Genomic DNA, 62500 nt, shown 5'->3' on the forward strand with positions numbered 1-62500 from the left:
GCCGTTCTCATAGACTCCAATGGCAAATTTTTAAACCTGGAGAAACTATTTCCGGGACAAAAAACATCCAAAATCTGGTGTCCAAGGACAAGTGATATTCACAAACTTCTCCAAGATAATACCCTGGGTGAGCCCAGGTGTATAATAATCCATACGGGCACAAACGACCTGAGGACAGAACAAGAGAGAGTCGGAGCGATGGTGTGCAGAGCTGCAAAGAGGACCGCTGAGACTTTCCCAAATGCTAAAATTATAATATCTACTCTCCTACCACGACGAGACTTTCACCCCGACACCATACAGAGAGTAAACACGGACATTACCAGAGGATGTGCACACATCCCAAATATTCACATCGCCCACCACACCAACATCTCGCTCCATCACCTGTACGACCACGTACACCTGAATAAATACAGCATCAGTGAATTCACAAGAACTCTGAAAAATGCAGCACGGGGAATAAACGGAGCCACACACACACCAGGACAGCGACCACATCAGAGCAACAGCACACCCATCAGAAGACCACCGACACACCCGCTTTCAACTGGACCTACACAGCACTCCAGACCAGGACCAAGCAGAACAGCACCCCAATGCCCTTCAGTGCTGCTAACCCCACCGAACCACCCATCCAGACCAAGACCAGGCAGAACAGCATCTCAACGCCCTCCAATCCTGCCAACCCCACCGAACCACCCAACCAGACCAGGACCAGGTAAACCAGCATTCAGACGCCATCCAGTTCCGACAACACCAACGAACCACCAACAACAGAGAACTTCAGCAGAAACCCCACGACGCCTCACCCACACCTCAGAAACTCAGCGCAGCTACGCTGAGGCTCTCAGAGGACCAGCGCAACACAACGACATGGGTGAGATCAGACAATTATTACAGTACATCTGCAATAGACTAAACTAAAGTAAAACACTGGACAGAATAAAAACTATTTTGAAAAAATAATAATAATCAATAATTAAATAAACAAAAACAAACAAACAAAAAAACTGAACAAAATTGCCTAAATGTGTATATGTGTATGTACAATATATATGTGTGTATGTATATACAGTGTATCACAAAAGTGAGTACACCCCTCACATTTCTGCAAATATTTCATTATATCTTTTCATGGGACAACACTATAGACATGAAACTTGGATATAACTTAGAGTAGTCAGTGTACAGCTTGTATAGCAGTGTAGATTTACTGTCTTCTGAAAATAACTCAACACACAGCCATTAATGTCTAAATAGCTGGCAACATAAGTGAGTACACCCCACAGTGAACATGTCCAAATTGTGCCCAAATGTGTCGTTGTCCCTCCCTGGTGTCATGTGTCAAGGTCCCAGGTGTAAATGGGGAGCAGGGCTGTTAAATTTGGTGTTTTGGGTACAATTCTCTCATACTGGCCACTGGATATTCAACATGGCACCTCATGGCAAAGAACTCTCTGAGGATGTGAGAAATAGAATTGTTGCTCTCCACAAAGATGGCCTGGGCTATAAGAAGATTGCTAACACCCTGAAACTGAGCTACAGCATGGTGGCCAAGGTCATACAGCGGTTTTCCAGGACAGGTTCCACTCAGAACAGGCTTCGCCAGGGTCGACCAAAGAAGTTGAGTCCACGTGTTCGGCGTCATATCCAGAGGTTGGCTTTAAAATATAGACACATGAGTGCTGCCAGCATTGCTGCAGAGGTTAAAGACGTGGGAGGTCAGCCTGTCAGTGCTCAGACCATACACCGCACACTGCATCAACTCGGTCTGCATGGTCGTCATCCCAGAAGGAAGCTGACGCACAAGAAAGCCAGCAAACAGTTTGCTGAAGACAAGCAGTCCAAGAACATGGATTACTGGAATGCCCTGTGGTCTGACGAGACCAAGATAAACTTGTTTGGCTCAGATGGTGTCCAGCATGTGTGGCGGCGCCCTGGTGAGAAGTACCAAGACAACTGTATCTTGCCTACAGTCAAGCATGGTGGTGGTAGCATCATGGTCTTGGGCTGCATGAGTGTTGCTGGCACTGGGGAGCTGCAGTTCATTGAGGGAAACATGAATTCCAACATGTACTGTGACATTCCGAAACAGAGCATGATCCCCTCCCTTCGAAAACTCATGGCAGTTTTACAACAGGATAACGACCCCAAACACAACCTCCAAGATGACAACTGCCTTGCTGAGGAAGCTGAAGGTAAAGGTGATGGACTAAACCCAATTGAGCACCTGTGGCGCATCCTCAAGTGGAAGGTGGAGGAGTTCAAGGTGTCTAACATCCACCAGCTCCGTGATGTCATCATGGAGGAGTGGAAGAGGATTCCAGTAGCAACCTGTGCAGCTCTGGTGAATTCCATGCCCAGGAGGGTTAAGGCAGTGCTGGATAATAATGGTGGTCACACAAAATATTGACACTTTGGGCACAATTTAGACATGTTCACTGTGGGGTGTACTCACTTATGTTGCAGCTATTTAGACATTAATGGCTGTGTGTTGAGTTATTTTCAGAAGACAGTAAATCTACACTGCTATACAAGTTGTACACTGACTACTCTAAGTTATATCCAAGTTTCATGTCTATAGTGTTGTCCCATGAAAAGATATAATAAAATATTTGCAGAAATGTGAGGGGTGTACTCACTTTTGTGATACACTGTATATATATATATATATATATATAGATATAGATATATATATACATAGAGAGATAAAAATACGTATATATAAATATATAAAAATACACAAATGCACAAAAATATCTGATATATATTTGCAAAGTTTATCTCATTTTAAACACTACACACTGAAATCTGCACAATGTCACTTACCGTTAGTAATTGGAACATCCAAGGCCTGAGCTCCTCAGCCTTCGGATTAAAAAGCGTACACACTGACTTCCACACACACATTAAAAACCTTGACATCATCATCCTACAGGAAACATGGTGCAAGGCCGACACGGTCACTCACTGTCCCCGTGACTACAGAGAAATCATTTTACCCTCCCAAAAACTTAGCACAGTGCGCCAAGGCAGAGATTCAGGAGGTCTGATAATCTGGTACAAATCACACCTACACACGCTAATAAACACCATGTAAATTGGAAAATTCCACATTTGGCTGAAAGTAAACAAAACTATACTATCATCACAGAAGGATCTGTTTCTCTGTGCCATTTATATCCCTCCGTCAGAATCTCCATACTACTCTGAAGACATGTTCTCAGAGCTGGAGAGAGAGACCTGCCATTTCCAAGCCCAGGGAAACGTGCTCGTCTGTGGAGACCTGAACGCCAGAACAGGAACCCAACCTGATATTATAAATGATCAGGGAAACAGATTCATCAATAACAACCAAATTCTTAATACTAATTCCACCCTAAACCACAGAAACAATTATGATCACGTTACTAACAAAAATGGTAAAGACCTCCTGCAGCTCTGTCGAACTTTAAGTCTGTACATCGTCAACGGTAGAACTCGAGGGGACTCATTAGGAAGGTTCACGTTCTGCTCACCTCTTGGTAATAGTACAGTAGATTATGCAATAACAGATTTAGACCCTTTCTCTCTCAGTGCATTTACTGTTAAACCTCTAACCCCTCTGTCTGATCACAGCCAAATTACTGTGTTCATCAAAAAGACAGAAACTAACCCCACCACACACACACGGCCCAGTAAGCTGTACAACATCTCCAGATCTTACAGATGGGCCGAGAACAGCGCAGAAGAGTTCCAGAAAGCAATTAGCAGCACAGAAATCCAAATTAGCTTAGACAACTTTCTGGACACTGCGTACATTCACAGTAAAGAAGGAGTAAATCAGGCAGTTAAAAATATTAATCAGATCTTTAAAAATACAGCAAATAAAGCTCAATTAAAAATTAAATCTAAATCAAAACCTAAATCTACAAAAGATGACAGCTGGTTCGACAAAGACTGTCAAATGTTAAGAACAGAACTCCGTAAAATATCAAACCAAAAACACAGAGACCCAAACAACAGTAACACACGACTTCTTTACTGTGAAACCCTCAAACAATATAAACGTACACTCAGAACCAAGAAAGCTCTGTACACCCAAAAACAACTAACAATTATTGAACAATCAATCAACACACATCAATTCTGGGACAATTGGAACAAATTAAAACATAGAGAACAGGAAGAATTGGCCATTCAGGATGGGGGATATCTGGACAACCCATTTCCAATCACTCTTTAAAAATGTAGAATTAGATTCAAATCCTGAACAAAATCAAATTATTAGTAAGTTAGAGGAACTGGAAAGGGCTGTTAAAAACCACCAGAATCCTCTAGACTCTCTCATTACTGAGCAGGAACTTAAAGACAACATTAAAAAACTAAAAACAAAGAAAATCAGGACCTGACGGGATCCTGAATGAAATGATCAAACACAGCAGCTCCAAATTTCACCTGGCAATGTTAAAGGTCTTTAACCTGGTTCTGAGTGTCGGTTCCTTCCCTGAAATCTGGAATCAAGGTCTCATAACACCCATCTACAAAAGTGGAGATAAATTCCACCCTAATAATTACCGGGGCATCTGTGTGAGCAGTAACCTGGGGAAGTTATTCTGTAGTATCATTAACTCACGATTATTACACTTCCTTACCCAACACAACGTCCTGAGTAAAAGTCAGATTGGTTTTCTACCAAATTACCGCACTACCGATCATATTTACACCCTACACACCCTGATCGAAAAATATGTAGTTCAAAATAACTCTAAAATATTTGCATGTTTTATTGATTTTAAAAAAGCTTTTGATTCCATTTGGCATGAAGGATTGTTTTATAAAATGTTAGAGAGTGGTGTAGGGGGTAAAACATACGATCTTATTAAATCCATGTACACAGAAAACCAGTGTGGAATAAGAATCGGCAGTAAGAGAACACATCTCATCTCTCAGGAGCGTGGAGTGAGACAGGGCTGCTGTTTAAGTCCAACTCTATTTAACATCTATATTAATGAATTGGCCTCCATGTTAGAGCACTCGGCCACGCCCGGTCTCACTCTACACGACTCAGAGATTAAACTCCTGCTGTATGCAGATGATCTGGTCCTGCTGTCCCCCAGTGCTCAGGGTCTCCAGCACAAACTGGACCTGCTGCAGCAGTACTGTCAGACCTGGGCCCTGACAGTCAACCTCAAAAAGACCAAAATTATGACCTTCCAGAAAAGAGCCAGATCTCAGGGAACCAAACACACATATAAATTAGGACACCATGAAATTGAGCACACTAAAGATTATACTTACCTCGGACTGAACATCAGTTCCACAGGAAACTTTAACCCGGCAGTAAATGAACTGAGAGAAAAAGCTCGCAGGGCCTTCTACGCCATAAAACGTCAAACATTCGTGGAAATTCCGAAAATTTTTGAATCAATAATTGAACCGATTGCTCTATATGGCAGTGAAGTTTGGGGTTCGCTTACACACCATCAATTCCATAATTGGGACAAACATCCATTAGAGACCCTGCACACAGAGTTCTGTAAAAGCATCCTAAAGGTGCACAGACACACCACGAACAATGCGTGCAGGGCAGAATTAGGCCGATTTCCACTAATTATAAACATACAGAGAAGAGCAATCAACTTCTGGAACCATCTAAATGAGAGCGACCCCCAAACTTATCATTATAAAGCCCTGAAACACCAAGAGCTGAGCAAACATACCAGTCCCCTCATCCAACTGGTCCTGAGTCACTGCACCCATACACCACTAACACACACAGATACACCACTAACACACACAGATACACCACTAACACAAACAGATACACCACTAACACACACCGATACACTAATAACACACACAGACACTCCAACACACACAGTTACACCACTAACACACACAGACACTCAAATAACACACACAAACACATTGCTAACACACACTGGCACACTAATAACACACACTAACACAATAAAGACTCAGGAACAAGAGAAATCTGTAAACCCAATTAAAATAAACCAAATTACACAAAAACTCAGAACTAAATATCTGAATTATTGGGAAACTGAAACTAAAACTCAAAGTAAAATGCAGTTATTTATTATTTGTTGTTATTTGTTATTTGGCCCTAAACAGACACTACAGTGCAGCAGATTATCTGAGCACAGTATCCGACCATAAATTAAGAAACACTCTGACGAGGTACAGACTGAGCGCACACGACCTGGCCGTGGAGACGGGGCGACACACCCGGTCCTGGCTGCCCCGGGAGGAGAGGTTGTGTCAGCACTGCACTCTCAGTACAGTAGAGACGGAGCTGCACTTCCTCACCCGGTGTACCAAGTACCACCACGTCCGCTCCCAATTCTTCCCTAAATTTAATAACATCATCCCCAACTTCACCTCCCTCCCAGACCCCGACACACTGCCCCACCTACTGGGGGAGCACAGAGAGAGCTGCACACTAGCAGCACTCTATACTCACACCTGCCACCAGGTGAGGGACAGTGGGTGATCATGTCCCATACACACACACACACACACACACACACACACACACACACACACACACACACACACACACACACACACACACACAAACTGATTGTTTTACTACCTCATTATTGTAAATATTATACTTTTTATTGTTATTATTTTGCACTGTTTTTATTAATATTTTATTCTATTCTATATTTTTTGCACATGTAACTGTTCTGTATATTTTTGTTCTTTCTTATTTTTATTGTTTATATTTCCCTGTAACTTGCTTTGGCAATACGAATGTCCTTATTTGTCATGCCAATAAAGCTTCTTTTGAGTTTGAGTACAAAGATCCAAACATCTCCAGCACCTTTGGAAACAACAGCCTGCACCAACCAGCTCACCCCTGGACCAACATCACCCACCTCCTCAGAACAACCCACTCCTGGGCCCTCTGCACAACCCACACCCAGAACGCCACTTCAGCCTCCTTCTGGAATCTCAAAACCAAAGGACAGCACCTCACAAGAAACACCCTGCACCACACAGCTGGACGATCATCCACAACAAAGTGACCAACCAGCTGTGTCCCACACAGACACTGAGATCGCCATTCTCATAGACTCCAATGGCAAATTTTTAAACATGGAGAAACTTTTCCCAGGACAAAAAACCACAAAAATCTGGTGCCCAAGGACACGTGATGTTTACACATCTCTCCAAGATAATACCCTGGGTGAGCCCAGGTGTATAATAATCCATACGGGCACAAACGACCTGAGGACAGAACAAGAGAGAGTCGGAGCGATGGTGTGCAGAGCTGCAGAGAGGACCGCTGAGACTTTCCCAAATACTAAAATAATAATATCTACTCTCCTACAAAGACGGGACTTTCACCCAGACACAATACAGAGAGTAAACACGGACATCACCAGAGGATGTGCACACATCTCTAACATTCACATCGCCCACCACACCAACATCTCGCTCCATCACCTGTACGACCACGTACACCTGAACAAACACAGCATCAGTGAATTCACAAGAACTCTGAAAACTGCAACACAGGGAATAAACGGAGCCACACACACACCAGGACAGCGACCACATCAGAATCACAGGAGACCACCGACACACCCGTTTTCAACTGGACCTGCACAGCACTCCAGATCAGGACCTCGACGCCCTCCAATCCTTCCAACCCCTTCAAACCACCCAACCAGACCAGGACCGACCGGATCAGCACCTAGACGCCCTCCAGTTCTGCCAACACCAACGAACCACCAACCACAGAGAACCCCAGCAGCAACCCTGCAACGCCTCACCCACACCTCAGAAACGCAGCGCAGCTACACTGAGGCCCTCAGAGGACCAGACAAAACGACATGGGTGAGATCAGACAATTATTACAGTACATCTGCAATAGACTAATCTAAAGTAAAACAATGGACAATAATAATAACCACATGTAACAAAATGTATATGCATATATACAGTTATATAAATATTTATATTTAAAGATAAACATAAGTATATACATATGTATAAACACAAAAAAAAAAAAAAAAAAAAAAAAAAAAAAAAAAAAAAAAAAAAACATTGTTACAAAGTTTATCTCATTTTAAACACTACACACTTAAATCTTCACAATGTCACTTACCGTTAGTAATTGGAACATCCAAGGCCTGAGCTCCTCTGCCTTCGGATTAAAAAGCGTACACACTGACTTCCACACACACATTAAAAACCTTGACATCATCATCCTACAGGAAACATGGTGCAAGGCCGACATGGTCACTCACTGTCCCCGTGACTACAGAGAAATTATACTACCCTCCCAAAAACTTAGCACAGTGCGCCAAGGCAGAGATTCAGGAGGTCTGATAATCTGGTACAAATCACACCTACACACGCTAATAAACACCATGAAAATTGGAAAATTCCACATTTGGCTGAAAATAAACAAAACTATACTATCATCACAGAAGGATCTGTTTCTCTGTGCCATCTATATCCCTCCGTCAGAATCTCCATACTACTCTGAAGACATGTTCTCAGAGCTGGAGAGAGAGACCTGCCATTTCCAAGCCCAGGGAAACGTGCTCGTCTGTGGAGACCTGAACGCCAGAACAGGAACCCAACCTGATATTATAAATGATCAGGGAAACAGATTCATCAATAACAACCAAATTCTTAATACCAATTCCACCCTAAACCACAGAAACAATTATGATCATGATACTAACAAAAATGGTAAAGACCTCCTGCAGCTCTGTGGAACTTTAGGTCTGTACATCGTCAACGGTAGAACTCGAGGGGACTCATTAGGAAGGTACACGTTCTGCTCACCTCTTGGTAATAGTACAGTAGATTATGCAATAACAGATTTAGACCCTTTCTCTCTCAGTGCATTTACTGTTAAACCCCTAACCCCTCTGTCTGATCACAGCCAAATTACTGTGTTCATCAAAAAGACAGAAACTAACCCCACCACACACACACGGCCCAGTAAGCTGTACAACATCTCCAGATCCTACAGATGGGCCGAGAACAGCGCAGAGGAGTTCCAGAAAGCAATTAGCAGCACAGAAATCCAAATTAGCTTAGACAACTTTCTGGACACTGCGTACATTCACAGTAAAGAAGGAGTAAATCAGGCAGTTAAAAAATATTAATCAGATCTTTAAAAATACAGCAAATAAAGCTCAATTAAAAATTAAATCTAAATCAAAACCTAAATCTACAAAAGATGACAGCTGGTTCGACAAAGACTGTCAAATGTTAAGAACAGAACTCCGTAAAATATCAAACCAAAAACACAGAGATCCAAACAACAGTAACACACGACTTCTTTACTGTGAAACCCTCAAACAATATAAACGTACACTCAGAACCAAAAAAGCTCAGTACACCCAAAAACAACTAACAATTATTGAACAATCAATCAACACACATCAATTCTGGGACAATTGGAACAAATTAAAACATAGAGAACAGGAAGAATTGGCCATTCAGGATGGGGATATCTGGACAACCCATTTCCAATCACTCTTTAAAAATATAGAATTAGATTCAAATCCTGAACAAATTCAAATTATTAGTAAGTTAGAGGAACTGGAACGGGCTGTTAAAAACCACCAGAATCCTCTAGACTCTCTCATTACTGAGCAGGAACTTAAAGACAACATTAAAAAACTAAAAACAAAGAAATCATCAGGACCTGACGGGATCCTGAATGAAATGATCAAACACAGCAGCTCCAAATTTCACCTGGCGATGTTAAAGGTCTTTAACCTGGTTCTGAGTGTCGGTTCCTTCCCTGAAATCTGGAATCAAGGTCTCATAACACCCATCTACAAAAGTGGAGATAAATTCGACCCTAATAATTACCGGGGCATCTGTGTGAACAGTAACCTGGGGAAGTTATTCTGTAGTATAATTAACTCACGATTATTACACTTCCTTACCCAACACAACGTCCTGAGTAAAAGTCAGATTGGTTTTCTACCAAATTACCGCACTACCGATCATATTTACACCCTACACACCCTGATCGAAAAATATGTAGTTCAAAATAACTCTAAAATATTTGCATGTTTTATTGATTTTAAAAAAGCTTTTGATTCCATTTGGCATGAAGGATTGTTTTATAAAATGTTAGAGAGTGGTGTAGGGGGTAAAACATACGATCTTATTAAATCCATGTACACAGAAAACCAGTGTGGAATAAGAATCGGCAGTAAGAGAACACATCCCGTCTCTCAGGAGCGTGGAGTGAGACAGGGCTGCTGTTTAAGTCCAACTCTATTTAACATCTATATTAATGAATTGGCCTCCATGTTAGAGCACTCAGCCACGCCCGGTCTCACTCTACACGACTCAGAGATTAAACTCCTGCTATATGCAGATGATCTGGTCCTGCTGTCCCCCAGTGCTCAGGGTCTCCAGCACAAACTGGACCTGCTGGACAGTCAACCTCAAAAAGACCAAAATTATGACCTTCCAGAAAAGAGCCAGATCTCAGGGAACCAAACACACATATAAATTAGGACACCATGAAATTGAGCACACTAAAGATTATACTTACCTCGGACTGAACATCAGTTCCACAGGAAACTTTAACCCGGCAGTAAATGAACTGAGAGAAAAAGCTCGCAGGGCCTTCTACGCCATAAAACGTCAAACATTCGTGGAAATTCCAGTTCGAATCTGGCTTAAAATTTTTGAATCAATAATTGAACCGATTGCTCTATATGGCAGTGAAGTTTGGGGTTCGCTTACACACCATCAATTCCATAATTGGGACAAACATCCATTAGAGACCCTGCACACAGAGTTCTGTAAAAGCATCCTAAAGGTGCACAGACACACCACGAACAATGCGTGCAGGGCAGAATTAGGCCGATTTCCACTAATTATAAACATACAGAGAAGAGCAATCAACTTCTGGAAACATCTAAATGAGAGCGACCCCCAAACTTATCATTATAAAGCCCTGAAACACCAAGAGCTGAGCAAACATACCAGTCCCCTAATCCAACTGGTCCTGAGTCACTGCACCCATACACCACTAACACACACAGACACCCTAATAACACACACAAACACATTACTAACACACGCCGCCACACCACTAACACACACTAACACAATAAAGACTCAGGAACAGAAGAAATCTGCAAACCCAATTAAAATAAACCAAATTACACAAAAACTCAGAACTAAATATCTGAATTATTGGGAAACTGAAACTAAAACTCAAAGTAAAATGCAGTTATTTATTATTTGTTGTTATTTATTATTTGTTGTTATTTGTTATTTGACCCTAAACAGACACTACAGTGCAGCAGATTATCTGAGCACAGTATCCGACCATAAATTAAGAAACACCCTGACGAGGTACAGACTGAGCGCACACGACCTGGCCGTGGAGACGGGGCGACACACCCGGTCCTGGCTGCCCCGGGAGGAGAGGTCGTGTCAGCACTGCACTCTCAGTACAGTAGAGACAGAGCTGCACTTCCTCACCCGGTGTACCAAGTACCACCACGTCCGCTCCCAATTCTTCCCTAAATTTAATAACATCATCCCCAACTTCACCTCCCTCCCAGACCCCGACAAACTGCCCCACCTACTGGGGGAGCACAGAGAGAGCTGCACACTAGCAGCACTCTATACTTACACCTGCCACCAGGTGAGGGACAGTGGGTGACCATGTCCCATACACACACACACACACACACACACACACGCACACACAAGCACACACACACGCACAAACTGATTGTTTTACTACCTCATTATTGTAAATATTATACTTTTTATTGTTATTATTTTGCACTGTTTTTATTAATATTTTATTCTATTCTATATTTTTTGCACATGTAACTGTTCTGTATATTTTTGTTCTTTCTTATTTTTATTGTTTATATTTCCCTGTAACTTGCTTTGGCAATACGAATGTCCTTATTTGTCATGCCAATAAAGCTTCGTTTGAGTTTGAGTGATCTTAATAAATTAGAATATCATCCAAAAGTTAATTTATTTCAGTAATTTCATATAAAACTCATATCATATATAGATTCATTACAAACAGAGTGATATATTTCAAGTATTTCTTTTAATGTTTATGATGAAAATGAAGAATATTATATAAGACCAATTAAAAAAATTATTTTTTTAAATATGATATATAATATATGAGTTTGACTTTTTTAATTGAATTACTAAAATAATGTAACTTTTCGATTATATTCTCATTTATTGAGATACACCTGTAACTTTGGTACATAGTCACTTTACACTTCATTACTATAATGATTTAATGGCTTGAAACCTGTACATTGAATCTTGTAGAACCACACATTTACTCTGCTGTATTTAAATTCTTTAGTAAACAGCCTAACTATGTATTATTAGAGTGCCAGTTTAGCCATTCTGTATTGTTTATGGGGTTTGTTGTGCCCAAATATAATAATAATAATAATAATAATAATAATAATAATAATAATAATAATAATAAACTTATATAGCACATTTCATACCTTGGGAAGTCCAGCGAGTAAATACAACTAATTTTAAAATTTAGCAAAATTTAAATAAAATAATAGAATAAATGATAACATAAAATAAAGTAAGGTGTCTGACTAATTATAAACTCAGTTAAAGAGGAATATTTTAAGTCGTCGTTTAAAAATGTCCACTGAGTCGCTAATATTGTAAGGTAAGATGTTCCAAAGTTTGGGGGCGTAGGTACTAAAGGCTGCTTCCCCAATTTTATTTAGGGGGACTATTCAGCAGACTTGATGCAGAGGACCTAAGGGCTCATAAAATGACAAAGACTCAGTGATGTACGAGGGTGTTAAGCCATGTAGAGCTTTATATTCAAGTAAAAGGACTTTAAAATCAATTCTATAAGGTACAGGAAGCCAGTGCAATGTAGCTAGTACTGGAGTAATGTGCTCTCTCTTCCTGGTTCTGGTTAAAATTCTGGATTAGCTGAAGTTTCTCGGTTGAACTTTTGTGAAGACCAGTAAACAGAGAGTTGCAGTAGTCCAGTCTACTTGAAATAAAAGCATGAATCAGCTTCTCAGCATGTTGAGTTAAAAATGGACATACTTTGGCAATGTTTTTCAGATGGAAGAAAGCTGTTTGTCACCTTATGTACCAGTTCAGCCATTCTCTGTCGTACAGTTTATGGGGTTTTCTGTGCCCAAATATGTGCAAAACAAATACACTATATTGCCAAAAGTATTCACTCACCCATCCAAATAATTGAATTCAGGTGTTCCAATCACTTCCATGGCCACAGGTGTATAAAACCAAGCAGCTCGGCATGCAGACTGCTTCTACACACATTAGTGGAAGAACGGGTCGCTCTCAGGAGCTCAGTGAATTCCAGCGTGGTACCGTGATGCCACCTGTGCAACAAGTCCAGTCATGACATTTCCTACACAAAGTATATCCAACATCAGTGTCTGACCTCACAAATGCGCTTCTGGAAGAATGGTAAAGCTATAACAGAGTAAAAGCTGTTATAGCTGCAAAGAGTGGGCCGACACCATATTTAACCCTGTGGATTAAGAATGGGAGTCACTCAAGTTCATATGCGTGTGAAGGCAGACGAGCGAATACTTTTGGCAATATAGTGTAAGTGAACCCCATCTCAGATAACAGCAGTGTACTTTTACTCACACTTTTTCACCTGGTTGTCCTGTACTGTTTATGTGCTTTGATTAAATTAGTTAACTCACTTGTCAGTGCATTTTATGATATGAAAAGAACAAAATACATTTTAACACTGATTTGATTTGCTAGGAAGAGTAGAACCATTATGCAAGATGGCTGCCAGGGAGCTGAGAAGGAAACGTCTTCATCCAAAAGAAGAGGCTGCATATTTTACATCTGCTTGTAAAGACAAAAATGGGTTTGATGTAAAATATATAAATTCAGATAAAGGTAATTAAATATTAATGTTTTGCCGGCATTTAATTGTTTTATTTAAATTAATGTGATTTGATGTGGTGATTGCTATTAGCAACAAGGAGGTCCAGGACAGGAAAATGCAAGCTTAACATGTTCTCTGTTTTCCCCTGTAGGTCGTGGAGTGTTCAGCTGTCTCTCTTTTGAGAAGGGAGATTTTCTTATGGAATACAGAGGGGAACTAATAAGCAAACATGAATGTGACAGCAGACTGAAAATATATCATGATGCCCTGAAAGTCTTCATGTTTGAATTTCGTCACAATGGAAAGCTTGTTTGGTATGTTTGATATTATACTCTTCTTTAGCTGTACACTGATCACTTTATTAAGTCCACCTCTTTGTTTCTACACTCATTGTCCATTTTATCAGTTCCACATACAGAAGCTTTTTGTAGTTCTACAATTACTGACTGTAGTCCATCAGTTTCTCTACATACTTTGTTAGCCCCCTTTGACTCTGTTCTTCAAGTGATCTTAATGAAGTGGCCAGTCAGTGTACCATGCTGATGCTTCTTTTTAAAAATGATTTCCCATTGAGGTTCAGGATCTAACACTAAATGTTATCTCTTATGCTGTGTTTATATGTTTCAGTGTTGATGCTGCTAAGGAAGATGACTCTCTTGGAAGACTGGTAAATGATGATCATGTTAGCCCAAACAGCATAATGAAAACAATCACAGTAGAGGGAAAACCCCATCTGTGTTTATTTGCAACAAGGAGCATTAGTCCTAAAGAAGAGATTACATACAACTACGGTGACTCTGAATGGCCATGGAGATGCAAGGTATTTAAAGATTTACACTCATTCTGAATGACAACAAGGTAACTTGTGCTAAAATGACACCCATAATTGCATGCTGTCATTTATTTATAGTATTGTTTTAAAACTTGCACATTGATTCTCATGACTAATATTTACAGACAGCATATAAGAAAGACCAACTGCAACCTCAAGAACAGCGATCTGATGCAGCAAATCAGGTGGGTTTAATTAGAATACCTAGTTCTTAGTTCTCTGGTATTTTCTATGGAATGTATTTATTCTGTGTATTTGAGTTGTGTATAGCCAGGACCTGTCTTGTGAGTACAGTGTGTCTAATAAGAACATGCTAAAAATTAGCTAAACAGTATTAGTTCACAGTGAGTGAAAGATCAGTGTATGTCGCTGTGTGTGACAGAAAGCATCTATATAAGGACTTTAGTACTTACTGGAACTGCAGTGTTTACTAAGATCTTGTGTGTGCTAGTTTGTGTGGGGCACAGGCCTGCTTTGTAGGCACTCGGTGGTTAATGGGGACTCTGCAAAAGTTTATCAGTTTATATTATTGTTAGGATCTGTGTGTTGTGTATGACAGAATTGTGGTCTCGAGGGACGTCTTTTTCTAAAGTTATCACAAATAAGAGAAGTATTACCAGACTGGTTCTAACTAATAGAAAAGCTAACAATAACTCTAATAACCACTAGTTAAAATGAAGTATGCAGAAAAGCATCTCTGAATGCACAACATGTCAAATCATAAAGCAGCCGGGCTACAGCAGCAGAAGATTACACTGGGTGCCACTCCTGTCAGCTAAGAATGGGCGACTGAGGCTACAGTTGGCACTGGTTCACCAAAAATGGGTGATGGACTGGGAAAATGTTGCCTAGTCTGATGAGTCTTAATTTCTGCGTAAACATGAAAGCATGGATCCATCCTGCTTTGTACCAACGGTTCAGGCTTGTAGTGGTGGTGGTGTAATGGTGGGGGTATGTATTTTCTTGGCACACTTTGGGACCCTTGATACTAATTGAGAATCATTTGAACAACACCGGCTACCTGAGTATTGTTGCTGACCATGTGCATCCTTTTATGACCATGTGTGAGAGAAATCATATACAGTGTATCACAAAAGTGAGTACACCCCTCACATTTCTGCAAATATTTCATTATATCTTTTCATGGGACAACACTATACACATGAAACTTGGATATAACTTAGAGTAGTCAGTGTACAGCTTGTATAGCAGTGTAGATTTACTGTCTTCTGAAAATAACTCAACACACAGCCATTAATGTCTAAATAGCTGGCAACATAAGTGAGTACACCCCACAGTGAACATGTCCAAATTGTGCCCAAATGTGTCGTTGTCCCTCCCTGGTGTCATGTGTCAAGGTCCCAGGTGTAAATGGGGAGCAGGGCTGTTAAATTTGGTGTTTTGGGTACAATTCTCTCATACTGGCCACTGGATATTCAACATGGCACCTCATGGCAAAGAACTCTCTGAGGATGTGAGAAATAGAATTGTTGCTGTCCACAAAGATGGCCTGGGCTATATGAAGATTGCTAACACCCTGAAACTGAGCTACAGCATGGTGGCCAAGGTCATACAGCGGTTTTCCAGGACAGGTTCCACTCGGAACAGGCTTCGCCAGGGTCGACCAAAGAAGTTGAGTCCACGTGTTCGGCGTCATATCCAGAGGTTGGCTTTAAAAAATAGACACATGAGTGCTGCCAGCATTGCTGCAGAGGTTGAAGACGTGGGAGGTCAGCCTGTCAGTGCTCAGACCATACGCCGCACACTGCATCAACTCGGTCTGCATGGTCGTCATCCCAGAAGGAAGCTGACGCACAAGAAAGCCCGCAAACAGTTTGCTGAAGACAAGCAGTCCAAGAACATGGATTACTGGAATGCCCTGTGGTCTGACGAGACCAAGATAAACTTGTTTGGCTCAGATGGTGTCCAGCATGTGTGGCGGCGCCCTGGTGAGAAGTACCAAGACAACTGTATCTTGCCTACAGTCAAGCATGGTGGTGGTAGCATCATGGTCTTGGGCTGCATGAGTGTTGCTGGCACTGGGGAGCTGCGGTTCATTGAGGGAAACATGAATTCCAACATGTACTGTGACATTCTGAAACAGAGCATGATCCCCTCCCTTCGAAAACTGGGCCTCATGGCAGTTTTCCAACAGGATAACGACCCCAAACACAACCTCCAAGATGACAACTGCCTTTCTGAGGAAGCTGAAGGTAAATGTGATGGACTAAACCCAATTGAGCACCTGTGGCGCATCCTCAAGTGGAAGGTGGAGGAGTTCAAGGTGTCTAACATCCACCAGCTCCGTGATGTCATCATGGAGGAGTGGAAGAGGATTCCAGTAGCAACCTGTGCAGCTCTGGTGAATTCCATGCCCAGCAGGGTTAAGGCAGTGCTGGATAATAATGGTGGTCACATATTGACACTTTGGGCACAATTTGGACATGTTCACTGTGGGGTGTACTCACTTATGTTGCAGCTATTTAGACATTAATGGCTGAGTGTTGAGTTATTTTCAGAAGACAGTAAATCTACACTGCTATACAAGTTGTACACTGACTACTCTAAGTTATATCCAAGTTTCATGTCTATAGTGTTGTCCCATGAAAAGATATAATGAAATATTTGCAGAAATGTGAGGGGTGTACTCACTTTTGTGATACACTGTATGTAAGAACTTAAGTACTTACTAAAAACAGCTGTATTTACTAAGATTTTGTGTGTGCCAGGTTATGTAAAGCTCTGACCTGCTTTTTAAAGCACTCTAAACCAAAGAACTCTACACAATTACTACCAAGCAATGATTTCTCCTAATGATTTAGTGATTTCACTATAAATTGTAAAAACAGTGAGGGGTTATTGCTGTATAAAAAGGTTTTTTTGCAATCCTGCCTGATCAAGTGTGAAGCTATATTTCTGATTTTAATGTCTGTTTCCAGAAATTGGCCAAGATTAATGCTCTGGTCAGGCCTAACCCACTGCTGACTGAGACAGACCAGTTGCAGCTTAAGGAGCAGCATACACTGGCCTCAGAAAAAGAGACACAAGAGGTAATCTGGAAAAATGTGATGCCACACCATTTAAGTAAATGACAGTGATCATGCAGGAGCATAAACAAACAAAACTAATCAATGGTACATGTGGTGTCCTGTCTATAAAACTGTTAGGTTGTTCCTGAAGAAGGACCCTCTCCCAGTGCCACAATAGTGACCCATTCACCTGTCAAAGAGATGACACAGGTAATTTGCATGTACATACTAATACATAGGTATTACAAATAAATTCTTTGATATCTGTTTAGATGAATGCCTTTTAGTTACTGATTAAGCTTAAGTTTTATTTTAACATGGCAGGGCAATCAATTTTCCATTGTAGTTCCATCAGTTTCTGTTCTTGCCAGACCAAGTGTGGGACTTTTTCTATTTCTAGAACATGGCTGAGACTCTGGTCACAACTAACCCACTGCTGACAGATAAGGACCCATCGCAGCTTGAGGAGCAGCAGGTTCCAAGAGAAGGGACGCAAAAGGTAATTCAGAAAAGCTGTGCTGTGGATATTGGGACATGTTCACAGGCATGTTACAGAGTAAAGGCCTTTTCACCACTAGTCTGATTTTTACAAATGAAAAAAAAAAATGCATGTAAAGTTTGGAAAAATAATATATATATACACTATATTGCCAAAAGTATTCGCTCACTTGCCTTCACACGAATATAAACTTGAGTTCATCCTAAAAAACTTACATATAGAAGGACTTCGTAGTTCTACAATTACTGACTGTAGTACATGTGTTTCTCTACATACTTTTTAAACCTGCTTTCACCCTGTTCTTCAATGGTCAGGACCCCCACAGGACCACCACAGAGCAGGTATTATTTAGGTGGTGGAGCACTGCAGTGACACTGACATGGTGGTGGTGTGTTAATTGTTCACTAACCAAAAACATCCAGCCGACAGCGCCCTGTGGGCAGCGTCCTGTGTCCACTGATGAAGGTCTAGAAGATGAGCGACTCAAACAGCAGCAATAGATGAGCGATCGTCTCTGACTTTACATCTACAAGGTGGACCAACTAGGTAGGAGTGTCTAGTAGAGTGGACAGTGAGTGGACACAGTGTTTAAAAACTGCAGCAGCGCTGCTGTGTCTGATCCACTCATACCAGCACAACACACACTAACACACCACCACCATGTCAGTGTCACTGCAGTGCTGAGAATCATCCACCACCTAAATAATACCTGCTCTGTGGGGGTCCTGAACATTGAAGAACAGGGTGAAAGCAGGTTTAAAAAGTATGTAGAGAAACAGATGGACTACAGTCAGTAATTGTAGAACTACAAAGAGCTTCTATATGGTAAGTTTTTTTAGGATGAAGTCAAGTCCATATGCGTGTGAAGGCAGGCGAGCGAATACTTTTGGCAATATAGTGTATATTAAGTTAAGGTGTAAGCTGACTATGTGAAAAGGGACATGGTGAAATGTCCTCGACACATTGTATTTATTTATTGGACTTTATGTGAAGGTCCCACTACATGAAAATTGCATCTTTTTTTTTGTGTGCAAATAAATCGAACTCGAATCGAACTGAGGTTAGTAAAGTTCCCCCTGGGCAGCACGGTGGCTTAGTGGTTGGCACAGTTGCCTCACAGCAAGAAGGCCTGGGTTCAATTTCCAGGTGAAGTGACCTGGGTCCTTTCTGTGTGGAGTTTGTATGTTCTTCATGTGTCCATAAAGGTTTTCTCTGGGTACTTCGGTTTCCTTCCACAGTCCAAAGACATGCTTTAGGTTAATTGAGGGGCCCAAGTGTGTGAATGTGTATGAATATGTGAGTGTGTGTGTGTGTCCTACGATAGATTGGCGCCCTGTGTAGGGTTTTTCCTGCCTTGCTCCCTATGTCACCGGCTCTCCCTCAACCTTGTAAAGGATGAAGCGGTTTAGACAATGACTGTGGTTATATTGAAGGGCCCATATTATAAAGATTCTAATTTTAACCACTGTTTTAAATGGCGTACAATGAATTTAATAGATTTAAATGTTTGTTTGTTTGATTACTTGATTACAGCCTTTTAAACATTTGAACATATTTTCTGAGATTTTTCTGTTTTGTCAGCAGAACTGTAAACATGAGATGGTCCTTGCGACTGTTTCAAGCATGAACAAATGTATTGCATGTGTTGGACCTGTTGCATCACTCAAGTGGATTGGTCTGAGATGTAAAGGTCAGTAACAGTCATTGGTTAGATCTTTAAAAAGCAAGTGGCTATTTGTATTCCTTAATTGATATGTCTATTTTAGAGTAAGTTGGTATTCTTTTTTGTCTGATTGATATTTTTGATATTCCATTTGTTAAAAATGTTTGGCAATTGGTGGATATGCTCATCTTGTTTCAAAATATATAAAACATGTTTTAATACTTATTATCTATATTATTTAGCCTCTTTGCCAATTTAAGATATCCAGTTTCCAATAAACACTGAGCTGCTTGTGGTGTTTTGAACTATTTTAAAGGCTGCACTTGATGTGTGTTCTTAATTTTATTTTCTAAGCATAATTTTGTTCTTTAATAAGCTTTATTTTTTTTCTCTCTTGTAGTTTGCTGTTGTTTCTGGCACAAGTCTTGCTTTGAAAAATTAGAAAAAGATTATACAGATCTGGTGCCAAGGGTAAGTATTTTTACAGTTTGTTTTGTAAATTGTTACCATTTAATACAGTGTGGTTTAGTGATCTTCTATTTTCTGATACTAGGAGGAAGGAATTCTAGTTCTGATGAGGATAGGTCACTATCAGAAGAAGAATATGTGCCAGTCAGACAGTGAATCAGACAGTTCAGTGGAATTAGCAATAGAATGTGGAAAGAAGGCTCAAAACAATAAGCAGAATGTAAAGGCTATAAACACCAAATCTTGCACTTTGAAGTTGGTCCCAAATTATGCAAGCAAAGGCAATGGCAAACCGTGCCTGAAAGACCAGGAAGAAGCTTGTTTGAATGAAGAATCTGACTTGTTTTGTTATGAGGAGCAGTTGACAAATGTAGACTCGGATGATGAATCAGACAGCACCAGTGAATTTGAAGATATATCTGCAAGTAAAGTTCAAATCAAACTCTGTTGTCATGCGGTCATCAGAAGCTGCAGCTTTAGACAAAGGAGCATATGACTTGGGTCCAACCAGTTCAGTCAGTGTAAATCCTGCAAGGGAACAGCTCTTGAATGTGAGGGGTGCAAGTAGTGAGACTGATTTCCAGGCCATATCAGTGACAGGACAGGAGGATGCAGTGGGTAATGCTGAAAAGGGTCTTCAGTCATCTGTAATTTCTTGTTCAGAAAACAAGAAAAACTACTGTTACATTTGTGGGAAACCACAGTCCAAAATTTCCCGCCACTTAAAAACGCACATGAAAGAAGTTGAAGTTGCGGAAGCACTGTCATTTCCAAAATACTCAAAAGAACGTAAAAGTTTGCTGGAAAAAATGAGAAACAAGGGTAACTATCAGCATAATTCAGAGGTTTTACAAAAAGGAAGTGGGTTTCTTAAAATAAAACGAAGACCTAACAGAGCTTGTGATTCAAAGCAATTTGTGCACTGCATGTATTGCAAAGGGATGTTTGTGCGTAAAGACCTCTGGCGACATGTAAGAAGATGTTCCTCAAAGCCAGGTGTAGTAAGCAAACAGCAGGGAAGAACCAAGGTTTTGGGTCTGGCTGCTCTGGCAGAGTCTACATTCTCACACCAGATCTCCCAGGGCGTTTGGAAGCTCTTGAGTGCAATGAAGCAGGATGAGATTGCTTCTGTAGTACGCAATGACTTCTGCATACTCCAGCTGGCGCAGTCTTTTTTCAACAAGCATGGCAATGACCCTACCAAATATGATTATGTTCGACAAAAGCTCCGTGAAATTGGGAGGTTTTTGATTACTTTGCGCAGTGAATCTTCTATACACAGTGTAGAAGAAGCTGTCAAACCTGCAAATTTTTCAAAAGTTATTCAGGCTGTCAAAAAGGTGTCAGGCTATGACGAAGAAAAGAACTTCTACCAAACACCGAGCCTGGCACTGAAATTGGGGCACACTTTGCAGAAGGTATGTGAGATCATTCACTGTAGGGCTTTAATGGCTGAAGACGATCAGTTAATCAGGTCAACTGAGACATTCCAAAAGCTGTATACCACCAAATGGTCAGAGCTAATCTCACATACAGCTTTAGGCACACTAAATGAAGCAAAATTCAACAAGCCATCAACCCTGCCTTTCACTCATGATGTTCAGCTTCTTCACAAACACCTGGAGACAGCAGCAGCTGGAGCATCTGAAAACCTGAAAAAGATGCCATCAACACAAAGCTATGCAGAGCTTGCTAAAACTACACTTGCACGAATAATTGTCTTTAACCGAAGACGTGCTGGAGAAGTCTCCAAGATGCATCTAAAAAGCTTCCAAGAAAGAGATAATACTCTTCTTCATAAAGATGTCGCAGTTGGCCTTTCTAAATTTGAACAGAAACTCTGCAGCCATTTTAGCAGAGTTGAGATCAAAGGCAAAAGGGGGCGCAAGGTTGCTGTCCTTCTCGCACCAGACATGGTAGATGCTCTGACTCTTTTGGTTAGCCAAAGAAAGGCGTGTGGGGTTCAGGATGCCAACTGCTACTTGTTTGCCAGACCCAGCTGTTTGAGTCATTACAGAGGCCAGGACTGTCTGAGACTCTATGCAATTCAGTGTGGTGCTCAAAATCCAGATCATCTCCGATCAACACACTTGCGTAAACATGTGGCCACTCTCTCACAAATTCTTCATCTAAAAAACAATGAATTGGATCAAGTTGCAGACTTTTTGGGACATGACATTCATGTGCACCGTGAATATTACAGGCTTCCAGAAGCAACAACTCAGTTGGCTAAAATATCCAAACTCTTACTGGCCATGGAAAAAGGGGGTCTCCCTGATCTACAGGGCAAATCACTTGATGACATTGAGATTGAAGGTATGCATCTATACGCTTAAGCAAATATGAACCTAATTTTGCATTCACATGAAAGAACACAAAGTTAAAAAGCAATTTTATTTCTTGATGAATTACTTTTAATTAAATATAAAATAATTTATACTTTTAAATTACAATTTTATTATGGACATAAGGTTTTAGTGCACACTTAGTGTTACGTACAATGTCGGTTGCCTATTCAGTTTTGCTTGCTCCTGTTTTAAAGATGAGATCACAGTTGATGACACTGATGGAAGTGAACCTGAATTTGAAGCTGTGGATGATGCCATGAGTGCCCTAGGACACACTGGTGAGTTTGTTTAACAACATTAAATGTCACGTTAGTGTTACATGGATTGCTTTTGTTTTAATTTAAGGATATAGTTTTACATACAGGGTACTGTACGCTTCAATCGTATTGTGCTAATAATATTTAGCCATGTCGTTTAATGTAAACTCTTAATGTCACTTTGTAAATGTCCTTGCATCTATATTGTTGTCCATTTTATCACATCCACTTATCAATTTAGGTGTTCTTTATATTACTACAATTACAGATGATTCATTCAGTTCTCTGTAAGAATTTGTTGGTCCCCTTTCACCCTGTTTTTCTGTGGTCAGGGCCACCACAGAGCAGGTATTATTTAGGTGATGGATCATTCTTATCACTGCTGTGACACTGATGTGATGGGGGTGTTTTAGTGTGTGTTGTGCTACCATATCTACATACGGTTTGTGTTAGTAATCCTCTAATCCTTTATCAGTGCTCACAGGATGCTGGTGGCTGGATATTTTTGGTTTTCAGTCCAGCAGTGACAGTGAGTGGGCTGGGTCCTTTCTGTGTGGAGTTTGCATGTTCTCCCTGTGTCTGTGTGGGTTTCCTCCGAGAGCTCCAGTTTCCTCCCACAGTCTAACAATGTGGTCAAGATTAACTGAAGATACAAAATTGTCCACGGATGTGTTTGATATAAACCTGTGTACTGATAACTTGTGTAATGAATAACTAACGTGTGTCTATCATTAATGTAACCAAAGTGTAAAACATGACGTTAAAATCCTAAAAAATGGAAACCGCAGAACTCTGTTCATAATCTGATTATTTAAGTGCATGTATACACACTCGGTGAGATGTTCAAATGCTCTAGCAGCATTGCCTTGTCTGATTCATGCATATCAGCACAACACACACTAACATACCCTCACCAATGTCAGTGTTTCTGCAGTGCTGAGAATGATACACCACCCAAATAATACCTGCTCTGTGGTGGCCTTGTGGGGGTCCTGACCATTAATGAATAGGTTAAAATGGAATAAATGGTGATTTACTGATTAGTAGAATTCCCTTTTTTATAGGCTTTCAAAAGACCCAGACAGATACAAACAGTGCTGCTGGAGACTGTAATGGTATTTAATATTCTGTTTTTTTTATTTTTATTTTTTTAAATCAAGGTGTTTATTCAAAAAATATCTTGTCTTGTAAGGTTTGTGTGCTGTTAAATAAAGACGATGTGCACCATTGTTTTAATGTACTGTTAAAATGTATGTTTATCTACAAAATTACCTGATTGCAGTTATTTAAGTTGACCACAGTTATTTTCACAATCATATGTTTACATAACAACAAACATTATGTGAGTTGTGGTTATTATGCGTTATGCGGTTTTATCAGTTGGGCTGAGACTAGTACTACATGTAGAAAAGAGAGAATGTTTTTTTATAGATGCTCTTTAAATGTGTTATTTATTTGACCTTAGGCTGTTTCTCTTATAAGTGGGAAGCTACTATGAATTAAATTTATTCATCTTAATTTAGATTTTTTTTATCATCACAAATACACTGCCTGGCCAAAAAAAAGGTCACCACCTGGATTTCTCTAAGCAAATAGGTAAGAGTTTCCCCATTGGATAATTACTGCATGGGTGATTGTTTCAGCTAGCAACAAGTTATTTAACCCTAACCGATGCAATGAGTAGCTTCTCATTTGTTAAACAACCATGTGGTAATAGTGTAACAGTGAAAGTAAGAGCATTTCCACATGCACAATGTGAAAAGAACTCAAGGGATTGGGACTAAACAGCTGTGTAGCCTTAAGAAAACCATTCGTCAGTGAGGCTAACCGGCAAAAACAGCTTCAATTTGCTAGGGAGCATAAAGATCGGACTCTGGAGCAATGGAAGAAGGTCATGTGGTCTGATGAGTCCAGATTTACCCTGTTCCAGAGTGATGGGCGCATCAGGGTAAGAAGAGAGGTGGCTGAAGTGATGCACCCATCATGCTATGATCTGGGGTCGCTGCAGTCGGTCAGGGTCTAGGTTCAGCAACGTTATGTGCCCAAAGAATGAGGTCAGCTGACTACCTGAATATACTGAACCACCAGGTTATTCCATCAATGGATTTTTTCTTCCCTGATGGCACGGGCGTATTCCAAGATGACAATGCCAGGATTCATCAGGCTCAAATTGTGAAAGAGAGCTTCAGAGAGCATGAGACATCCAGAGCTGAACCCCATTGAGAATCTTTGGGATGTGCTGGAGAAGACGTTGTGCAGTGGTCCAAATCTCCCATCATCAATACAAGATCTTGGGGAAAAATTCATGCAACTCTGGACAGAAATAAATGTTTGACGTTGCAGAAGCTTGTGGAAACGATGCCACAGCGAATGCGTGCTGTAATCAAAGCTAAAGGTGCTACAACCAAATATTTGTATGGGTTTTTTTGGCCAGTCAGTGTATTTTAAACAATAGTAATGACCTTTTGTAATAGTATAGCATTTTGCATTAAATGCTAAATTAATGCAGCTATTTTTTGTATTTATTTATTTATTTATTTTTTTTGGCAGTGTGCAATGACAGTGTTGCAGCTGAGATTGAAAACCCGAGAAAGAAGACACGAACAATGTGGTCTAAACAGGAAGTGATGGCTGTGATGAAACATTTTAAGCCTCATATAACCAAAGGAAAACTGGCCACCTTGGCAGAATGTCAGCAGTGCAAGGATGCTGAGGAGCCTGTGTTAGCAAGCCAAACTGTACAAAATGTAAGAGATTTTGTTAGAATAAGAGGGGTCACATTTAAAAGAAAAACCCAGTCTAACTAAAGAATGTTTTTGTAGAGATGCCAGTGTAGTTTTGTTTCCATTGTGTAGTTTTGTTTTTTATTTGGGAATCTAAGAAAAGGGTTTTTCCCAGCAGCATAGTAGCTGTTTTAAAGATCCTTTGAGTTTTAAGGATATTGTTAATTTTGAAGTTGGAGTTCAGTGCTATATACACTATACTGCCAAAAGTATTTGCTCACCTGCCTTCACACGCATATGAACCTGATTTCATCCTGAAAAACTTACCATATAGAAGCACTTTGTAGTTCTACAATTACTGACTGTAGTCCATCTGTTTCTCTGCATGCTTTGTTACCCCTTTTAACACTGTTCTTCAATGTTCAAGACCCCCACAGAGCAGGTATTATTTAGGTGGTGGATGATTCTCAGCACTGCAGTGTCACTGACATGGTGGTGGTGTGTTAGTGTGTGTTGTGCTGGTATGAGTGGATCAGACACAGCAGCGCTGCTGGAGTTTTTAAACACCTCACTGTCACTGCTGGACTGACAATCGTCCACCAACCAAATATATCCAGCCAACAGCGCCCCGTGGGCAGCGTCCTGTGACCACTGATGAAGGTCTAGAAGATGAGCGACTCAAACAGCAGCAATAGATGAGCGATCGTCTCTGACTTTACATCTACAAGATGGACCGACTAGGTAGGAGTGTCTAATAGAGTGGACAGTGAGTGGACACGGTGTTTAAAAACTCCAGCACAACACACACTAACACACCACCACCATGTCAGTGTCACTGCAGTGCTGAGAAGTAAGTTTTTCAGGATGAACTCAAGTTCATATGCGTGTGAAGGTGGATGAGCGAATACTTTTAGCAATATAGTGTATATTGTGTCTTAAGATTTGGACATGTTCTGCTTAATCACGTGTCTTGACAATGCACCAAGCAGTCATGTTTGTGTTTGTGTATAGTCATGAACCAGTAAAGCATCTTTGTCCTTCTAATACAGTGAAGTGTCCATGTTTGTGTGTTGTTAAATCAGTGTCCTAGTAAAGCGGGTATGATCCCACAGACCACATTCTTGGCGTAGGTGGGAGCTTTCCACCATGTCCTCATATACAAGCATACTGCCAGGTTCAAATATTAAGCGTTTTATTTTGTGTAAAAGAAAACTAAAGTGATATTTGAGTTCTGTGATAAAAAACAAAATTTTGGATGTATTCAGCATCTCTTTAAAGCAAAGGGAAGGGTGGGTCCCTCTAAACCACGTTTTAACTGGTTTGGCGAGTAGAGGCCTGATAAGACATAAAAACCCGTATGTGTGTGTGTGAGAGAGTGTGTGTGTGTGTGTGAGTGTGTGTGAGGCTGAGAGTAAATGCTGCAGTTTCGGTGTAACTGTGTGTGTGTGAGTGTGTGTGAGTGTGTGTGTGTACGTGTGTGTGTGTACGTGTGTGTGTGTACGTGTGTGTGTGTACGTGTGTGTGTGTCTACGTGTGTGTGTGTGTGTACGTGTGTGTGTGTGGGGGGCGGTGGGTGAGTGTGAGTGTGTGTGTGTGAGTGTGTGTGGGTGAGTGTGAGTGTGTGGGTGTGTGTGGGTGAGTGTGTGTGTGTGTGTGTGTGTGTGTGTGTCAGAGAGTGTAAGTGTGTGTGTGAGTGTGTGGGTGTGAGCGTGTGTGTGAGTGTGTCTGAGTGTGTGTGTGTGTGTGTGTGAGTGTGTATGTGTGAGTGTATGTGTGAGTGTGTGTGAGAGAGCGGAGTGTGTGTGTGAGACTGTGTGTGTGAGTGTGTGTGAGAGTGTGTGTGTGTGTGTGTGAGAGTGTGTGAGTGTGTCTGAGTGTGTGTGTGTGAGTGAGTGTGTGTGTGTGTGTGAGTGTGTGTGTGAGTGTGTGTGTGTGAGAGTGTGTGTGTGTGTGTGTGTGTGAGAGTGTGTGTGTGTGTGTGTGTGAGAGAGTGTACGTGTGTGTGTGTATGTGTACGTGTGTGTGTGTACGTGTGTGTGTGTATGTGTGTGAGTGTGTGTGCGTGAGTGTGTGCGTGTGTGAGTGTGTGTGAGTGTGTACGTGTGTGTGTGTACGTGTGTTTGTGTGTACGTGTGTACGTGTGTGTACGTGTGTGTACGTGTGTTTGTGTGTACGTGTGTGTACGTGTGTTTGTGTGTACGTGTGTGTACGTGTGTTTGTGTGTGTGTACGTTTGTGTGTGTGTACGTGTGTGAACGTTTGTGTGTGTGTGTACGTGTGTGAGTGTGTCAGTGTGTGTGTGTGTGTGTACGTGTGTGTGTGTACGTGTACGTGTGTGTACGTGTGTGTGTGTACGTGAGTGTGTCAGTGTGTGTGTGTGTGTGTACGTGTGTGTGTGTGTGTGTGTGTACGTGTGTGTGTGTGTGTGTGTGAGTGTGTGAGAGTGTGAGTGTGAGTGTGAGTGTGTGTGTGTGTGTGTACATGTGTTTTAATTTTAGAGGTTGAGAGACGTGTTTTGTCTTTTGTGTTTTACTTTTAGGGTGCAGAAAATGTAGCAGGCAGAAACTTTTCCACTTTGAGCAAATACTTGAGAAAAGAATGAGGTAAGATGCTAGAATTTGCTATTGTCTGATTTCCTGATCTACAGTGGGGTCAAAAAGTATTTAGTCAGCCACTGATTGTGCAGGTTCTCCTACTTAGAAAGATGAGAGAGGTCTGTAATTTTCATCATAGCTACACTTCAACTATCAGAGACAAAATGAGAAAAAAAAATCCAGGAAATCACATTGTAGGATTTTTAAAGAATTTATTTGTAAATTATGGTGGAAAATAAGTATTTGGTCACCCACAAACAAGCAAGATTTCTGGCTCTCACAGACCTGTAACTTCTTCTTTAAGAAGCTCTTCTGTCCTCCACTCGTTACCTGTATTAATGGCACCTGTTTGACCTCGTTATCTGTATAAAAGACACCTGTCCACAGCCTCAAACAGTCGGACTCCAAACTCAACCATGGCCAAGACCAAAGAGCTGTTGAAGGACACCAGGAAGAAAATTGTAGACCTGCACCAGGCTGGGAAGAGTGAATCTACAATAGGCAAGCAGGTTGGTGTGAATAAATCAACTGTGGGAGCAATTGTAAGAAAATGGAAGACATACAAGACCATTGATGATCTCCCTCGATCCCGTGGGGTCAAAATGATCATGAGAACGGTGAGCAAAAAGCCCAGAACTACACGGAGGGACCTGATGAATGACCTGCAGAGAGCTGGGACCAAAGTAACAAAGGCTACCATCAGTAACACACTACACCGAGAGGGACTCAAATCCTGCAGTGCCAGGCGTGTCCCCCTGCTTAAGCCAGTACATGTCCAGGCCCGTCTGAAGTTTGCCAGAGAGCATATGGATGATCCAGAAGAGGATTGGGAGAATATCATGTGGTCAGATGAAACCAAAATGGAACTTTTTGGTAAAAACTCAACTCGTGGTGTTTGGAGGAAGAAGAAGAACCCAAGAACACCATACCTACTGTGAAGCATGGGGGTGGAAACATCATGCTTTGGGGCTGTTTTTCTGCAAAGGGGACAGGACGACTGATCCGTGTTAAGGGAAGAATGAACGGGGCCATGTATCGTGAGATTTTAAGCCAAAACCTCCTTCCATCAGTGAGAGCATTGAAGATGGAACGTGGCTGGGTCTTCCAGCATGACGATGATCCCAAACACACCGCTCGGGCAACGAAGGAGTGGCTCCGTAAAAAGCATTTCAAGGTCCTGGAGTGGCCTAGCCAGTCTCCAGACCTCAACCCCATAGAAAATTTGTGGAGGGAGTTGAAAGTCCGTGTTGCCCAGCGACAGCCCCAAAACATCACTGCTCTAGAGGAGATCTGCATGGAGGAATGGGCCAAAATACCAGCTACAGTGTGTGCAGACCTGGTGAAGACTTACAGGAAACGTTTCACCTCTGTCATTGCCAACAAAGGTCATGTTACAAAGTATTGAGTTGAACTTTTGTTATTGACCAAATACTTATTTTCCACCATAATTTACAAATAAATTCTTTAAAAATCCTACAATGTGATTTCCTGGATTTTTTTTCTCATTTTGTCTCTCATAGTTGAAGTGTAGCTATGATGAAAATTACAGACCTCTCTCATCTTTCTAAGTAGGAGAACCTGCACAATCAGTGGCTGACTAAATACTTTTTGGCCCCACTGTACTGTCAGCAGAGGGCTTAAAGGCAGACCCAGAGAAAATAAAAGCAGTGGTGGACATGCCCACACCTTCAGATGCTAAAGCAGTGCAGCGGTTTGTGGGATTTGTCACATACCTTGCCAGATTCCTGCCGGGGTTGTCAGAGCTGTGTGAGCCGTTGAGGAGACTACCAGACAAAGACACAGTCTGGCACTGGTTACCAAAACATGACAGAGCAATACAAGAAATAAAGCATCTGGTCACATCGGCCCCAGTCCTGCAATACTACGATGTGTCTAAACCTGTGACAATACAGAGCGATGCGAGCCAACTCGGCCTTGGGCTGTTTTTAACCTCATGTACCATCCATGACAAAGAAATAAAAATGTTTGAAATAGTCAAGACAGATCAGCTGCCACTCCTCTCAGGGTCCACATGTGAACGTTTAGGCCTTGATCGGTTCATAATTCCAGCCAGCTTAAATGCCTTGTCGTCCACCACCATATGTTCGAACAACTCATTACTTTTAACAAATGAGATGCTCCTGGCTAGGTACAGGGATGTGTTCTATGGCCCCTTGGTTCTTATGCAGGAAGGGCGGCCGGTTGCATATGAATCCAGGGCTTTCTCATCCCCAGAGCAAAATGACACGCAGATTGAGAAGGAACGCCTTAGCATTGTGTTAGCATGCCAACGCTTTCACCATTACCTGTATGGTCGTGCAAAGGTCACAGCAGAGACTGACCACAAACCTTTGATAGCCATCTTCAGTAAGCCCCTGCTGCATGCACCAAAGCGCCTGCAGTGCATGCTCCTGGCTCTACAGAACTACAATCTTCAGGTAGTATACAAGCCAGGCCCTGAAATGTATCTTAGTGACATGCTGAGCAGGGCCACAGCACCTGCTACTCAATCAGCACCTGCACCCCAGGAACATGTTATATGTGCCATGGATCAAGAGCAGCATGACTTGGAGCATACAGTCAGACTACCTCAATGTGACTGATCAGCGCCTCCGTAGCGTCAGAGCCCACACGGAGCACGACGCACCATCTAACACCATCGCAACACCTAAAGAAAGTTATTCTGGATGGCTGGCCTGAGCACAAGGACGACTTAAGCCTGGACATACGGGAGTTCTGGTCATGCAAAGACGAACTCAGCATACAAAATGGCACATTGTTTAAAGGTCAGGCAGTTATCATACCAAAGTCCCTCCGTTCTGAAATGTTGACCCGAATCCATTCCACACATACTGGAGCCGATTCATGCTATAGGCAAGCCAGGGAAACGCTTTACTGGCCAGGCATGCAAAACGCCATCAAAGATCATGTCAGCACGTGTAGCACTTGCAACGAGTATGCTATTAGACAGCAGAAAGAGACAATGCTTTCTCACGAACTTCCCATGAGGCCCTGGCAGATCATCAGTATGGACCTATATCAGTATGGTGGCAAAACATACCTACTACGGGTTGACCACTACTCGGACTTCTGGGAATTTGACCTACTCTCAGATCTCTCTGCGGAAACAACAATCAAACGCTGCAAAGCACATTTCGCTCGATATGGCATCCCAGACCGGGTGATTACTGATAATGGTCCGCAGTTTGCATGTTGGGAGTCTCATGGCCCGCCGGTTAAAATCAGCGCTACCTGTTCTGCACAGCCTTTTAGAGCCATGCATTGTACCTGGGGTTGTTCACAAGCTGCACCGCAGGAAACAGATTGCCAAGCACATATACGACTGGTCTGCGTGTGATCTTCCTGAACTTGCTATCGGAGACACGGTGAGAATGAGGCCTTTGCCGGGAGATCGCACTGGTGTGTGGAAATTAGGTACATGCGTAAAACAAGTTGCTCCTCGCTCATATCTAGTCGATGTGGATGGCTCTTTTTTCCGGCGGAATAGAGTGGACCTGCAAGCAGCCGAGTTATCAGCATCCACCTCAGCAGGACAGCCGTACTCAGCCAGGACCCACCACACACTGATCACACACCTGTAAGTGGGGATCCCGATCCACCTGAGCCCAGGCTGTCCCCAAGCACCAATGACGAACTGTCACCAAGGCCTGGGTTTGAACTGGTTCAGACCCAGTCACCCCAGAGACATTATTTGAATAATTAACTGTATGCGTCCAAACTGCGGTGTGCTTTCACTGCCTCTCTGGTGTAAACACACTCCGTTTCAACAAGGTAGTGCAACACACGTCTGGGTACGTTACCTCAGGCAAACATTTTGAATCAGCGGAAAAACACTTCTTAAATTCTCCTCAGAAGGGTCTGGTAAAGATACTTGATGATCCATCATTCAATTCTGCTATAGACCGTTTCAATGAGGGTAAACAATAACAACGCTACTGCGCATGTCTGTTCCTTTCGCCTTTCCGGTAGCGCCATTTTTAAACATTCATCCAGCTGTTACATGACGAGCTCGTACTTTGCGAGTCTCCGAACGTGGAACAAACGCGATATAAGTAGAAATGAATGATAGATCATCAAGTATCTTTACCAGCCGCTTTTGAGGAGAATTTAAGAAGTCAGTGTTTTTCCGCTGACCTAAAACGTTTGCCTGAGGTAACAGACCCAGACGTGTGTTGCACTACCTTGTTGAAACGGAGTGTGTTTACACCAGAGAGGCAGTGAAAGCATACCGCAGTCTGGACGCATACAATTAATTATTAAAATAATTATTGTGTCATCTCCCCTTTTGTGTCTGTTGAGCTAAGAGCCATTATAATATGATAAAAATATGACAAACCACAGTGAATTACTTGGTTCTCATCTGAATTAGAACATATTAGCTAATGCTAAAACGATTTTTTTATAGCCTAACTGGAAATACATGAAATATTTTACAGTAAGCACAATGAATTCATAAATAGAATGTTTACTTTTTGTATTACAAAAGTAGAACAATGTTTCTTTACAGGTCTGCGTGTCATTTAATAATTAAGCTAAGCTAATTATTACAGCTAATTAAGCTGTTAATATAATTCCATATAGTGACATTTCCCCAAAATATAGTCCTATACAGTTATGGCTTATACACAGTATTCTAAGGAAAATGTAAACTTTTTAAGGCTTATGTTAGGTTTATGTTTATTCTGTTCTATTAATACAAATATTAAGCGCCTGATTTTAATACACTTTAGCTAAACGTCAGGGACAAGACACCATGAGAACAGCGTTCAGCTGAGTACATTTGTTTACAATATTTTATTATGAAATAATATATATTACATTTATTATAAGAGTTGATGGTGGGGATCCAGCCGTCTCTATTTACAGCAGCAATCCAAGCGTTTCACTGCGTGGTCTTTTGGAAATCTGTTCACCTTAATTTCTGAAAGCAAGTTTGTACCCGGCCTGAGGGAACATCCGACAACCGAACAACATGGTCCTAACTTTAATTTAGACATACTGTCAATAAATCACACCTGAACTTATGCAAAATAATTGAAGCAGTTGTGGTCAATCGCTGTTGTTCTGAGCGCTGTTTACCACCAAGCGGAAGCGTCTTAGGAACATAGGAACATCTACGTCACTTCCTGGACTCGTGAATATTCATTTGAAATGGTCTATATCGCGTTTGTTCCGCGTTCGGGAGACTCACAAAGTACGAGCTCGTCATGTAACAGCTGGATGGATATTTAAAAATGGCGCTACCGGAAAGGCTGAAGGAACAGACATCACCCAAGAAGGACGGGCCCTGTTGAGTCTGGTTCCTCTCAAGGTTTCTTCCTGTAATTTTCAGGGAGTTTTTCCTTGCCACAGTCGCCCTCGGCTTGCTCAACAGGGGTTTTTGTATCTGTTGGTCCTGGATTTTGTAAAGTTGCTTTGAGACAATGTATATTGTAAAAAGCGCTATATAAATAAAGTTGACTTGACTTGACATGCGCAGTAGCGTTGTTATTGTTTACCTCATTGAACCGGTCAAAAGGCCTGCATAAGGGTCCAGCAGTTTCATCTTGGTGTTGGCTGTGACTGAACCCTCAAGCTTCCAAGCAATAGTCCTGTACATCAGCGATCCCCAGCCCTTTTTGCACCACGGACCGGTTTCATATAAGATATAATTTCACGGATCGGCGGGGGCATGGGGGATTTAAAATAGAATAACTGTACTACTCACAAATAAGCTTTTTTGGCTGCAACAATAACACCAGTAAAAAAAAAAGCAGTGTTTTGCTTTTGATCATGTAGTGATCTCTAATTATTTATTCCTTCTGTGCGGCCTGGTAATAAATGACCCACGGCCCAGTGGTTGGGGACCACTGCCATAAAAAGTTGCTATAAAAAGTTTTAAAAATCATGATGTACAGCAAACAATCTCGCTATACAAGATGTAACATAAAGCCTCCACAAGGGGGAGTTCACGTACAAGTTTATTTAATTATTATTATTTGTCTCCGTGACCCATCTAAGGGGTGCGACCCAAGGTTTGCTGTACGTCACTGATCAAACTACTTGCACTGGGTCCACAAACAGTGGAGATTCAAACCAGACAGGGCAGACTGAGGTGTGTACAGGTGTGTTTCCTGAGGTCAGTGAAAAACTCAGCCACTTGAGTAAGCTGCACATGCAGTAAGCAAAGGAAGGTCTGGGCAAACAGTTGTTTACTACACTTGTAAAGAACATCGTTGCAGAAATCATTAAATGGACAGAACTGCTCAAAACCCACCGTCTTCATGAAGCTAAAGTATACACACACACAAGATTCAGCATATTTTCATATTAGCTTATTTAGTAGAAACTTCATCTTTTTTATGGACATCAGCATGTTTATACATTTTTCACACCGTCCCTTGGACTCCCCAAATGTGTTTTTTTTTTTTTATTGCATTTTACAAACTGTCCCAACTATTCTGGAAATGTGGTTTTGCACTGTTATGGTATCAATCAGTGTGTCCTGCATTTAGATAATGGTTTAAATTCTATTTTAAACAGGCATGAAAGTCTATTAACAAACATTTTACCATCCAAATAATAGTTATACCAAATACTATTAACATTTGACAGCGCATCTCTCAACTGTTCTTTAACCAGGGGCCTAGTACCAAATCTTAAACTAAATTAAACGTCAAATTCTGTTACCATACGATATATGGTAAGCTGTTTGGGACACAGTATCTCAGCCTTCACAAATATGCATGGACTTGGTAACTGAGACGCAAAGTCAAAAGTTTGCTTGGTGATAATTTGACCTGGAACTAATCACTCACTAAGACTACCCTAGTTCTTTTATTCAAATCTGACATCAGTGTATTAAAATAGCACAGATGGTAGCAGAAATCTGGCTTTAGGTAAGCTAACTGGATGATTGGATGTAAAAAAAATTACATACTAAATCCTACAGATAAATAAAAATAAATGAAAATAAAAATGCTTCAGAATAAAATATGTAATCCTGCTAACTAGATTAAGTGGCGACAATCAAACCTGCCGATGAGTTTAACACAAGACAATGACAAAGAAAACCTGCATATCAAAAGGAAATGTTATTTTTAAAAAAGTTAAAAAATTTATATAAAATTTTTTTTTAAAGCTTTAGTAGGGCCTTTCTCTGCGCTCATGACGATCCCTGCGGAGAAAAACACAGTGAGACGGCCTTCCTACACTGTAAGAGCACATTCACATCATTGTAAAGTGTTGGGTCGTGAGCATGTGACGCAGCAACACTTCAATCCTTTTTTTACGATGCATAGGCGTACCTCATGTCCATCTTTCCTGGTCTCATTCCTCGTCTTGTTCCCTGTTCCATGGACGGGCCGTCTTGGCTACCTCCTCTGAAACCTCCGGGTTCACCTCCCCAGCCTCCATGCATACCGCCTTGACCACAATCACCACAATCAGAAAATGTGGGAATAGACCAAATAACTTAATATTTCTTATGCACCTTGAGCCTATTTAATTAATAATTTTTAACTGAGTTTTATTTACTTAATAGTTTTTCTATTGTACCTTGAGCTGTTGTAATACTTGACTTTCCCTCTGGGATTAATAAAGTGATCTATCTATCTACACTCAAACCAGGTTGCATATTTAGTTGCTTTTGATTAAAAATGTACATCAGTTCATTACTGTGCACAGAAACCCATATTCATTAGTTAGATTTGCATGCTTCATCCCAGAATGTCCACTACAGGTCCTGGGAGTTGATATTTTTGGTTAATGAAAAAATCAGCAGCCACTGATTACTACAAGATGCCACAATATGATGAGTTACTCATCTTTGAATATAGATACAGAAAGGAAGCTTTCTAAAATAGCTTTCATTTTAAAAGGGCAACCAAACACTTGATAGGCTAGTGTTACATCTCTAGATACTGTTGATGGATTTAAGAACTATGCTTTCACATGGTTCCTTTAAAATCACACAGACAGTCTGATATCAAACCAAAGCATTGAGTTGTCTGGAAAGAAGAGAGCACATGCAAATAGTCCGATTTAAACCAAAACAGCATTGTGTCGTCAGTGTGTACCTGGAGGGGGGCTCATCTCCTCTGGCCTGGGAGCTTTGCACTTGTTACAATTGGTCCTCCATGCAAAGTTTATGTTACAGCAGCCACTGCAAAAGAGCAAGACGAAAAGCTAGGATAAATACACAACACCAAAGCAAACATTCGGCTAGACATGCAAGTACACACGCATGCTGAATGGAGGGGGACTTACGGGTTTTCACAGTCCCAGTCTCCGACTCTCTTTGGTGGACCTCTATAAGGCATGCGAGAAGATCCTCCTCTCTCACCACCTCGACCCATGAAACCTGTAATGTGTGTGTTTATTATGATTTTAATGTTATGTTTTACACTTTAGTTACATTCATGACAGGAACGTTAGTCACTCGTTACACAAGGTTTATCAGTTCACAAGTTTATATCGAACACAGTCATGGACAATTTGCTTGTGTTAAGTGGATGTGTACAAAACAATCAAACAAAATGGACACACAAGCAGCTGATGGCACGAGTCGAGATTTACTGCCCACACCACCAAAACAAGCTTTTATTGCTGAATGAGGAAATGACATTCAATAGGATTAAAATCAGAAATGGTGATTCAGCATGTCTGGAAAAGTGCCTGACTATAAAACATCAGCATCAATATCAAGAATGCTCTTTAGTTTTGGCCTCTGTTACTAAAACAAACTACCAATTATGAACAAAAAAGGCTCTAGTTAGACTTTCCTGTCTGTACAGACTTCCATTTGATGCTGTTCTTCTTGTGCTAAAGACTTTGTTTATTAGGATTTTAATGTCATGTTTTACACTTTGTGTTCGATATAACCTTGTGACCTGATGAACCTTGTGTAATGAGTAACTACTGTAACCAGTGAACAATGAACAATTTTGTATCTTCAATTAACCTCACTTGCACGTCTTGGACTGTGGGAGGAAACCGGAGCACCGGGAGTAAGCCCACACAGAAAGGACCCGGACCATCCCACCTGGGGATCAAACACTCAGGACCTTCTTGCGACAATGCTACCCACTTAGCCACCGTGCCACCTGCTAGAGCCTTTAAAATAATTTACAGGTGACGGGTCTGTCATTTAAAAACAGACCCATTAAACACTGTGGCCACAGTTTTACGACACTGAACTAAAACCTGAAAAATTGAGATCCAGTTCATCTTTGAGATTTTTGGTGAAAATCTGACAGTACCACTATCCACTGGCATTTCTCCCCTCATCATCATACCTTGTGGGTTCTTCCTCTTAGCCATGGACATGTTCAGCTTCCACCCCTGGAACTCCTCACCTGGGATGAACAGAGGTGGAGGAGAATTAGGCATAAGAAATTAGGTTGTACATCAATGCCTACTGTTTAGGTCAGTGGCTTTAATTGAAACCTGTACAAATGCCATACTGGTCTCAAATAGGAGCCCAATAAATTTTAAGACTAAGGCATAAATCTCAATTTGTCTGATGTTTGGAAACTCCTCCCTGAGTTACACTTGCCTCCAATCTAAAACATGTACAATTTAATAAGGACACGAACCACTATACAGTTCCACTGCAGCTCGAGCAAACCGAGGCTCCTCATAGGACAGAATGGCATCTCCCCTGGGTTTACCAGAATCTCGATCAGTGTAGATGTTGATTGCTGGCTGGCCTAAGCGACGGTTCATCTGCAACAAAAGTTATTTATTTATTAGGATTTTACCATCATGTTTTACACACTTTGGTTACATTCATGACAGGACAGATATTCACCAGTCCAGGCATTTAATATCAAACACAGTCATGGACAATTTTGTATCTCCAGTTCACCTCACTTGCACACCTTGTACTGTGAGAGGAAACCCATGCAGACATGGGGAGAACATGCAAACTCCACACAGAAGAGACCCAGACCACTCCACCGGTCGATTGAACCCAGGACCTTCTTGCTGTGAGGCGACAGTGCTACCCACCGAGCCACCCAGAAACCAGTGACAAAGCAGAGGCACAGACACAATCCATATATTTTTTATATCAGAGTATTGGCTCGGAATCAAAATAGATTTTGGCTGTTGGGTGTCCAAGACACTTGGTCTAGAGGGCATCTGGTACAGACCAACATCAGGGTATTGTGGGTCAAACTGCAGCTCACTAATATTAATGAGGTTATTATCTCACAACACATGGTGCATGAAGCCTGTGTAGTATTAACAAGGACACTCGTCATTGTCTAACTGCAGTCCACTGTATACAGTGCCTACAGTATGAACACCGGGATCAGAACAACTGAACAAGGTCAACTCGCCTGAACCCCAGAGCTGTGGCACTCACCCTGATTTTGCCGACATCTTTGAAGAACTCTGCCAAACCCCCCAGCGTAACCTTCTCCGTGAGCCCACTGATGTAAATGGTGCGGTTTTCAGACCTGTCCTGCTCTGGGGGTCCTGAAGGAATTATACATGCAAGTCATTAATCTACTTTAAATGATTAAAGAAGCAAAATACCAAAGTAGAGGATACAGTCAATACAGTTGAGAGAACAGAGGAAGAGAGAGAAAAGATCCATTAAGTACAACAGAAATGAGGATGCACAGTGAGCCACACGTGTTTTTTTTTTTTAAATAAACCATGGACACATTTTAAAAAAAGAACCCCCTTTTTAAATTCAAAACACCCAATCCTCAAAATCCATCACACAAGTGGTACACCAGCGAAAATCCTCTTAAGTATAAATATACTCAAAACTCAGAAGTGCAGTAGCCAGTGTAATATACGCTGTAATAACTTACCACCAGGCCTACTGAAGCCACCTCTGTCTCCAGCCATGCTACAAACGAAGATGGTGAAATTCCATTTAACAACAAAGTATGGACAAAGCTTTTTTTCCTTTTTACCCCCCCCCCCCAACACCAAATCGTAGGTGTGCTGATTAAACAAAACAGTATATTCCAGAAAAAAAAACCTATAAAATGTAAACGTACACAATCCCAAAAGAAAACCAAACATTTCTGAACAGATTCAAAGTGGATGTACATGTACATAAGATTCAACCTGTAAAATAAAAACCCTTTAACATTCAGCCAGTATACAAACAGCACTTCGTCAAAACCAGAGTTTCATTACAGCATATCCCATTCCAGACCTCAGGGCCCCACAATGGATTTTTCTTTCTTGGAAATAGACAGATTATCAAGAAGACTTTAAAACCAGAATCGACCCCAAACCAAGAGATAAACGACCCAAGTACACTTAAGTTTTGATTCGCTTAAAGAAAACCATGAAGTAACACCTTGGATTCCTGAGGGCCTGGTTGGGGAACACTATCAGAACATAATGATTATATGCATCCGCACTCACCAGTCTGGAGGGTGGGCTTCTGTAGTCCGTGATGGTCCGTAGTCCCCGCCACAGGGTTCTAGAGTCACTCTGCTGGAACTGTGTCTCTATTTTCTCCCTGTAGCCCCGCTTCGCCTCCTTCACCGCTCGGCGTACTCTGTAAGACGCAGCTTTATATTCCTCCATGTTACCGCTGATGAGCCCCGCGCTGTAGGCAGCGGTGCGAGAGTTCAGAGCGTCGCGGATGGTGTTATTCATCCACGGCTTCTGGTTGGGAAAAGTTTTCACTACGGTTTTCTCCACCGTATCGTCCACCAGTTTCCCAACCAATCCCACAACCGCTTCCGTAAACACGCTGACGTCATCAGCGGAGCTCTCTCGGAACATATCCCAGTCTGCGTCATCCAGAGCGTCCTGCAAGGCAGCCACCGATTGGTCCGTCCAGCGCGTGTGACCTCCCTCTGAACCGGAACCTCCTGTTTCAGCCTTTCAGCCTGTTTATATTTAGGCATGAGGAAGATGGCGGCGTGGTCCGACTTTCCAAACGGTGGATGAGATTGTGCCTTGTAACTGTCTTTGAATGGAGTGTAACAATGATCCAGTGTCCTTTCTCCTCTGGTGGGACAGGTGATGTGCTGATAAAAGTTCGGTACTGCACGTTTGAGGTTAGCGCTGTTAAAATCACCAACCACAATAAGCGCAGCATCCTGGTGATGAGTCTGAAACTGTGTGAGTGTGTCATGAAGTTCACACAGTGCAGTGTCCGTGTTCGCCCGAGGTGGAATATAAACGGTGCTGACAATGACCAAAGTAATTTCCCGAGGAAGGTAGAAAGGACGAAACTTGAGTGCCAGAAGTTCCAGGTTAGGTGTGCAGGAGCGTGCAAGAGTAACGACATTGGTGTTATCACACCAGCTGCTGTTTACCATCATGCACACACCACCTCCTCTTGCCTTTCCCGACTCCATTGTTCTGTCCACGCGGTATACCGAGATGAACTCGGCCGGCTGGATGACGTGGTCCGGTAGCGCTGGGTTCAGCCATGTCTCGGTGAAGCAGACAAGGTTGCAGTCCCGAATGTCTCTCTGGAACTTGATCCTGGTTCGGAGGTCGTCGAGCTTGTTGTCCAGATACTGGGCGTTGGCTAAAAGGATACTAGGCAGGGGAGCTCGGTGAATAGCTGAAGAAAGCTGCATGATGCTAATAAAAAAAAAACTAAATTACATAGAATCTAAGAAACTATGCAAAGATCTGTACGTATAAAAGGCCACCAGTTATGACACTACTAGATAAAAAGGCACAACATAAAGAAAACCTTCATTAAGAGGGCAAGATTCACAGTTGCCTTAATATTCCTGTATGGTCCACCAGTAACTATATATGGTCTAAAGAGCTTATTCATTCTTTCCAGAACACCAGTCCATTGCAGGGTCTATACTGTCTAGTAAAAGCACATGTTGTAGTTGCAGAGTCATATGCAGAGAGCAGAGCATGTGTTATGTGGATGGTACAGCTCTTTGAGACTTTCTCTGGCAGGTGAAAAGAGGCTTATGACTGTATGCGTGTGTTTGAAGGGGAGCCCTCTGCCATGACAGGGTTAGGATTGGGAAAGGATTTATTATAATTCCAGGTATGAGTAGTTGTTGCCCTTCCTGAACATATTTAGGGTACTGCTTTATCGTGACTAGATAGAGTGAATGTGCTAATCAGAATAGCCTGAAATCAGTGTTAATGCTGGTGTGCAAGTAAAATGAGAGACACACAAGCACATCAAACAGCTAACACAGTAAACAGACCATATAGAGCACTGAAGTCGTGCGTCATCCTGTAGTCCTCGTTATGCTAATATTTGGAGACCTGGGTCAAACTCCGATTTTACGGGGTTTTCAAAAAAAAAAAAAAAAAAAAAAAAAAAGGGAAAAAAAAATTCGACTCTAACGCATCCTGTGCTAAATAAACATGTTCAGAACCCTGTACGCTTTGTCCTGTGTACATTTTTCTCCTGTACATCACTGGATCCTCTGAATTACGAGCTTGTTAAAGGGTCGTAATACTAATAATGCTACACGAAAGCTAATGCTACTGCACATTAATTAGACGTCACTGAACTACACCAATCAAATCAACGGAACGAGCGGCTCGCTTTTGCTGAGTTCAACCAAAGGCGTAACACCCAACCATCCTCGCTTTCTACTTTAATGTAGCTAGCTACTAAAAATATCAACTAAAACTTGTGAATATCACCGCACTGTTACTCTGGTGAATCTCGCTGCTTCGTGCGGTTATTTAAGAGGCTTATAAAAGAAAAAACAAAAGAAAACATTAAGAGGCTTCCAGTTTAGTGACGTCAATTCAGTGCGCAGTAGCGTTAGCTTACATGTAGCAATATTCATATTGTGACTCTTTAACGACTTCATAATTCAGAGGATCCAGTGATAATAGACAGAATAATCTCCATAAAACAAAACCTAACAGCTCTGGAACATTTTTTATGACTACAGGATGCGAGAGAGGCAATTTGCGAAATCTCCATTCATATTTCCCATTCAAAATTTCTCTTAGACCTGGGTTACCAAATATGGGCATAACAACATGGCGTGACCTACAATAAAAAATGCTATTTCCATATTGTAACGGTGTGTGGGCTAGACGGACAGGAGGGGCGGACACAAACGCGGAGATGTGTGATAAACTATATTTAATAATAATAAAGACAAGACGGGGTTAAACTGACAGAACAGGACTAAACAGACTAACTGGGCTAAACAGACTAACTGGGCTAATGGACAGGCTAAACACAGACTAAACAGGCAAAACAGACTAAACAGGCTAACGGACAGGCTAAACAAAGACTAAACAGGCAAAACAGACTAAACAGGCTAACGGACAGGCTAAACAAAGACTAAACAGGCTAATCAGACTACACAGGCTAACGGACAGGCTAAACAAAGACTAAACAGGCTAATCAGACTACACAGGCTAACATTTTACATTACATTTTAAATTTTCAGCATTTAGCAGACGCTTTTATCCAAAGCGACTTACACGATGAGCAATTGAGGGTTAGGGGCCTCGCTCAGGGACCCAACAGTGGCAACTTGGTGGTAGCGGGGCTTGAACCGGGAACCTTCTGTTTACTAGTCCAGTACCTTAACCACTGAGCTATCACTGGCCCTAACATACAGGCTAATCAAAGACTAAACAGGAAAACAGAGCAAACAGAGCAAACAGAGCAAACAAGACGAGAACGGGCAGAGGTACCAGGAGCAGAGATACAAGACACAAACAGAGTTACCATGAAAGAGATACCAGGACAGAGATACCAGGACAGAGATACCAGGACAGAGATACCAGACACAAACAGAGTTACACCGACAATAATCTCCAACCTGCCCATTGCCCCAGCTCTCCTTATAAATGCTCCTTGATGAGGAGCAGCTGGGGCTGATTAGCTCAGGGAGCCAATCACCTGTGAGGCATGGCAGGGGAGTGAGTGTGCACACAGAGAAGAGGGGCGTGGCACATATGAGCACACCGAGGCTAGCAGTGTGACAGATGCCCCTCCCAAAGGTACTACACCTGGAGTGCCTTAAAAAACAAAAACAAGGAGGTCCTGGGCCCTGCGGGGTAAATTTGAAGTCATTAAACATGTCCTCAGGCAGGCGTGATAAAAATGGTGGGACGCAGGCTGCCGACAGAAATCCAGAGGCGCAGTCGGGGAACGCTGTCGAGGAGCCAGAAGCACCTAGGGGTGCCAACGAGAGTTCATAAGCACCATCAGGGGGCGCCGACAGGGAGACAGAAGCACTATCTAGGGGTGCCAACACGAAAACAAGAGCGCCGTCAGGAAGCGCCAACTCAGAAACAGAAGCACCATCCGGGGGCGCCATCTCGGGAACAGAAGCGCCATCGGGACGCACCAACTCAGGGACAGGAGCGCCATCGGGGCGCACCATCTCAAAAACAGGAGTGCCGTCGGAGGACACCAACTCAGGAACAGAAGTGCCGTCGGAGGACACCAACTCAGGAACAGAAGTGCCGTCGGAGGACACCAACTCAGGAACAGAAGTGCCGTCGGAGGACACCAACTCAGGAACAGGAGCGCCATCAGGGGGCGCCAACTCAGGAACAGGAGTGCCGTCGGAGGACACCAACTCGGGAACAGAAGTGCCGTCGGAGGACACCAACTCGGGAACAGAAGTGCCGTCGGAGGACACCAACTCGGGAACAGAAGTGCCGTCGGAGGACACCAACTCGGGAACAGAAGTGCCGTCGGAGGACACCAACTCGGGAACAGAAGCCAGCTGCGTGGAGCCTGGCGAAGAGGCTTCGTGAGTCAGCTGCGTGGAGCCTGGCGAAGAGGCTTCGTGAGTCAGCTGCGGTGAGCCTGGCGAAGAGGCTTCGGGAGTCAGCTGCGGTGAGCCTGGCGAAGAGGCTTCGGGAGTCAGCTGCGGTGAGCCTGGCGAAGAGGCTTCGGGAGTCAGCTGCGGTGAGCCTGGCGAAGAGGCTTCGGGAGTCAGCTGCGGTGAGCCTGGCGAAGAGGCTTCGGGAGTCAGCTGCGGTGAGCCTGGCGAAGAGGCTTCGGGAGTCAGCTGCGGTGAGCCTGGCGAAGAGGCTTCGGGAGTCAGCTGCGGTGAGCCTGGCGAAGAGGCTTCGGGAGTCAGCTGCGGTGTGCCTGGCGAAGAGGCTCCGGGAGTCAGCTGAGAGGACCCTTGAGAAGAGGCGTCCGGAGTCAGCTGCGTGGACCCTTGAGAAGAGGCGTCCGGAGTCAGCTGCGTGGACCCTTGAGAAGAGGCGTCCGGAGTCAGCTGCAAAAACACTCGAGAAACGTCATTAATCAGCTGCACAAATCCTTGAGAATCTACTTGATTCAGCTGTGAGGACCCTGGAGAGGCGTCCGGAATCAGCTGCAAAAACACTCGAGAAACGTCATTAATCAGCTGCACAAATCCTTGAGAATCTCCTTGATTCAGCTGTGAGAACCCTGGGGAGGTATCCAAAGTCACTTGCGAAAACACTGGAGAAACATCATTCAGCTGCGAGGACCCTGGAGAGGCGTCCGAAGTCACTTGGGAAAACACTGGAGAAACATTCAGCTGCGTGGACCCTGGAGAGGCGTCCGAAGTTAGCTGCGAAAACACTGGAGAAACGTCATTCAGCTGCGAGGACCCTGGAGAGGCGTCCAAAGTTAACTGTGAAAACACTAGAGAAACGTCACTCAGCTGCGAGGACCCTGGAGAGGCGTCCGAAGTCAGCTGCGAAAATCCTTGAGAAACTCCTTGATTCAGCTGCGAAGACCCTGGAGAGGCACCCGAAGTCAGCTGCGACAACACTGGAGAAACATCACTCAGCTGCGAAAACACTAGAGAAACATCACTCAGCTGTGAGGACCCTGGAGAGGCGTCCGAAGTCAGCTGCGAAAACACTGGAGCAACGTCATTCAGCTGCGTGGACCCTGGAGAGGCGTCCGAAGTTAGCTGCGAAAACACTGGAGAAACGTCATTCAGCTGTGAGGACCCTGGAGAGGCGTCCGAAGTCAGCTGCGAAAACACTGGAGCAACGTCATTCAGCTGCGTGGACCCTGGAGAGGCGTCCGAAGTCAGCTGCGAAAACACTGGAGAAAAGTCACTCAGCTGCGAAAACACTGGAGAGGCATCCGAAATCAGCTGCTTGGACCCTGGATATGCGTCAAAAGTCAGCTGTTTGGACCCTGGAAAGACCGGACTCAGCTGTGAAAACACTGGAGAGGCATCCGAAATCAGCTGCTTGGACCCTGGAGAGGCGTCAAAAGTCAGCTGTTTGGACCCTGGAGAAACTGGACTCAGCTGCGAAAACACTGGAGAAAAGTCACTCAGCTGCGAAAACACTGGAGAGGCGTCCGAAATCAGCTGCTTGGACCCTGGATATGCGTCAAAAGTCAGCTGTTTGGACCCTGGAGAAACTGGACTCAGCTGCGAAAACACTGGAGAGGCATCCGAAATCAGCTGCTTGGACCCTGGATATGCGTCAAAAGTCAGCTGTTTGGACCCTGGAAAGACCGGACTCAGCTGTGAAAACACTGGAGAGGCATCCGAAATCAGCTGCTTGGACCCTGGATATGCGTCAAAAGTCAGCTGTTTGGACCCTGGAGAAACTGGACTCAGCTGCGAAAACACTGGAGAGGCGTCCGAAATCAGCTGCTTGGACCCTGGATATGCGTCAGAAGTCAGCTGTTTGGACCCTGGAGACACTGGAGTCCGGACCACATTAGCAGTGGGCGCTTTGCTGCAGGAAAATTTTGCACTCATGAGGCCCTTAAACACCTTAACCGAGTTCAGCTCAACTCCCCTGTCAGACCAAAGCTGCTTAGCCCACTCACGAGCAGCACCCCTCAGCCGAGACATCATAAATCGCACCCTGTCGATTTCAGCTGGCTGGGGGTCCAGAAGGTTCTGCAGGTAGAGCTGGCTCTGTAGAAGGAAGCCTTCGACACCTGAGTCGCTTCCATCATATGGAGCTGGCCTACTAAGCGGGAAGGTTTGAGGAAACCTCATGGAGCCGAAGTCCGGAAAAACATGGACAAAAAACATCTCGCTGTGTCCTCTTTGGGAGATTATTCTGTAACGGTGTGTGGGCTAGACGGACAGGAGGGGCGGACACAAACGCGGAGATGTGTGATAAACTATATTTAATAATAATAAAGACAAGACAGGGTTAAACTGACAGAACAGGACTAAACAGACTAACTGGGCTAAACAGACTAACTGGGCTAATGGACAGGCTAAACACAGACTAAACAGGCAAAACAGACTAAACAGGCTAACGGACAGGCTAAACAAAGACTAAACAGGCAAAACAGACTAAACAGGCTAACGGACATGCTAAACAAAGACTAAACAGGCTAATCAGACTACACAGGCTAACGGACAGGCTAAACAAAGACTAAACAGGCTAATCAGACTACACAGGCTAACAGACAGGCTAATCAAAGACTAAACAGGAAAACAGAGCAAACAGAGCAAACAGAGCAAACAGAGCAAACAAGACGAGAACGGGCAGAGGTACCAGGAGCAGAGATACAAGACACAGACAGAGATACCAGGACAGAGATACCAGGACAGAGATACCAGGACAGAGATACCAGGACAGAGATACCAGGACAGAGATACCAGGACAGAGATACCAGGACAGAGATACCAGACACAAACAGAGTTACACCGACAATAATCTCCAACCTGACCATTGCCCCAGCTCTCCTTATAAATGCTCCTTGATGAGGAGCAGCTGGGGCTGATTAGCTCAGGGAGCCAATCACCTGTGAGGCATGGCAGGGGAGTGAGTGTGCACACAGAGAAGAGGGGCGTGGCACATATGAGCACACCGAGGCTAGCAGTGTGACACATATAAAATACTTTATTCATTATAAAATAAATGTTTAATATAACAACAAATATAATATAACTATATATATATATATATATATATATATATATATATATAAAGATTTGTTTTACTTTTGAAGTTCTTTTAATCACTATCATAAAGATAATTTTTAAAATAAAGAAGAAATAATAACTTTAATTCTACCTTAAGCACATTTAGTACCATTTGTTCTGTCACTTTATTTATTATTACGTCGAGCACTTTGAATTGCCACTGTGTACGAAAGGTGCTATACAAATAGACTTGCCCTGCCTTGCCTTGCCCTACAGCTCAGGGTCAGGGCCGAGGGGTTAGGTAAAAGGGGTTGGGGTCAGGTTGGGGCTGGGACAACTAAGGGGGTAGAGGTCAGGTGAAGGGTCTATGGCTGGCCTGGGGCGGTGTCGGTTTGGTTTGAAAAAGCTGGGTTAGGGGATATGATCACCGAGTCGTCATCGGGATCATCAAGCCGTCCTCACCTACCATATGGTCGCAGGTTCCCGACTTAAGAGAATTTTGGGAATGGCAGAGGCGTCCCTAGATATCCCACGTGTCGTCTGACCCTAACCCTACTTACTTTTACTTGGCTTAAATGATAAGTCGGAAGAATGTCAACCGACCTGTTCACATCTTGTTCAATCGATTCAGGTACTTTTCTGTGCACTTTACTGTTCTTTTCCTTTATTTTTTATTGTTATTTTTTAACATTCCACACACTGCTGATTGTCTGTGTGTGTGTATCCACATACTCGGCCCATAAATCTCATTTTGATACCAGGGGTTACCACTGGTCCTGCTTGGTGTTCTTGAATGATTATTGCATTTTGTGTTCATCATATGTTTTTGTGTGTGTCCGGACACTGGAGACACTGGAGTCCGGACCACATTAGCAGTGGGCGCTTTGCTGCAGGAAAATTTTGCTCTCATGAGGCCCTTAAACACCTTAACCGAGTTCAGCTCAACTCCCCTGTCAGACCAAAGCTGCTTAGCCCACTCACGAGCAGCACCCCTCAGCCGAGACATCATAAATCGCACCCTGTCGATTTCAGCTGGCTGGGGGTCCAGAAGGTTCTGCAGGTAGAGCTGGCTCTGTAGAAGGAAGCCTTCGACACCTGAGTCGCTTCCATCATATGGAGCTGGCCTACTAAGCGGGAAGGTTTGAGGAAACCTCATGGAGCCGAAGTCCGGAAAAACATGGACAAAAAACATCTCGCTGTGTCCTCTTTGGGAGATTATTCTGTAACGGTGTGTGGGCTAGACGGACAGGAGGGGCGGACACAAACGCGGAGATGTGTGATAAACTATATTTAATAATAATAAAGACAAGACAGGGTTAAACTGACAGAACAGGACTAAACAGACTAACTGGGCTAAACAGACTAACTGGGCTAATGGACAGGCTAAACACAGACTAAACAGGCAAAACAGACTAAACAGGCTAACGGACAGGCTAAACAAAGACTAAACAGGCAAAACAGACTAAACAGGCTAACGGACAGGCTAAACAAAGACTAAACAGGCTAATCAGACTACACAGGCTAACGGACAGGCTAAACAAAGACTAAACAGGCTAATCAGACTACACAGGCTAACAGACAGGCTAATCAAAGACTAAACAGGAAAACAGAGCAAACAGAGCAAACAGAGCAAACAGAGCAAACAAGACGAGAACGGGCAGAGGTACCAGGAGCAGAGATACAAGACACAAACAGAGATACCAGGACAGAGATACCAGGACAGAGATACCAGGACAGAGATACCAGGACAGAGATACCAGGACAGAGATACCAGGACAGAGATACCAGGACAGAGATACCAGGACAGAGATACCAGACACAAACAGAGTTACACCGACAATAATCTCCAACCTGACCATTGCCCCAGCTCTCCTTATAAATGCTCCTTGATGAGGAGCAGCTGGGGCTGATTAGCTCAGGGAGCCAATCACCTGTGAGGCATGGCAGGGGAGCGAGTGTGCACACAGAGAAGAGGGGCGTGGCACATATGAGCACACCGAGGCTAGCAGTGTGACACATATAAAATACTTTATTCATTATAAAATAAATGTTTAATATAACAACAAATATAATATAACTATATATATATATATATATATATATATATATATATATATATATATATATATATATATATATATATATATAAAGATTTGTTTTACTTTTGAAGTTCTTTTAATCACTATCATAAAGATAATTTTTAAAATAAAGAAGAAATAATAACTTTAATTCTACCTTAAGCACATTTAGTACCATTTGTTCTGTCACTTTATTTATTATTACGTCGAGCACTTTGAATTGCCACTGTGTACGAAAGGTGCTATACAAATAGACTTGCCCTGCCTTGCCTTGCCCTACAGCTCAGGGTCAGGGCCGAGGGGTTAGGTAAAAGGGGTTGGGGTCAGGTTGGGGCTGGGACAACTAAGGGGGTAGAGGTCAGGTGAAGGGTCTATGGCTGGCCTGGGGCGGTGTCGGTTTGGTTTGAAAAAGCTGGGTTAGGGGATATGATCACCGAGTCGTCATCGGGATCATCAAGCCGTCCTCACCTACCATATGGTCGCAGGTTCCCGACTTAAGAGAATTTTGGGAATGGCAGAGGCGTCCCTAGATATCCCACGTGTCGTCTGACCCTAACCCTACTTACTTTTACTTGGCTTAAATGATAAGTCGGAAGAATGTCAACCGACCTGTTCACATCTTGTTCAATCGATTCAGGTACTTTTCTGTGCACTTTACTGTTCTTTTCCTTTATTTTTTATTGTTATTTTTTAACATTCCACACACTGCTGATTGTCTGTGTGTGTGTATCCACATACTCGGCCCATAAATCTCATTTTGATACCAGGGGTTACCACTGGTCCTGCTTGGTGTTCTTGAATGATTATTGCATTTTGTGTTCATCATATGTTTTTGTGTGTGTGTCATAGGTTCCTCGTCTCGTGGATCTGTGGGTCGTGTGCTGCCCACCTTGGCCACGGACGGATCTTCTGCTCCAGGTCTGACTCGGATCATGTCCTGCTGAAATAAATAAATAAAAGGTAGGCAAATAGTTAGACAGACACATGGATTGATGGATGCTTTACTGATCCCCAAGAAAATTAAAGACCCTGTAGCACAATACAACACACATCATTGACATTACAAACCAGCAAAAAGGACATGTTTGAGTTTCAACCAATGGGAGTCCAAACATTTGCATACGGCCAATAGGAGAGCAAACATTTGCATACTGCTACCTCCAGCCAATAGGAGAGCAAAGATTAGCATACAGCTCATTTCAATGCCACTAATTTGAATGCCACTACTGATTTCAACTCTATACCCTAGCAGCAAAACCCTAACCACGCCCCCAAACAAAAGCCTGAATATTCTCTTAAGCCGGGAAGCCTCGACCATACCCTAACGCTAACCACAATAAAAAAAAACTCTCGCACACACCAAAGGATATTGGTGATAAAAGAACTTCTAGTAGCTAACTGTTCGCGTTACAAACACATTATTGTTCCCTACATAGTGCACTAGATTGTGTATCAGATCACGGATATATGTTCCCTACATAGTGCACTAGATAGTGAATTAGACATGTTCCCTACACAGTGCGCTAGATTGTATATCAGATAACGGATTTAAAACGCGATCGTGAAAAAAAGACTGTTTCGCCTGCGTGCGCATTTGTGTGCATGAAGCTTGTTGTTACTGGCAACGCATCAGCGGAGTAATACAGTTGTGGTGTGAAAAGACCGTGCTGTTCTCACGAATATCAGCACGGTTAAAACGCTTCTCAACCAATCAGATTGTAAGGTCGGAACTAACTGTTTTGTGTAATGAACATTTGGTTAAAAGAAACCCAACAATACCAATAGAATTCTTGTCAGTCACATAAAAATGTGTCATCAAATTAGGGGAAACATGAGTGGGGATGTTTAGCTTTATAATCTTAAAAAATAAATATTCAGAAGACATTGTATTCTTAAATTAAGTAAAATTGTCTTGAATTTCTTTTTACATAGTGGAGAGGGTCAATACTTTTCAGTTCTCTAGAAAAAGTTTCTTGTTTCATTGTAAGAAGTCTGTATAATTAGCTAATTTTTCTAATAAAGACAACTGTAGACAAAGTTTCTTAAATCTAGATTATTAATCTTGCACATGCAAATCTAGTCAAGTCATTTAATCTTAAAATAAAAAAAAGTACACAGCAGAGCCAAGATTCGAACTCGGGGAGCTCACACCGCAAAGCTCTACTGCGCTAACGGTACATCCCGCTCAGCCATCCGGGCGCCACAAGTGACCGCTTTTATTCAACTATTATAGTCATCAATACACAAACCTTATTTAACATACAGAGAAAACTGCATTCACACGGTACCATCAACTAAATCATTCATTCCACAAACCTGACAAAACCAAAAGTAAAAACAACTAATAATAATAAAACTCTATAATAATAAAAAATAATAATAATAATAATAAAAATAATTTACAAATAAAATAGAAGCTAATAAAAACAAACCCACAGCAATATACAAGAACAGAAAACAAAACTTACACATAATTACACACGAGCATTTTTTTGTTTACTTTTTTTCTCACTAATTATTTTGCATAGTGCAATAAAATTATGAAAAACAATACATTTCAATTAACGTAGTTATACATGACAACCACTAAATGGGAGTAGATACCAACACAAAGAGCATCTGTACTAATTAATATCTGCAAATATGAAGATTCAAACATTTACGTATTTATCGCATTCAATTATGTACAGAAAACAACCCGACTCTTTACAATGTTAAAAGTAAAAATTAGAAGGATAAATAGGGTTATTATAAATAAATAGGGAAACATTTTGGAAAGAATTGAAATAAATGCAAATAAAAAGCTTTTGTTTCTTAAAAACTGTTTTGTTTTTTTTATTTACTTTGACTTTCTTTATTGCAGATAGTACAGATAGTCCCTCTATTATACATTATATTGTGAAAACTAACAATATTATAATGGAATCTGGACCAAAAAAAATAGGCATGCATAAGGGTCTGAGTGACTTCAACAAGTGCCAAATTGTGATTGGCTACACGACTGCAAAAGACCATCTTAAAAACAGCATCTATTGGATGTTACCTACCAAATACAATGTAAAGTAGGACAACCGATGGCTGAGTAATGGGCACCCAGAGCTCACAGATGTTTCTTGGGAGCAAAGGGTTGCTTGTCTGGTCTCATGCTGGCTATAATTAAAGGTGTCTAAAACACATTGTTAGGCTTGCTACATTATTTTACTATTTAAACAAACAAATGCAAAAAAAAGCAAATGTGAACAAAATGTGCAGGTTTTTAAACTTTACACTATTTTTTTTTAGTATAATCACCTCATTTGCTGTTTTTCATTCCTTTGTTACTGTTGAATATTCTTATTAAAATCACAAAGCTGGTCCTGACTGCTTAAGTTCTGGATGTGTTAAACGTTATCCTTGTTGCTTTTGCAGTTTAGTTAGTGAAGCTTCATGTATTTCTCAGTTTAGTACCATAACAGCGATTTAGAGCCTAAATTGTGATCGTTAACCAGCGTTACTCCTGACTTCAGTAAATAAATAATTCAGAAGTTCGTGTCTTGTTAAAAACTCCACCGTCAGTCACACTCAGTTCTGTTCGCATCACGGTGAAGCCGATACACTCGCACACACGTAAAACGAAACTTGCGGAAGTTTAGAGACACAGCGCTCCCGTCAAAATCAGTCCTGTTATATTGTATGTGTGATGTACTGTACATTTATTTACGTCTAATTTTTAATTGCCTCGAACCTCATGTGGGCCGGTTGGGGATGAAATTCCTCAGCAAAAGTTATACACTGTAAGTACATTCTAACGTTTATTATTATGATTAAATATTTGTAATAGTAACACAAGTGTCATGTATGCGTGTTTGTTTAAAAAAGGTTTAAAAAGAGTTTACTTACCTTTACATCAGAATTACTTACAGTAGTGTTCAAAAAGTGAATAAAGCACAAAATCATTATAATAACTTTTATTTCCATAAATGAAAATGCACTGAAAATACTACACTTACAATTCTAAATCAAAACATTAACAAAATTTAGCCAGTTTATGTTAATCCATTACAGAAAGTTAAGAAAAATGAATATTAGGTTGTTCAAAATAATAGCGGTGCAGCATTTAATAAAAAAAAAAAAAAAAAAAAAAAAAAAAAAAAAAAAAAAAAAAAAAAAAAAAAAAAAAAAAAAATGTATAAACTGAAAAAAAAGTTTAAGGTTTCACTTTACTTTAAATTACTGAATTAATATTTGGTGGCATAATAATTGTTATCAAGATCTGTGTTGCATGGAGTCGAACAACTTCTGGCACCTCTGAACAAGTATTCCAGTCCAGGATGATTAGACGACATTCCACAGTTCTTCTGCAATTTTGGGTTTTGCCTCAAAAAACGTGTTTCAGACGTCAGTCCACAAGTTTTCTATAGGACTGAAGTCAGGGGATTGGTCTGGCCACTCCATTACCTCAATCTTGTTTGCCTGTAACCAATATGTTTTGGGTCATTGTCATGTTGAAACATCTATTTTAAGGACATTTCTTCTTCGACATAGGGCAACATGATCTCCTCAAGTATTCTGATATATTTAATCTGATCCATGATCCATCGTCTGTGATAAACAGGTGTAACACCATGGTATAAATAAACATCCCATATCATCATTTTGTACCACCGTGCTTTACTGTCTTCACAGTGAACTTTGGCTTGAATTCAGTGCTCGGGGGTCGTCTGACGTACTGTCTACGGCCACTAGACCTAAAAAGAACAATTTTTCTTTTACCAGTCCACAAAATGTTGAGCCATTTCTCTTTGGACCAGTCAATGTGTTCCTTGGCAAATTTGAACCCATTCAGGACGTCTTTTTCTTAACAACGGGACTTTGCAAGGTAACTTCAGATGTTCCTTGATTTTTCTGGAGGTGATCATTGACTGAGTATTTGCCATTCTGGCTATTCTTCGATCCATTTGAACAGTAGTTCCATGCTTCCCTCTGCGTCTTTCAGGTGTTGGTTGTCACTTCAAGGCATTTGAGATCATTTTAGCTGAGCAGCCTATAATTTGCTGCACTTCTCTGTATGTTTTTCCCTCTACAATCAACTTTTTAATCAAAGTACGCTGTTCATCAGAACAATGTCTGGAACAACCCATTTTACCCAGTATTTCAGAAGGAAATGTGCTATGACCAACCTGTGCAACATTTTCCCCCCTCCTACATTAAATAAGGACCAAAGTTGACAGCCGTTCTTCTGCAGAATGAATGACTTCACCAGTTGAACAAGCTTCTTTAAATCAATGCTTTGATTACTCAGAATGAGCGGCATTTATGTCCTAATTGTTGGGTTTGTTTTGCTGCTACTTTTTTGAACACCACTGTACCTTTGAAGACTCTTTGGATCTCCATGATCTGGATCTTTATGGTCCATTTGCATACCACACCCTGGAAAAGACAACAGAAGTTATTCAGAATGTTTCACTTACCTTACATTCGTATCTTACTCCATCTATATGTTAACTTATCCCTAACTCTAAACCCTAATCCTAAACCCTGAACCCTACTAAATAGGTCAAGTTACTGGTTCCCAGCAGAGCTCTTATTCTTACTTAAAGAAAAAAATAAGCTTTGGTCAGACAGTCCAAGGAGCCCGGTCACTGGTTTGCTTTTATGCAGATTAGAAAAAAATCTGATCATTTACATTAACATGTAACATAACCCCACAATAAGTGCAGCTTTATCTAATTATTATCTTTTTTTATTCCTGAATCAAAGTAAAATTCTGAAAGCAGTGAATTATGTTAATCATAAATCATCCCTCCTGTTTCCACCTGTTTTCACAGCTGATGGTGGATCAAAATTAAACCATTATCCTTCAACTAATGTTTTGGGTGATCACTGCTGACTGCCCAACAAAATGCCCCTTGAGGGTAAAAAAGATCCATCCCTGGCATGTTGGAATAAAAAACAAAAACAGATAAAACATCAAAGAATGTTGAAACCTAGAATTACCACCAACACTTGATTTATTAAATGAGTAAATGTTTAATAAACCCCAACAAATCTGTTTTAGAACCACATATGTTGACCACTGCTGTCACACTTCATTAAGTAAATACCCTTTAATAACGTCACTGTCTGTGTGTTTCTTCAGTGCTCACTGACTGCTGTACAAGCAGTTCAATGGTCTACTGAGTAACCAAATCCGAGGTGAAGCCACATGACTAAAAGGCTATTTGTTTTTCTTTACTTTGCATTGTAAAGTCACCAAATGTTAAAATATTTAAATGCACAAACCTTTATAAAAACTTTTAAAAGATCTTGGAATCTTTTAGATTATCTGAATGTGGTTCAAATGAGGTTCAAATCTGGTTCCAGACCATTTTGAAAATTCCAAAATTCAGATTAGGAATTAGGCATAAACGGAAGATCTATCAGAAGTGGTGTTTAAAAGCAATAATGGGTCTTGACTCACAACGTTTGGTAATGTGGTAGCTGCTGAATAAAAGACGTGTGCTTCTGTGCAGCCAATTGGTTCAGAGGTGCAGATGATTAAGGGGTCAATTTCTCTTGGTTTATGGATTTTTTTCTATACATTATTTATATTATATAAATATAATTACTGTATAATAACAACTCTAACCCTTTGCTTTTCTCTTGACACTGACACACCTGCTTGGCCTGGTCTGGTTTTCTGCTGGTCTGCAGTGTGGGCACACTGATCTCTTTCTGGGAACTCATCCAGAGTTGCAGTATTTGGACCTCATGACAGAACTGCCCTTGGAGAGCGAATTTCCCCAGAGGCGGCCTGATGTTCTGAAGTTAGTTCTAGTTCTTTCCTGTCTTTTCTCTTTTTAAAGAATTTTTTTTAAAGAAATCAGTTCTCAATTTTGTGCTGCCCTTGTTCTGTTCACTTTCTCTGTTAAATTGTAGATGTTGTTGTGCCTTTCTTTGTAACGTTGTAACTGTAAGTATTACCTTGTTCTGTTCACTGAACATTCAGGGAAAACTCTGTAGTTTTTGCTGTGTTTGCTTTGTCAATCAACTGCCTAATAAAGTGGTTATTAAACTGTTAGGTTCTGACACACCACACTGGTTTTTTGATCCCTGCTTGGTGAGTAAATAATTTGATTTTTTGGATGTTTTTGGGTTCAGTCCAGTTCTGCACAGGACAGACTGTAGCAAACAGGTGTTTTTGCTCCTGGATTCTGTAAAGTTGCTTTGGGACAATGTCTGTTGTTATACAATTACATTTGATTTGACTTGACGTGTTGGTTTGGAGAATGCTTCTTCTTCAGTGACCAGGAGAGTCTGTGTGAGGAACTTAGGAAAAAAACAACAGTGCTAAAGTTTAAGAAGAACCTTCTGTAGAAATGAGTAAACCAGACAACAGGACAGAAGCAGATACTTGTACAGTGTTGCAGAAGCTGTTTTCTTTCTTTCATTCCATTCTCTGGTGGGTGTTCATTTGTAGGCACTTCTAAGGTAAAGTTTAGTGTAGAATAATTGAACAAGGGTTAGGTTTAATGTTTAGGGTAAAAACAATGATGTCACTGTCTGTGCTGCACTTTCCTACCATCAAGGCTGAAGGTTTCTTCAATGCTCACTGACTGCTCTACAAACATTTCAATGGTCCACTGAGTAACCAAATCAGAGAAGAAGCCGCATGACTAAAAGGCTTTTTGTTTTTGTTCTTTGCATTGTAAAGTCATCAAATGATGTTGAAAATGTTTAAAAATTAAAATGCATGAACTTTTATCAAATCTGAAGTGACCAAGATCTTTTTGAAGTTATTTTTTTGAATATCTGGAGGAGGTCTGAGGTGTGTATGGGGTTAACATATTTAAATAGTTGATGAATGTAATTTCTGGATAGACAGGGTCCTTTCTATCTGGAGTTTGAATGTTCTCTCTGACTGAGTGGATTTCCTTCAGGTGCTCCAGTTTCTTCCCTCAGGTCCAAAGACATGCAGTCAGGATAACTGCTGAGCTACTAGAAATTACTAGAACATGTGTGTGTGTGTGTGTGTGTGTGTGTGTGTGTGTGTCAATTTGTGTGTGTCAATTTGTGTGTGTGCCCTGTGATGGACTGGTGATATAAACATTTCGCTACGCCTGTAGTAGGATGATGGAGTGAATATGTACATTGTTAGATGTAGTGAGTTTACTGCTCTTTGAAGAAGAAAATATACTTTATTTGTCATATAGGGTGACAAATAAATAGGGTTAACCATATTTCACCATAAAAATGTCCTGTTAACAGTGAAACGTGGTGGTGGTAGTGTGATAGACTAAGGCTTAATCTAATTGATTGAGCCACTCAGGTGGCGCAGCGGTAAAGTACGCTAGCGCACCAGAGGTTTCTAGGTACATTGTATCGAAACTCAGCTCTACCTTTCCGAGTGGGTTGGGCGGCAGTATGAACAACATTTGGCTGTTGTTCACGGGCTTGGGATAGAGTCGGAGCATAGGTCCTCATAACTGGTACAACTGCCGCCCCTGCTGGTTGACTGACGGTGCCTGCACAGGGCTGAGGAATAACATTGAGGGGGGAGTGACCCTCCGTGCGTAGTGTCTCTCAGTGTATGAACTTGGCTCGTGCAGGTGAAAAATGCAAGTCTGTACTGATTGCGTGCCGGAGGGGGGGCGCAAGTCAGTTGAGTGGCGTCCTCAGTCGGCGGCAAGGGGTCGAATCAGTATGGACACAATCAGGGTAACTGGACATGACTAGAATAGGGATAAAAATTGGGGGAAAAAAGTGGGAAAAATTTTAAAATAAAAAAAAATCTAATTGATTGAAATTTATTATGGTGTGATTTGAGCTGTTTGTAATGAGTTAAGACTGACGTTTTCCCTCTCTGCTCCTCCTCGTCTGTTACCTTAACTACAGCCATTAGACAGTAAGGACTTATGGAAATCAAAATTCAAATCTGTGTTTACCTATTAGAATAAAATTTGTAAGTCGCATCCTGTCCAGAGATGGACGAAGGTGTGTTTTGCTTAAGACGTTTTTACAGATGAACAGCAGCTAAACATCAGTGTCTGGAAGAAGTATTAAATAAACCAAGAGTTTGAGGTTCCTTGAGTGAAATAATACTTTTGCTTATTAGTAAGTACAAACACTCTCTATTTTTTCATATTTTTTATGTTTAGAATCATTTTATATTAAACATATTCTTAATGAATAAGAAGAACATGGTGTGAGGGTTTTTAAATAGTGTATTTAATGGGAACAGTGTAAAGGTTTTTATAGTGTGAATGTGTAAGGATGTAAGACGATGTGTGTGGAGTTTACTCAAACACAGTGTACAGGTACAGTGGATATAAAAATCTACACCCCCGTTACGATGGCAGGTTTTTGTAATGTAAAAAATCTCACCTAGATGAATACTTTCAGATTTATTTTAACCTTGAATGTGACCTATAATCTGTTTAACTTCAAAACAAACTAACATTTTAAAGGGGTAAAGTACATTTAATGTAAACAAATATAATGTGCTTGCATACGTGTTCACTCCCTCCTATAATTATTCAGAACGAACCAATCACATTTCAGCTCATAAATAGTAGTCAGTACCTGCCATTAATAACAGTGACTTTGATTAACCTCACATAAAGAAGGAAACAGGAAGCTGGTGAGATGTCTACAGCAACATTAACAGAGAGTAAATTTCTCACAAAAAAAAATCTGAGCCTGACAACAATTTACAAATAACTACATCAAATCTTCCACAAATATGTGGACAATGTGTTCTGGTCTGATGCCATAATTCTAATAGGTATGTTTTGCACAAAACAACACTGAACATAACCGGGGCAGCACAGTGGCTCGGTGGGTAGCACAGTCGCCTCACAGCAAGAAGGTTCTGGGTTCAATCCCCAGGTGGGGCGGTCCAGGTCCTTTCTGTGTGGAGTTTGTATGTTCTTCTCGTGTCTGTGTGGGTTTCCTCCGAGTGCTCTGGTTTCCTCCCACAGTACAGAGGCGTGTAAGTGAGGTGAACTGGAGACACTAAATTGAGTGTGTTTGATATTAAACCTGAACTGATGAATCTTGTGTAAGCAGTAACTACCCGTCCTGTCATGAATGGAACCAAAGTTATGATGTTAGAATCCTAATAAACAAACACTGTGCATAACCAAAAGAACACCATACCCACAGTGAAGCATGGTGGTGGTAGCATCATGATTTGGGGCTGTTTTTGCATCTGAAACTGGGGCTTCAGTCAAGGTGGAGGAAGTTATGAACAGTTATCAGTGAATTTTGGCACACAATTCCTCCACCAAAAACCTGAAGATGATCAGGGATTTCACCTTTCAGATTTCACCTTTGTCTCCCCCTAGAAGTTTTCATTTTTTTGTAATGAAATTGTACAGACTATACATCACATTAGAGTTGGACAAAGTTAAGACATGAATTTATTGATTGTTGCCATGTTTATGTAGGTTTTTGTTTAAACAGCTTGTTTTCAAATCTAAATATGCTTTAAAAATGGCTCTTAAGCTATGCTAAACCTTTGCTGTGTTCAAGGAAGTGATGTAAATAAAAGTAAATGCTTTTTCTTAGAATGTTGTTCATGTTTTGGAATATTTGTTAATAAGGAAGTCTGGGTAGCAAATGTAAATTTCATTCTTTTTTCTTTCTTTTTTTTACCGCTCTGTTACAGTAGAATTCAATTTTCCGAAGCAGCTGGTTGTTAGTTTAATTTACAAATTAGCTGAATGTTACATAATAGAGATTAGCAATTTGTTCCAGCAGGCGTAATTATGCTTTGTTTATCTTTAAAATGTTTGCTTAGTTCTGCCAGTCAAAGGAAAACATTTTCACAAAGTGGTGACGGCGGTGCCAGGTGTAACTCCAAACCTGTGAAATTAAAGGGATAAAACCACTTTCAGGATCAGCAAGATAGAACAAAACTGTGGCTAAAAAGACACAAAAAAAGAAAATAACTACTGCTGTGGTCAATGTTACTGGCAGATTTGATTAATGAGTACAGCGTGTAAAATATCTCCTGAAATAAAAGTACTTAGTGAAAATGTTTCTACAAACAGATAAAAAAAAAAACTAAAATAACTTAAAAAATAACAAAATAAAAAATGAGAAAAATGAAAGAATTACCAGGATATAATGAATGTTTAGGTTGAAATGAAAGACAAAATAAGACTAACCTGTCCCAAACTCATCAGTGACATCACATGCCATGACTTTAATTAGCCTATAATTGTGGCATTTATAGGCTAATAGGTGGTTTGAAATGAGGCAAAAACATACAATATCAAAACAACATTAGGCTGAGTCGAAGACATCTAAAATAATGGTTTCAACCTGTACTGTAGGCCACTCAGTTATTAATATTAATTTACTGAACCGTAAGTAACAGCCTGAAGCGGTACTTGACATCAGAAAAGATGGCCACATTCCTACAAAAGACAAAAACTTTGGGAAGGACATAACCGGTCCCCAATCACATGAATGAGCAGCTCAGAAATACTGCAGTCCACACCATTGCAAGTAAATAATGAAAATACTAAAAGTCAGAACCAACTGGTGTTTTTTTTGTTCAGAAAAAATATTATAACATTATACAGACATGAAAGATGAAAAAAAAAGACTTTCTGTTTGGCCATCACAGATGAACACAACTCAGACACAATCACCTCAGTACCACGATTGAAGTCATCTGCAATTTGATCCACATTGGATCTTCTGTTGATCTGTGCAAGATGCTTCATGGTCTCCTTCTCTGGCACCTATGAGTCCTGGCCGTCCAACAACCTGTTGGTAAATGGTGGCTCATCCTATCTCGGACCACTGGCGGTGGGTAGGTACTCACCACTGCTGCTTATGACACCCCTTGCTGTTTGGAAGACCCAGTCGTCTGGCCATCATGATCAAAGTTCCTCAGGTCTTTATGCTGATCAGATCTGCTGCGTTCAACACATGAACTACAAGGATCCTCCATCAGTCCAACATCTTCTATGAGTTATGAATTATTGACGGTACAATATATAGGGGTTGGACAATGAAACTGAAACACCTGTCATTTTAGTGTGGGAGGTTTCATGGCTAAATTGGACCAGTCTGGTGGCCAATCTTCATTAATTGCACATTGCACCAGTAAGAGCAGAGTGTGAAGGTTCAATTAGCAGGGTAAGAGCACAGTTTTGCTCAAAATATTGCAATGCACACAACATTATGGGTGACATACCAGAGTTCAAAAGAGGACAAATTGTTGGTGCACGTCTTGCTGGCGCATCTGTGACCAAGACAGCAAGTCTTTGTGATGTATCAAGAGCCACGGTATCCAGGGTAATGTCAGCATACCACCAAGAAGGACAAACCACATCCAACAGGATTAACTGTGGATGCAAGAGGAAGCTGTCTGAAAGGGATGTTCGGGTGCTAACCCGGATTGTATCCAAAAAACATAAAACCACGGCTGCCCAAATCACGGCAGAATTAAATGTGCACCTCAACTCTCCTGTTTCCACCACAACTGTCCGTCGGGAGCTCCACAGGGTCGATATACACGGCCGGGCTGCTATAGCCAAACCTTTGGTCACTCGTGCCGATGCCAAACGTCGGTTTCAATGGTGCAAGGAGCGCAAATCTTGGGCTGTGGACAATGTGGAACATGTATTGTTCTCTGATGAGTCCACCTTTACTGTTTTCCCCACATCCGGGAGAGTTACGGTGTGGAGAAGCCCCAAAGAAGCGTACCACCCAGACTGTTGCATGCCCAGAGTGAAGCATGGGGGTAGATCAGTGATGGTTTGGGCTGCCATATCATGGCATTCCCTTGGCCCAATACTTGTGCTAGATGGGCGCGTCACTGCCAAGGACTACCGAACCATTCTGGAGGACCATGTGCATCCAATGGCGGTGCCGTGTATCAGGATGACAATGCACCAATACACACAGCAAGACTGGTGAAAGATTGGTTTGATGAACATGAAAGTGAAGTTGAACATCTCCAATGGCCTGCACAGTCACCAGATCTAAATATTATTGAGCCACTTTGGGGTGTTTTGGAGAAGCGAGTCAGGAAACGCTTTCCTCCACCAGCATCACGTAGTGACCTGGCCACTATCCTGCAAGAAGAATAGCTTAAAATCCCTCTGACCACTGTGCAGGACTTGTATATGTCATTTCCAAGACCAATTGACGCTGTATTGGCCGCAAAAGGAGGCCCTACACCATACTAATAAATTATTGTGGTCTAAAACCAGGTGTTTCAGTTTCATTGTCCAAGCCCTGTAAGTGTTCAATAAATGGATAAATAAGTGATGTATGGAGCTACAGACAGATTCTGACCACAGATCTGATTTGATTGGTTTGTTTATGTTTGG

General features: G+C 41.7%; 1 protein-coding gene across 1 annotated transcript; it reads right to left on the bottom strand.

Moving 5' to 3' along the window:
- Nucleotides 1-35312: 35312 nt before the first annotated feature.
- On the bottom strand, nt 35313-40564 carry LOC134335578 (RNA-binding protein EWS-like). The gene is made up of 8 exons (XM_063018136.1): nt 39719-40564; nt 38694-38806; nt 37921-38050; nt 37621-37680; nt 36593-36686; nt 36403-36488; nt 35632-35749; nt 35313-35501 (listed from the first exon to the last, which is right to left on the bottom strand). Exons 3-8 carry the CDS (start codon nt 38048-38050, stop codon nt 35468-35470), a joined length of 522 nt encoding a protein of 173 aa, XP_062874206.1. The 5' UTR covers nt 38694-38806; nt 39719-40564; the 3' UTR covers nt 35313-35467.
- Nucleotides 40565-62500: the final 21936 nt, after the last annotated feature.

This window comes from Trichomycterus rosablanca, chromosome 21, assembly GCF_030014385.1.
Source record: "Trichomycterus rosablanca isolate fTriRos1 chromosome 21, fTriRos1.hap1, whole genome shotgun sequence".
In the NCBI taxonomy this organism is placed as follows: Eukaryota; Metazoa; Chordata; class Actinopteri; order Siluriformes; family Trichomycteridae; genus Trichomycterus; species Trichomycterus rosablanca.

Coding starts and splice junctions, on each gene's coding strand:
- LOC134335578 (XM_063018136.1), bottom strand. CDS start 38,050: ATGAACCGTCGCTTAGGCCAGCCAGCAATCAACATCTACACTGATCGA. Junction 37,681..37,920: donor TGCAGTGGAACTGTATAGTG/GTTCGTGTCCTT, acceptor TGTTCATCCCAG/GTGAGGAGTTCCAGGGGTGG. Junction 35,750..36,402: donor GGAGATGAGCCCCCCTCCAG/GTACACACTGAC, acceptor ATTGTGGTCAAG/GCGGTATGCATGGAGGCTGG.